This window comes from Triticum aestivum, chromosome 4A (genome assembly GCF_018294505.1).
Source record: "Triticum aestivum cultivar Chinese Spring chromosome 4A, IWGSC CS RefSeq v2.1, whole genome shotgun sequence".
NCBI classification, from domain to species: Eukaryota; Viridiplantae; Streptophyta; class Magnoliopsida; order Poales; family Poaceae; genus Triticum; species Triticum aestivum.
The window spans coordinates 668,794,119-668,866,207 of NC_057803.1; the positions used below are offsets into that span (position 1 = coordinate 668,794,119).

The 72,089-nt window shown below is 44.6% G+C and overlaps 2 protein-coding genes, 1 long non-coding RNA gene and 2 pseudogenes across 4 annotated transcripts in view; 2 read left to right on the forward strand and 3 right to left on the reverse strand.

Moving 5' to 3' along the window:
• The first annotated feature begins 6,855 nt into the window (after positions 1-6,855).
• LOC123083000 (alpha carbonic anhydrase 7-like) lies at positions 6,856-10,759 on the forward strand. The gene is made up of 5 exons (XM_044505168.1): positions 6,856-6,985; positions 7,078-7,505; positions 9,604-9,771; positions 10,390-10,443; positions 10,673-10,759. The coding sequence occupies exons 1-5, from the start codon at positions 6,886-6,888 to the stop codon at positions 10,757-10,759; spliced, it is 837 nt and encodes a 278-aa protein (XP_044361103.1). The 5' UTR covers positions 6,856-6,885.
• A 10,171-nt stretch (positions 10,760-20,930) lies between these two features.
• LOC123087996 (phosphomannomutase-like) lies at positions 20,931-23,582 on the reverse strand. Its single transcript, XM_044510130.1, has 10 exons — positions 23,299-23,582; positions 23,104-23,170; positions 22,893-22,969; positions 22,756-22,791; positions 22,614-22,669; positions 22,442-22,541; positions 22,247-22,342; positions 22,083-22,172; positions 21,810-21,861; positions 20,931-21,151 (listed from the first exon to the last, which is right to left on the reverse strand). Exons 1-10 carry the CDS (start codon positions 23,416-23,418, stop codon positions 21,096-21,098), a joined length of 750 nt encoding a protein of 249 aa, XP_044366065.1. The 5' UTR covers positions 23,419-23,582; the 3' UTR covers positions 20,931-21,095.
• Positions 23,583-29,723: 6,141 nt separating this feature from the next.
• Positions 29,724-36,326, reverse strand: LOC123087997 (putative disease resistance protein RGA3; annotated as a pseudogene).
• Positions 36,327-61,813: 25,487 nt separating this feature from the next.
• On the forward strand, positions 61,814-66,942 carry LOC123087998 (disease resistance protein RGA5-like; annotated as a pseudogene).
• A 2,903-nt stretch (positions 66,943-69,845) lies between these two features.
• Positions 69,846-72,089, reverse strand: part of LOC123088000 (uncharacterized) — a 3,303-nt gene continuing 1,059 nt past the window's right edge. Inside the window, exons 3-7 of one of the 2 annotated variants that reach the window (XR_006441641.1) lie at positions 71,686-71,782; positions 71,335-71,614; positions 71,024-71,136; positions 70,847-70,939; positions 69,846-70,159 (exon numbers count right to left, since the gene is read on the reverse strand). This is a non-coding gene — a long non-coding RNA (uncharacterized lncRNA). Of the gene's footprint in view, positions 70,160-70,846; positions 70,940-71,023; positions 71,137-71,334 lie in introns of both variants that reach the window. The other variant, XR_006441642.1, reaches the window with a different exon arrangement.

Sequence of the window (72,089 nt, forward strand, 5' to 3'; positions counted from 1 at the left end):
TATATTCTCGGTCACCTGTCCTTGCAAAACAATGAACACCAACTAAGACTCTCACGGGGCTAGATGAAACAAATCCTCCCATTGCTTGCGGATTTTTCCTTCTAGGATACAATGTTGACTAGTTGGCGGAGGAAAAAGTGACCCCAAGAACTGGACAAGATAGGCATTGGCTCCATTTGTCACTCTATTGCTACTCCTTGTAGTTCATTTAATTTCTTAGTTCATAGGAAACTACTGTCAACTTATAAGCATATGTCTGTAAAAAGGGCAGAGCATGAATTAATCATTCATGAATTACTTGGTTACCTGCCAATGTCATCATCAGCTGGACAATTAATGTACGAGCTTTTAGTTTGGACTTTTGCCGACAAATCTGGCAATGTAGTAAACCAGTTCAAAGTAAACTAAAATAGGCATGTGACAATTTCAAATCTTTGGTGCAAACGAAACCAAACCCTGTTTAACCATAATGATTCCAAGAGGCAGTTCGCCATTGACAAATATACGTACGTGAGAACATAAACAAACTGGCAGCATGGCTGATGTGAAGTTATCTTTGAATTATACATGATCCAATTTTCACTACAATTGTAGAAATGGATTAAAAATTTTGACAAAGTGTTCAGGTTAACGAAGTTTCCTCCCTTATAAACCATAGCGTAAAAAAATATACACAACTCAGATAACGACTCCTTGTACATATTGCGGTCAATTCTAACATATGTGTGAATACTAAATATTAGGGAGAATAATATGAGTCCCTGAAAATACTTAGTGTACGTGAGGAACGGAAGGGTTGGAAGTTAAGCGTGATTAAGTGATTAGAAAACCTGTCTAGGGTAATCAGCGACGCCGAATGATTTTTGCTAGACAACGTGCGTCAAATTGCTTGTGTCATCAGGGATCTATCATTAAAAAGTACAAATTGCTTGGTGATCCCTGCATTCCAAGGAAAGGATGCTAAAATGGGTCTAAAGAAACTCCCAAGGGAAACATAATGGGAAGCATTCGTCTTCGTCTCCCGTCGTCGTTAATAGAGTTGTGTTGTGCTGTCCACTACGTACGTGCATGGCTTTGGTGTTAACTGGAGAGAGAGGACACTTGTGTCATAAGTACTGAGGTCTGGAAGAGAGCACCGAAGAAAATGCATGATAAGCTCTTGGGGCCCTTTATACTTTCTATCACTTTTTCATCGTTCTAGTCCCCTTGAACTCCGTTATTCACAACAAACTCACGGATGATTATGCCAGTCTTTATTCCACTCATCTTGAACTCCTGTTTATACCTTCGGAACCATCCGTCCGTGATTGATCCATGTTATATATGGTGAAATGTTTTCCTCCATCGATCCTCAAATATATCATCTTATTAAATACAAGCAATTCTGGTGAACCCTTATAATAGCTCTTGATCATTTGTAAACAAAAAAAGCAACTCAAATTGTTAATTTAGTTAAAACTTTCTATTCCACGATGTGGTTTTGATTTAGCTAAAAATTACCAAGGTCTTCTTTTAATTCCTGTCGAAACAATCTATGACACATAATATCGTCTCATCAAAATAAGCGGTATAGATACCTGAATTATTTTGGGTCATAATTTAGCGGGCTGTCACCAAAATAAGCTCTTTATATCCTTTTTTAATATTTACTAAATCTAATTTTGCATTAAACATAAGCGGTGTACCCTCAAAATAATAATATAAGTGGTATATTGTATTTCCTTTTCTTTCCAGTGAAACTAAATGATCTGTGATATTTTAGTTTGAATTAATTATATTTTTTACACCCAAGTTTCAGGTTTGTAACAGATATTGCCCCATCTAGAGATTTTTCTCAATTTATACTCCATTTAAGCAAACTTCTACCACTTTTTATCCCATTTCCTTTTTCCTTTTTATCGGCCAAAACTAACCACCTTACATGGTAGGGTAAAAAAAAGCCAAACATTAGCTTTCTTTTTCCAACAAGGCGAACCCCTTTCGATTAACTCCCCACGGAAATATTTCAGAACAATTACAGGAGAGAATGGAAGTAGAAGGTCAAATAGTGGCGAGTAGGCGCATTAGCTGGAAATCCGCAGCCAGTGTTTGCTGTCGAAGCACTCACTACAGGGCTCAAACCTATTAGCAGTACATCTAACATATAAATGTTTAGGTACTAGTGTTCATACAATAGTTATAACCCTCGCATAGGGCTTCTATCAATCGTTGTCTCTAAGAGCATCTCCAACAGCATGTGTATATTTGGATGTCTATATATTCATATAGACAATGGTCTAAAAAGATTCCCTCATATATACATTCAATTTTGCATCAGAACGTCTATATACAGGGACCATGACAGGTGGGCCGTTGCTGGGGAGAGGAAGAAATCATGACTACAACTGAGTTTAGACAATGCCTTCACATTGTCCAGGCGTGGACATTGTTGAGGTTGATTTAGAGGATATGTATATTTGGACGATCATATAGACAAGCTGTTGGACGCCTGTTTTGGGCTCACATCGTGGAAAACGAGTATAGACATCCATATAGACAAGCTATTGGAGATGCTTTAATGCTGTTCGAGCATGTACCTAGTGGCGCTTTGCTAACTCTGCCGTCCTAGGGTGGTGAAACCTTCTACTCGTTTCAAGGGACCCCATTTCAAGAGGGAGGAAGAATTTATTCTAGGTTTTTTTGATAATTTATTATTAAGCTCCTTTCATAACTCCCTACCACAAACCTTCTTTCTTCAGGGGTGGGGGGTGTTGCTGACCTTATAGGACCAATTGTATGGTGTAGAGGAGGATGACTGCATGTTGCCATACACAGCATTTCCATATGCGTACATCAGCACGCCATATCAAAGCCTTTTTTTGACCGCTAGAAATCTTCTTCTCTGCAGGCCGCAGCTACAGTGAGCAACTAGTTGCTCGTCCAAAAATGAGCAACAGGAAGGGGTTTGAGACGTTTCCACTAATTTTGTTTGTGCTACCAAACAGAACAGCGTTCCAATTTGGCCATCGTCCGTCCAGTTTTGTTTACACATGAACGGAGAAAATGACCGGCCGTGCCGCTTCCCAAACCCCGGCTTTTGGAACGGTATGGGACCATACATGATCCCTTTTGGTGCAATATAATGGAATGGGACGACACCGGCGAAATTTATCTTCCTTGTGCTCTATGCGTCAAAACCAGACCTTGAAACAGGAGAAAGGTGGGCCTCGACCCCTGGTTGGTGTCCGCTGTTACTTCTTAATAACACGCTAAACGAGTTCGATGCGTTTTATCTGAGACTATCATTGGCATATACGCACTAACCGCCGTGAGAGATAATGCTTTATGGGGCCCTTGGCGTCGTACAGTTTCTCTCGAAAGGTATACAAATTTCATAGTTGAGCGGCACGCACCCGGGTGAGCGGCATGCCTGGCTGAGTATACAGAGGTGGGCTTGGTCCCGACCCTCCACGCAACGTGCAGGAGCGCTTAGGGCGATTGGCCCATGACCCCTTCGCGCTCAGGATTTAGACCGGCGTGTTGAACTCTTTGACAAGCCTATGTAGGACTACGACATATCGATTATCCGAGGCCGGTCATTACCCATAAAATGTTGTCTGGATAGAGGTAATCGAGCGTATCAGGTAATGTGGTGCACCCTAGTAGGAAAGTATGCTATTCAAATAGCCATGTCCATGGTAACATGGCGACTTGGAGTTGTAACCCGGCCTCTTACAACAAAAGTCGAATACTTGTTAAAACACACTCAAATAAGAGATAGATGCTCCCGGTGATCGCTTTCTCACAAGGAGACGAGGAGATGATCCCCGGGCTGGATTATTGCTATATGTTGGTATACGACGATATCATTTAAACTCGTCTCTTCCACTGTTGGCTGCAAGAAGATGTAGTCTTTGATAGGATGAGTTTCTCCCCTTTGTTCTGGCATTTCTGCAGTCTAGTCCATAGATATTACCCCAGTTCTTTGATGCCGATGCATATGTAGTGTAGATCTGATGTAACTTTGCGAGTACCTCGCATGAGTACTCACGGTTGATTTGCTTCCTTTTTCATTTGATCTGGTTTCTGTAACAGCTGGTAGAACCGCGGATGCAGGTTACCTCGATGGTGGTTACTACGTGGAGACCGATGACCAGGAGTAGCCCAGCTGTCCCAAGCAGGAGGCCTCGGCTTTTCATAGTGTCATTGTTTTGCTCAGCCTTCTTAAGGAAAAACTTATCTAACTATGTTTGTACCCAGATATTATTTGCTTTGATGGCTGATGTATTATGGGTCCTATGCAAAATAGACAAATTTAAGACTTTTCAGGACGAAATTCAAGTGTGTAAATTTTCAGGACGAAATACATTAAAATGAGGGCTATGCAAAATAGACAAATTTAAGACTTTTTAACACATGATACTAGTCATCTTCCCAGGTCATGAGTTTGTCTTTCTTATATACTCCCTCTGTTCCTAAATATTTGTCTTTCTAGAGATTTTAAATGGACTACCACATACAGATGTATATAGACATATTTTAGAGTGTAGATTCACTCATTTTGCTCTGTACGTAGTCACTTGTTGAAATCTCTAGAAAGACAAATATTTAGGAACGGAAGGAGTAGATCACATCTTAAGGTATTTCATCCTGAAATTTTATACACATGCACATAACATTCTTATTTACTTGTACACATTTTTTTAGATTTAAAAAAATGAAAAGTATGAATTTTGATTATTTTTTAAAAAAAAAAACAGCCTCCACATGGAGGCAGAGAGCCAAAATGCCTCACTCACCAAGCACGCCATATTAAAGCCAGTTTACCCCTAGAAATCTTCTGCAGGCGACAGCTACAATGGAGCAACTAATTGCTCTCTGAAAATGAAAGCTTGGGTTTCCATGAAATTACTGGGACCCTAAACAAACGGGTGCTTTGAAGAAAAAAACGATCCCGGGTCGCTCCCCAGGGCGGCTCAGGAGCGAAACCCAGATCCCAGAAAAGCACCCTTCGCGGCCACTCTCTCGCCGCCTCGGCCGCGGTGGCGGCCGGGAGAAGTTGAGGCGGCGGCGGCCGGCTGGAGCGGCGACGGTCGCGCCTGTCCGCGCACGGCGGTCAGAGACGTCGCTCCCTGGCTGTGTTGGTGGAGTCGACTCTCTTCTGTGGTGGTGCCCAGCCGCTATATGCGATGCTGAGCTTCCCATGGTGGAGTTGTGCGTTGATCGATGGAGATGTGGACAAGATCTGGGTTGACTGACCTGTTTCTTTGGCAACTACTCACGAGGTACGTAGCGCGGCCATGTCCAGCTCTTTCGAGCGACAGCGCCGTCCATGTGTGTGGACTGTGGAGCTAGAGGAATCTGGCCCAGCCTCGTATGATCGTATCGGTGTCCTCTTGAGCGCCGCTCGTCTGCTGGAGATGCCTGGCCTTGGGTGCCGGTGCCCGGCCTGGCGGCGACAGGTTGGATCGCGGCGGCGTGGGGGCCTGCTACCGTGGTGATTAAGGTGGCAGTCATCGTGCTCTTCTCACATCACCATAACGGCTTGTATGATCGGTCCTTCTCAATCTGGCCATCAATGTGTTTCGGAACGGCCATCGGAGATTTTGCTCAGGATATCTGGATCGGTTAGTTTTCGATCGTGCACGTCCATATCAGCCTCGAGGTTCTAAAGGCGTGGCACGAAGCTTTGTTGGCTAATGACACATTGGGACATGCCGGCTTCTCGATTTTCATGGTGGAGACAACGGTGAAGAAGGTCATGATGGCCGACATCGGAGGATCAATTACACGAACGGAGCATGGAGGCGATGGAGTCAGCCAGGTGTTAGATAACTCTCAGGAGCAGCAGCGATAAGTGGGGGCGGCAACACTGGAAGATTTCATATTTGAAGGTACTTCTGGGGTACCAAGTCGTGACTTTCAGGGTGAAAACCTAAGGTCTCGCCTTCATTGGTTGTGTCTGGTGATTGCCTTGCTGAAGGAATTGTTTTTGAGAGTGCGGACTTTCTCCGGGGTGAAAACCTAAGATCTTGGAGCGGGCAATGATGACGCTGCTGCACTGTTCCTTTCTTGGAGACGTTGCTTGGAGAGCTTTTATGTTTTCCCGGTGTTGTATTTGGTGGAGGTAGAAGTGGTGCTTGTTGATGAGGAGTTGATCGCTGTGGCGGGACCTTTGTTGTTGTTTTTTTTTCCTTTGGCTGTGTGCATACTGAATGTCTTTGCAACATCATGTAGGTGCAAAGGCTGGGTGTAATTGGTACCTACACAATATTAATATATTTTCTTTTTCAAAAAAAGAAATTACTGGATCCTATTTGCCGCGTGGGCACGTCTGAAAGAGAAACCTCGTGGATAATGGGGGGTTTGAAACGTTTCCAGAATTTTGCTTGTGCTTGCACAATCTGTTAACATGTATGGGTCTGAACAAAAAACACTCACTGTACGTAGGAGGATCGGTTCTCAAAGATGTTACGCGATTGATGATGAAAAATGGCATGGATCCAACAAAATAGCGTTCCAATTTGGCAAATCGTCCTTCCAGTTTTGTTTTGTTTACATTGAAACGAATGGAGAAAATGACGAGCGTCCCTGTCTATCCCTTGTCGTGCAACTCAACGGAATAGAACGACGCCGGCGAAGTTTAATTTGTTGTGTTGTGTGCGTCAGTACTGTACCATAAGCCGTAGCAAATTGACAGGTTTCAAACGTTCCAACTTAAGGCGGTCGTGGCAGACGGCCAAGACCCATGTCTCTCTCTCTCTCTCTCTGGCTCTCCATTATATATTCCTTATATATATATACTCCACCAGCTCTGTCCCCGGTTCAGCACACGCAAGAGGAACTCACCAGGTCCACGACCAGAGGAGCCGACACCCAACACGGCACGGCCAGGAGAGAGACAACATGTGTCCGTCACGGGATCTTCACCTCGCCATGCTTCTCATCTTCTCTTCATCCGTCCTCCTCTCTGCCGTCCCGGCGGCCAGAGCCCAGCAGGAAACCGGTACGTGAGCTCCGTTATCCACCGCGGCAGTGGCGAGCTGGCGACCGCCGCGTGCATGTCCTGAAGTCCTCCATTCTCTGTGTGCATTGCAGACGAGGAGGAGGAATTCAGCTACTCGCTGGACGCGGAGAACGGGCCGGCGCACTGGGGCGACATCAAGGAGGAGTGGTCCGCGTGCGGCAAGGGCAACATGCAGTCGCCCATCGACCTCGCCAGCCCGCGCGTCTCCCTCGTGCGTGGCCTCGGCTACCTGAACCACTCCTACGTCGCCGCCAACGCCATCATCGTCAACCGCGGCCACGACATCATGGTCAAGTTCGAGGGCGACGCCGGGAGCGTCTCCATCGACGGCACACCCTACTACCTCCGGCAGCTGCACTGGCACACGCCCACTGAGCACAGCATCAACGGCCGCCGGTACGATATGGAGCTCCACATGTTTCACGAGAGCGCACAGGGCAAGGCCGCCGTCATCGGTGTCTTCTACGAGATCGGTGCCCACGACGCCTTCCTGCACAAGGTGCCTAACTTTTCTTGCTCTACGTTGCGCGGATACTTCAAAAAACGCGCGTATCCAGCCGGATACTGCCTCGATATGGCCCGGTACGTATCTTGTAAGTATCGTTCGATTTTTTGATTTTAGAAAAAGAAAATAATATTTTATACTCCTAGCACTAGTATAAAACAGGGCTTTGGTCACAGCTTCCTATACACATTAGTCCCAGTTGCATCATGAACCGGGACTAATATGAACATTAGTCCCGGTTCGAGCGGCTAAGGCATCAGGAAGGCGTTAGTCCCGGTTTGAGACACGAACCGGGACTAAAGGGTGCGGTGCCCTTCAGTCCCGGTTCGTGTCTGAAATCGGGACTAAAGGTCCCATTTTCAAACTCTATCCCCCTCCCCTCCCCCCCCCCCCCCCCCCCCCCCCCGCGGTGTGTATCGCCTTTTCAGTTTTGTAAAAAGCAAAAGAAAATGATAAAAAAAACTTAAAAATTAAAATCCTTCGAGATGTAGTTATCTTACTACATCTATTAGTTAGGAAAATTAAAAAACTTAAATTTGGATATGTTTTGCAAAAAAGTATTACGAAAAAGTAAAACGGCCATATCTTTTGCATACGATATCGAAAAAAACCGCATAAAATATCAAAAAAATCAAAACAAAAATCTGCAACCGGGATATGCTCAAATTTTTAGAATCCTCAAATTCTGAAAGGAAAAAAGGATATGCTCAAATTTCAGTTTTTTTGACTTTTTGTTAATTAAATCTGGTCAAACTGTGGTCAAACTGTGGTCAAACTATGATCAAACTACTTATTCAAGAAATATTAGTGTTAATAAACAATTGTTTTTAGTTTTTTGACTTTTGGTCAAACTATGGTCAGATCTGGTCAAACTATGGTGAAACTACTTATTCAAGAAATATTACTGTTACTAAATAATTATTGTTTTTTAAATAATAGTTTCAAACTCAAACGGTGCTTAATGCTCAAGTTCAACTCCTAAGGGTTAATGGGATTGACAACTTAGTATTTTCAGGAAAACAACAAGTGTAGACTTGAAAACTAGGGGGAATAGAAATCGAAAGTTAAGCGTGCTCAGGCTGGAGTAGTGAGAGGATGGATGACCGGCCGGAAAGTTAGACGATTTGGAGTGAGAAGTGGTGATTAGATATTAGAGATAAAATTGAGCAGTGATGAGGGGTGATTAGAGATTAAATGCAAATAATTTGAAATTTTGAAAATCAAGAAAAAATCAAAAAAAAAATTCAAAAAAGTTCAAAAAAATTTAGTCCCGGTTGGTGTTACCAACCGGGACTAAAGGTCAAGCTCCAGACAGCGGCCACGTGGAGGGCTTTTAGTCCCGGTTCGTAACACAACCAGGACTAAAGGGGGGAGGGGGGGCTTTATTACCGACCCTTTAGTCCCGGTTCCGCAATCGGGACAAATGGGTCTTATGAACCATGACAAATGGGCCTTTTTCTACTAGTGTAGGATACTTCTGCAATACTTTTTGGATACCTGAAACCCCTCGTTCGATGTGAAATCCCCTCAATAATAAAGGCGTGCCTTTTAAAGATACTCAACATGGGCGCGAGTTCATGCCAAAACATGACTGTCAATATTCTTGTTCAACTGAAAGGTGAGCAAGAGAGAGTTAAAGCACTGATTGAAACAACTATCCTGAAAAAATCCCACTACCAATTAATGAAACAGGACAAAGTGCAACAAAACAAAGGAAATAATCCTATTGAGGCATGCTTTGACCTAGAAGCTCTATTTTGTTTTCAATATTTTTAATAATTAACATATATAATATCTATATATAGACGTACCGCCGTATCCATGTTTTTAAAAAATTGACGTATCGGGTGTATCTCTGTATCACGTATCCGATACGTATCCACGTATCTGTGTTCTTGCTTGATTTCTTTAGTTAACCAACCAAACAACCAGGCTTAATTTAGCTTGTTTAACTAAAGCCCACACGACAACATGGGGACTTACCTTAATTAAGCTTAACTAACTTCAACATGTTACCTCCCTTTGCAAAGCTGCAAGATTCAATTAATAATTGGCAGGCCCTGTGTCTAACTCTAATTATGCACGAACGCAGCTGGAGCCATACCTGGAGATGATAGCGGGTCACAAGGACAGGGAGGAGAAGATGGGGGTGATGGATCCAAGGTGCGCCAGAGGCAAGGCCAGCGTCTACTACCGCTACATGGGCTCCCTCACCACCCCACCCTGCACCGAAGGGGTCATCTGGACCATCGTCAAGAGGGTACGTCCTCTCATTCATTCACTGTCACGCATCACCTCGCATCAAACACCACTACCAACTACTCCCTATATTCCACAATGTATTGCGCCCACGCTTTCTTAGATTAAACTTTGACCATAAATTTTACCGACGAGATCGACTTGGGCGGTAGCAAAAGTTATTCCATTGAATTCATATTTTTGATATGTATTCAGTTGTATAATTTTTGCTCCCGCCGCAGTCGGTCTCGTTGGTTATATTTAGGGTCAAACTTGAATCTCGGAATGCACGGCCATATTACATTATGGAATGCAGGGAGTAACAACTATCAGTAAAAAAAATCGTTTCTTCACCATCACATGCCACACAACTGGCAACTGTCGAATAAAAGGATTCGTTTGTGGAACTTAACTGTTTGTATGGGGCTGCCAGTTCGATTTATGTACAGATCATTTGATTTGTTATATTATATATTCATATAAAGAATCTTCCCACCAGTGGAACGCACATCAGCTAGATGTGTGCACAGGTCCTATTATTCGATATGCATTGCATGGTTGGTGAATAATGATGGAAAAGATATATATTTTATCTTATTACTGAAAATTTTCCTTTTTCTATATCTGGTTGAATTTGCAGGTCCGCAGTGTGTCGAGGCACCAGCTGGAGCTTCTCCGGAAAGCCGTTCACGATGTAAGATTCTTTTTCCCCTTTTGTTTCTCTACATGAAAGAGAAGTCTTGCCATTCTCCTCATGCATTCGACTCTTGTCTTTCAGCACTTTACTCTCGTGTTAGATGGTAGACCTTAACCATGGACCTCTAGAAATTCCACAGCGACATGAAAGCCTCCTTTAATTTGTTCGATCTCCTCCCATGGACTCGAAATTTTTTGGACTGATTTTCCTTCAACCCTACATGCAGGACATGAAGAAGAACGCGAGGCCACGTCAGGAAGTGAACAACAGAGATATCAGCATGTTCCGGCCTTTTGAGCGAAATAGACATTGATTTCTAGTAGTGATCCTCTGCCTAATTAGTCTGGTGCTTCAGATATCTTATACGTATGGTTATATTATTATTATTTTATCTAGTAATTTTTTCCATCCAGTTTGATAGATACCTTGTATACGGTTACTGAACAATAAAGGAACACAACCAGTTCATGTCAATGCGTATCTTGATGTTGGAATCCGGATTGTCGATTTATTGTCACGTGTTCCATAACTCATCCAACTGCCACTGACATTAGAAATGAAAAAACTGGCAAGGATTTGATTATGTTTGAGTACCTGCAGGAATGATATAAGGCCATCCATGGCTAATAATTGTATTACCCATATTCGTTGAAGCCAGAATGGCGCCAGTCACTTTATGGCTAATTTTGGCAGAACACAATGTAGTGCATTTTGGCTTGGCTCTGGTCCGACGAAGGTCCAGACTTTGTGTACTCATGGTTGTAATCCCTAAATGTTTAGCAATACAATAGTTATTTCGCAAAAAAGAAAAAACAGCCATCCAAGGAATAGTATACACCTGAGAGGATTATCATGTTGCAACCGTTGGTAGAGCTCAAGAAATGCCAAGTTTGATTATTCCTGAATATTAGCAACATAATATTGGTTCCTGGATGTCAAGTTGACTATGGCTCTTAATATAAACAGAGTACTCAACTAAACAAAGAGGGGTGTGTCCACCTCACCTCACTAGTAGAAAAAGGGGTACTTGTCCCGGTTCATAAGGGCCTTTAGTCCCGGTTCCGGAACCGGGACTAAAGGGTCGTTACTAAAGCCTCCCGCTTTAGTCCCGGTTCTTACACGAACCGGGACTAAAGGCCATTTTATGAAATTTTTTTGAAAATTTTCTTTTTTAATTTTTTTCAAAATTTATTTTAAATTTTTTTTATTTTCAAATTTTTGAATTATTTTAACCTCTAATCTCTAATCATCCCTCATCTATTCTCCCTCTTTTCCAAGTCTCCACTTGTTGTTTTCCTGACAATAGTAAGATGTCAATCCTATTAACCCTCAGGAATTTAGCTTGAGCATGAAGTCACACATTTCACTGTTTGTGTTTGAAATTATTGTTCTAAAAAACAATAATTATTTAGTAACACTAATATTTCTTGAATAAGTAGTTTGACCATAATTTGACCACAGTTTGACCATAGTTTGACCAGATTTGACCAAAATTCAAAAACACTGAAATAATTATTTAGTAACACTAATATTTCTTGAATAAGTAGTTTGACCACAGTTTGACCACAGTTTGACCAGATTTGACCAAAATTCAAAAAAACTGAAATAATTATTTAGTAACACTAATATTCTTGAATAATTATTTAGTAACACTAATACTTCTTGAATAAGTAGTTTGACCATAGTTTGACCAGATTTAACAAAAATTTAAAAAAAATTGAGCATAACTTTTTTTCCTTTTAGAATTTGAGGATTCTAAAAATTTGCAAACAGGCCGTAGGCAGTTAAAATCGGATGCGGATTTTCATGCTGAACATTTTGATATATTATACGTTTTTTCTGACATAGTATGCAAAAGTTATAGCCGTTTTACATTTTCCCTACACTTTTTGCAAAACATGTCCAAATTTAAGTTTTTAAATGTTCCTAACTAGTAGATGTAGTAACATAACTACATCACGAAGGATTTTATTTTTTGAAGTTTTTATCATTTTCTTTTTCTTTTTGCAAAACAGAAAAGGCGATCGGGGGGGGGGGGGGGGGGGGGATGTACAGTTTGAAAATGGGACCTTTAGTACCGGTTCGTGCCACGAACCGGTACTAATGCCTCAAACCCCATTAGTACCGGTTCGTGGCACGAACCGGTACTAATGCCTCAAACCTCATTAGTACCAGTTCGTGGCACGAACCGGTACTAAAGGTCTAACCTTTAATACCGGTTCTTGCCACGAACCGGTACTAATGGGCATCGCACCCATTAACACCGGTTCGTGGCACCAAACAGGACTAAAGGTCCCATTTGAACCGAGACTAATGCCTTTGCCGCATGAACCGGGACCAATGCTCACATTAGTCCCGGTTCATGACTGAAACGGGACTAATGGGCTAACCCGACCTCGATCAAAGACCTGTTTGTACTAGTGCCAGTTACTGTACCTGGTACGATGATGACTAGAGATAAGACTTGTGGGCCATGTGCCATGGACACCGGCATGAATTAATTCAACTTTCTCAACAGTTCAATCTAGTAGAAAATAACATAGGAGAGTTGAGCATACAATGTAATTATTGATGGCCCTTTTATGTCAAAAAAGGCTTTCGCCCCGCTTTACATATAAAGCAATGACCGACCACAGCTCAAATACAAATGCACGCCACTACAACACACGCACACACCCAAGGCGGGATACATAGGCGCTGAGCGCAGTAACACTACCCCTAGTACTACAAGAGCAACCGGAGTCCTCAACCGCGGACACACCAACGCGAAAAGAAGAAGCCACATATGACGAACCGTGTGATCCAAGGCGGTGCCTTCAGGAAGGTTACGACACCAAAGCGTCGTCACCGTCTGACCCGAGGATCAGAGTTTCCCCTGGAGCAACACGATGGGCAATGAGAGCCGCAATGACGCCTTCAAGAAGGAAGCGAGCTTCGCCGCCGCCGGTCCGCCTGAAGATAGATCAGGTTTTCACCCCGGCCAACACTCATCACCACCGGACACCACATCCCATTGACCACGCCGCCCACACGGCCATGGCCACCGGGCAACACCTAACCACGGGCTCTGCCCAAGCGCACCGCGGAGCCACCACCAGGGACGCCGCCCTAGCATCCAAGACCTGGACACCACCTCACTCGAGACCCATCGGTACCCCAACCAAAGATACGAGCGGAAAGGAACCGCCTTTCGCACCCCTGGGCTGCCCCCAACGCCGAAACCCAAAGGCCAGCCAAAATTGGCCTCCGTCGACCCATCCTGCTGCCGGGCACGAGACAAGGTCAGTCCTGCTGCCGGGCGCGAGACGAGCTCGGTCCTGCTGCCGAGCGCGAGACGGGCGATGGACCGTAGTCGAGGGATGGCCGAACCTTCGACGAAGGTAGCAACCAGACGACAAGGAGAGGGCCGAAGGTCGAAACGGGCCGCCTACAGACAAGCCGACACCGGAAAGCCAGCCGCCGCCCAAGTCAACCCGCGGAGCTACCGTGGAGCCGGCACGACGAAGCCACCTAGCCACTGCCGCCCACAGCCGGGACGCAGCCACGCCGGGCCAGGGCCCAAACCCGTGCCGCCAACCGAAAAAAGGCGAAATCCAGCCGGCACGCATCACCACCACCACCACCATGCCGATGGCAACGAGCGCATCGACCACCGCGTGCCGCCGGCAGGCCCTTGCCGCCGCAGCCCGCGCCCCCTGCCTGCGTCAAGTCCAGACCAGGCATGGCCTGACCTGACCGGAGGACCGCAGGGGCGCCACCACCAGGGGAGCTGTCTAGAGAAGGCCCAGACCCCGCCTCCACGCTCGCCAGGCCCCAGCCCAGCCGCCGCCGAAAGCAGAGCCGCGAGCCCTCGCGTCAGATCCGAACCACCCCGACCATGAGGAGGACCCCCCCCCCAATGTCCACAACCCCTTCGCACGGCCGCTGGCAGCCCGCGCCTCCGCCACCAGCTGCTGCCACCACGCCGCCACGGCCCGTGCCCGGGACGCGCCGCCGCCCGACACCGATGGCCCGCGCCGCCGGGAACCGAGCAGGGGAAGGAGAACGCCCCGCCGCCGCCAATGCTGGCCGGGCTTTGCCCGTCAGCTCGCCGTGGCGGCGGCGAGGAGAGGAGGAGGGGAAGGAGGGCCCTGGGCCGGCGGCTAGGTTCCCCCCCCCCCCCCCCCCGAGCTCGCGGGAGCGTCGCTGGAGGGGGGACAGAGATCTCTGTATAAGTCAGGGCGGCCCAATCCTCTCTTGAAGGCTCTTTTCAGATCAGTAGTTGCTACTTTCGTAGTTCAAATGAACAGCAGTCAAACACACGGCCCTGGACTTTCTCATTCCGAGGGTTGTTGATTGACAGGTTGAAAGACATACCTAGCTAGGGTAATCAATGACGCAGAATTTATTCAGACAACGTGCATCAATTTATTCGTTCATGGGCGCTCATATGATTGAAAAGTGTAAAAAGGTTAGGTGAAACGGAATGAATTCCCTTAAGTGTGTTAAAATGAGAGTTTGAACGGCCAAAGTAAAGGTATTTGAAAGTTAATAACTTTCCTGATCCCTCGCCGCCGTTAACAGTTTTGTGTCTTTTTTTAGCATTCATTAGATGTGCTTATACGGTGTGTTACAACATATATGGGGGACGTCATGTTACTAGAGAAAGAACATCAGGGCTTTAAACACGCAAGATTGGAGATGAACTTTTTATTGGATTTCTTTTTCAGAAAAAGAAAGATATTCTAGATATGAACACATTGCTAAAAATTGCATAATATTGTTAGCACAAATTACTTATATTAATTTTTACAGCTGGTTTTGATAACCTGCTTATATAGATAAAGTAAGAGAACTTAAATTGCAAGCTTTCTAGTGTGAAATGTGTTTTTTTTTCTTGGGCTTTAGGGTTGTAAGAGCAACTCTAGCTAACCCCCTATAACTGGTTGAGCTTTGCTACACATACAGGATGTTACAGGCATGAGGGGTTTACAGGGTGTTGTGGCGGTTTTTAATTGGTCATTAGTAGAGGCACGGGCCCACCCCATTGAAATCAGGGGGAGGGGTGTTTAGAAAGTTTGGAAGGAGCCTGTAGAAACCTGTAAAAGCCTGTACGTCTAGCATTTTTGTAACTGGTTAGAGGAGAAAAGAGTAATGCTAGATTCACGGGGCCTTCGCGGAGGGTTTACGGGCTGATCAAGAATTAATGGCCAAGATTTAATTAAGGGTATGCGGGCCCGTCAATGAAAATCAGGGGGGCAAATTAGGAGAGGGCACGTCAGCCACTCCGTAAAAGTCCGTTGGAGACAGCTCGTGAATCTAGCATTATCGAAGGAGAAAAATAGCTGGCTAACTGCATCCAGCCGAATTCCCAAAGCAGACTAAATATTATTATCCCTCCGGCACAAAAGTTTCCCCAACTCCCGTAAATATACTCGACCACAGCACAAACGAGAAAAAATTCCAACCCCGACCCTCTGCCGCCCTCGCAGCCACCCTTTCCCACCGTTGCTATCACCGATGACCCCTACTCCGGCTTGAATGGATAGTCAAAACCCATCCACCACCCCACTGGCCACCGCAGCCGTGCGTCACCACTAGTAACGACCCCTGCGCCGCCGCTTGCACCCAAAACAATGTTTGGCACAAAAAAACTTTTATGGTAGAATGCACATGTTACTTATGTTAGACGGTTTGATTTGCTATTATCTCCTTTCATTGTAGAATGCAAAACTGATTATTGTGTACTTATCATTCCAAATCAGGGGACACTATGGAAGGCCATCATATAGGCATTGTAAAGACTTTGCAGCCTATCCCAGGATAGATTCAAGTGATCCAAAAATATAGGGGACACATGAGGAGAAGATATCAAAGAAAAACTACACACACTAACAACAAACATAACTGGGAAGAAACAACGAGGCAAAGCCCAAACGACGCAACACGATCACTGCTAGCTTAATCAAACGGCATTGGCCAGCTGAGATCTAGCCAGGACACTACAGCATCGATGCAATCGAAAGGTGTCGCGCATCCGAGACTACACAATGTCGGGACACCACTTGTGCCACGATGTGCAATCGAAAAGGTGACGGGAGCCGAGACGACACCACAACACATGTGTGCCACCAATGCAATCGCATATGCACTGCCTAGCACAGACATGAAGGAGCACCTGAGCATGAACTAGAAGAACACCAACGAAGACGACCAACACCCAAGGCACGTCCCTCCCGGGTAGGGGGAAACTGCATCCATGACCGGCACCAGGGGGAGCTGCCTTGCGTGCATTGGGGTCAATTGACCCATATGAAATTTGAAAATCCTTCACTAATTTAATACTAATCACTATTCATTTAAGGAAGATGACCCCACTGTCATAGACATGACCCCATCAATCTTTTTTTCTAGCTTTGTCCCTGGTCGCCACAGCAAAGCCATCGAGCTCGCCAACCCAACGGACAAGCGCCCACCGATGTCGGCCCTTCCAACCCGCCCATGACAGCCCCCCGCGTCGGGAGCAAGCCACATCCATGGTTGACATCTTCAGGCCAAGGAGCTACCGACTAGGAGGGGAGGCCCTTGGTCGACGGTGGGATGGGCTCTCCCGGGCCGCCCGTCGGGGGAGTGACAAGGGAGACTGGGGGAGGGGGTCTTGGAGCAGTCTAAGAATCGCCTAGAACTAGCCCGAAGCAAGAGGGCACTGCCATGAATCTTTTGTAGTTACGGAGCTGCCGAGCATTTTCTAGGAGATCTAATGGTCCTTTATCTTCGGTAATTTATATTTCCTCCGTCTTAAAATAAGTGTCTCAACTTTAAACTAACTTTAATACAAAATTAAATTAAAGTTAAGACACTTATTTTGTGATAGAGGGAGTATCTACGTGGGACCACTTGGTGAAAACAAGTTGGGGTTGTTTCGTTGGTGACCTTCATATGCATGTCTGGCTACGTTGGAGCAGTTTCTGCCAAACATAGTTTGAGAGCAAGTTGTTTGGTTCGGGCCTGCATGGGAACCTCATAAAATACTCCATATTTCGTAGGGTAACCATATTGTAACAGTTCGGCGAATAAATTGACGATTGCGAAGGTGACTATGCGTGCGCTTTATCCTGGATTTCCATTTCGTAGACTTAGGTGACAGCTCCGGCTAATTACATGCCGGATGTGCTCGAGCCAGGTGAGGGGAAAGGAGGCTTAGGGTCACGGCAACCGACAAATCATCATATTTCACTCCCTCCGGGCAATTATCTATCAGGTAGCAACGAAGTAGCTAGCCGCTCTGTGCTAGGTGCATGCCTTAGACCACCTATCGGTGTTGCTTTCCTTAGCCATACTGGGGATGGTCTAAGAGCACTCTGTACTCCATTCATTCATTGTACGGACTAGTTAACATACCAATCCAACCCATGCCACAATTAATCACATACAACCCGTCTCAATCCAACCTGCACGCATTCCATATGTAACCTGCGTTGTTGCTGTGCCACTTAGGTAGTGGCTCCTCTTGGGTTGAACAGTAACCAAACGAGTTCCTGTGAGTCCCAAATCATGTTGCAGGACGGGCCGTATGGCATGAGGACACGAACCAAACTAGCCCTAATCCCTGATGCCTCTCAAGCCAACCCAACTCAATAGATCACTAATTCTTGAATATACGGTCACTAGAGGTATATCACTAAGAGACTTGGAATGAACTATATTCATCCTTTATGAATTGCTTATGTGAAGGTGCTTCGCAGCTCACCGTGATGTATATATATCAGATTGTGCAGCTGTAGTTATCTCCAACCCTAGCCCATGTGCAACTTCTAGCCCGTTCGATTCGCTATCTTGCATTTTTATGGTAGATTTATATCTTTACTATGTCATATGCTCACATGTTTTTGATATGATTGTGCACGTATGGACCATGGACAGTGTTATTAATGGTGTGCACTACCTACCTCTCGGTTCTGGTCCTAGTTACAACGTAGACTACATACTGGTTCTGCATGAGGTTTTAGAAGTGAACTCAAATATCTCAATTGGCTTAGAACCTGTGCAAAATGTACAAAAGATCATCCCTCAACTTACATGTGTATTTCTTGCCTTGTAGAAAATAATAATAGAATGAATGTAATTATACTACTCCCTCCATCCCTTAATATAAGAGCGTTTTTGACACTAGTGGGAGTACAATACATGTTGTTCAACCATCTGACATTAACTTATGTATGGTGAGTCAACTAACATGATTTTCTCTGGCACATAGAAAATTCTTTGATTTTGCCAAATAATTCTTGTATACTAGAAAAAAATCAAGGGTCACAATCATGTCTGAAAATGTCTAAGACTCCCTCTGGGCCAGGTCCAAGCCATACATCAGTTTGTCCTTGTGATTTCCCAAAGCTAGCCACGAAGTGATTAGCATTATTTTGGCATCGACGAATATGAGTAATACAAGAACTACATTCCTCCAAACTTCCTTTAATTTCTTTGATCTGAAAATATATTTTATAATTGAGATATCAAATTCAACTACCTTATGTTACCTCTAACATAGGGGAACATACATCCACTTGTTTATAAGTCGAGAGTTATTCTAAGCTTCATTCTTAGCATCAATAGTTGGATGGATAAAGAGAGAACAAAAAGAGGGCTAGGGCATCCTTATAGTCTTAAACACTAATGGCAAAGTCAGACTCCTGTGCTAGGTGGGATTTTAACCACTCAAGTGATGGTTAAATCCGTCATAATTCCATCAATCCTAGATGGATAACCATCCAGTAGAATGATAGAAAAGGATCCAAACCATTCTATCTCTACTGGAGTACTGAGATTTGATCGTGCCCATGCAATACACTAGTAAATTTGAACTAGGCAATGTAAGCATGAAAACATTTTCCTTGCCATTTATGTTTAGGTTTGCTCTACAAGCCCCTCCACATGTACTCTTTTATCACATAATTTGATCCACAATATAAAATGATCTCCTCCCTACCAGATTTCTCAAAGTAAAACCAAGCATGTCACATGACCAAACACATACGTCTCTTAATTCACACAATAAATTGTTGCCAGGCGGGATATACATTCTCGGTCACCTCTCCTTGAAAGCAATGAACACCAAGCCTGTCACAGCGCCAGATCAAAGAAGTCCTCATGTTGCTCGTGTATTTTTTTTCTTCTAGGATACAATGTTGACTAGTCGGCGGAGGTAAAAAGCGACCACACGAACTGGACAAGACAGGCATCTCCTCCATTTGTCACTCTAGTGCTACTCATTGTAGTTTAATTTAATCTCTTAGCTCCTAGGAAACTATTACTGTCAACTGGAAGCATGGTGCTGTAAAAAGGATAGAGCATGAACTAATCATTCATGAATTAGTAGATTACCTGCTAATGTCATCATCAGCTCTTAATTTGGACTTTTGCCACACAAATATGGCAATGTAGTAAGTCAATTCAAAGGGAATTATAGTAGGCATGTGACACTTTGAAAATTTAAGTGCGAACAAAACTAAACCCTGTTATGGGATCGAGTGAGTAATAAATTACTTAGATACATAAAGTTGGCAGTTCGCTATTGACAAATGTTGGACCTCCCCTGCCCTATAAATAGACCCATCTGCACTCAAATGCTATATATGTGCAATAACCGACCATTGCATAGAAACCTTAACCTTTAGTGGCCATCATATTGGAAGTATCTATGTGCAATGGTGTAGTCTGCTCCAACATACACAGTTGAAACCATGATGCTAAGTGGAAACCTAGAACTACAAAGTTCAGGGCGTGCTGAATCTGGTTGTGCTGGTCGTAGTGTGTGAGAAATTAGAATCATTAGGCTTATGTTTGTTCTAAGAGGCTTAACTGAAGATCTGTGGCACCTGTGATTCATTGATCATTGCTACAGGAACTATATCTGAACCAGCATAGTAAGGTCACCTGATGGTCATTTTATTTTATTGTTCCAAAATTGCTTCATCTAAATCAGATAAGGTATAAGTCAGTTTACCTTAAGCATGTGTAACTTGCAAACTGAAAGGTGAAATGGTCAATTTCGGCACCAGCCTAGCTTGATGATTTCCTGGAACCTAGCTCTTTTGCTGGAACAGGAATATCTGCTTGCTTACAGGAGTATAGTAACTATTTATCCTATATACCTAAATAGTTGATCTCCACTACATCTAATTCTCTTAACATGCAGCCTCCCACCTCACAAAGTTATGGCATACATATCTATGACATCAAAATTAATCCTTGCAATTATCCACATCATACTTCTTAGACAAATCCATGTCATTAGCCGATCTTCTCATGCATGTGTTGTGCACAATTGATTGGAATTGGAGCTACAAAATGACCTTTGGGATTCGGATTGAGAAGTGAAAATAGGAAGTGGAAAAGGCTTACATGCATAGAAGTATTGGTTGGTGTATGCTCTCTTCACAAATACTGAAGCATTTTTTTCTTGGAAAGCTCTATGTCAAATGTATGTCCCATAACGAAAGACCATGTGTATCAAGAATAGTAAATATTGGATGAAACACACAATCTCAAGGAACGGTAAAATGTTTTTTTCTTTCCTATTTCTAGTTCCTGTACCTGAACCTAGCACACTATAGTACATATGTTTCTCTGAATGTAAACAGATGAATGTAAATGGGACAAGTGTCTGGTAATCACTTTGACAGGAAGATAGATCTGCACTGCTGCATCGTGTCGTCGGGGTTGGTAACTGCACATGTAAATGATTTGTCAGCATCAAAGCCAGATAAACCATGTGTTGAACTCAGCGAATAAACTGAATCAGGCAACAGCTTTAAAATTGCAGTCAAGTGGAGTAACCACATAATTGTTTTGCAACTAAATAACAATGGGAGCTGTGCAATGTTTCTGAAGGAGTATCGAATGCCTTATGGTTACTCAGTTCAGTACTCCATAAGCCTGAGGTACACTCTTCAAGGACTACAGCTGTGATGGTGAAAAGGTATTTTTTGGCAGCTTTTAACATGACTTAAAAAAGGTGTTACTCCGATGATTAGCTATGATGGTGAGAAGGTAGTTTCTGGCAGCCACTACAGCTTGATCACCAACAATTCAGAGAAGTTGGATGTTAATGATACTGCCCTCTGGCTTGAGCACAATACCAAATATGAAATCAGTTAGCAACTAATAATTTCGTTCTTTCATATTTGGCATTTACAGATGTACAAAGATGCTCTCTATGTCTCTCCTGTTCATTAACGAGCCATTCGAGAAATCTCATGTTAATCCATGGCCTTTCTTGTCCTGCAAAATTACCTCATCCAGGGATGTCCTCAACTTAAATATATATATAAAAAACTCCTTGATTTCACAAGCATAGAACAACTTTTAACATACAACCAGCATACCTGTATGACCAACTGTTCTGTCAGATTCAAATATCTCATGATCATTGCCACCCTATTAAATAGAATGGAAGGAAAAAGGAAGCACTAGTCAGACAAAATGCTACAGAGACAGACACGGTACAGTTAAGTTTGTAGTAATTAAATGGAATGTCGTTAACAGTGGCTTGAAAAGTTTGCTGAACACCTTGTGTGCACAAAGGTACTTCACTTCACAAAAGACAATGATATTTCTTACCTTGGGAGCACTGCACAACTAAAATATACATCTCTCACCTTGTAAGTTTTGTCCCCAAAAAAATGAATTTCTTTGAATTCTTCGAGATATCTCAAGCAGTAGGTTTTGTCCCAGCCTTTTGGGAATACCTGAATTCAGTGATGCACTGCTAAATACCAAACTGGATATTTATAGCGGATATGTCTTGGTTTACAGTACTTACATCAAAACTAATCTGCCCTCCAATGGAAAATGTGAGGTTCAAGTGGCTAAACTTGTCACGAAGTACTGAGACCATTTGAGGCCGAACGTTATGTACCTAAAGAAATTGAATAGGTTCAGTTCCTGTTCTTGTAATGGTACCTTTCCCCTTTCTGATTAGAAGTAAATTACTTGTGTTTTACAAGACGGTCTGCACCTTATCATACTTCTCAAAATCATCACGCTCCTCTTGACTACAGTTCCTCCCTATAGGCGACACATTGATCATTCCATTCCTGAACTCTATGAATGTACCCCTGGGAAACGTTAACATGGTCAGTAAAGAGGTAGCAGCGGCGGGAAATTTTTGAACAGAATTCGGTGCTGACCTTTTAATCGGGATATCCAAGTCCGCGATGTAATGAAGAGTGAAGTTAATGAATTCCTGCAAGGAAAGAACACATACCATCACTATCAAGGCCTCGGAAGTCGAAACTCATCTGCAACCCCACACGACATATATAGGCTCACCTTAATCTGGTCATCTCCAAGATACGTTTTCAGGCTCTGCAGCACCAGGAAAAATTCAGAGGTGGATCTTTATGCAACTTACTAAGTTCATGCTAAAACAGTGTACATGTACAATGTGGACTGTGGTGAAGACTTACTTGCGTCCCGATAAGCTCGCCATTTCTGTACGCAACCAGACCGTTCTCGGAGAAGACGTAGTCGTAATCGGTGATGACTGCAGAGGAGAGAACGAACATCAGAGATTCAGACCCAATTGGTTACGGTTTCAGACAAGGTGAGCAAACAGTGCCTCGCGAAGAACTCTGAATCCTAGCAGACCGTCCTGCTGAATCCAGGCAGGCTGGGTACCTGATTTGCCGAGCTGCTCGGAGATCTTGACCAGATCGGATCCCCCCACCAGGCCCACGCTCACAATCTGCTCCCGGGAAGAAAACCAGAGTGCCACAACCAGGCATACAGCAAGTGGGAAATTAGATCTTAACCCACACGAGAATCCCACGGAACGAGAAACTGGAACGAGAGCGGGAGGGCCTCGGGCCTCACCTCGCGCAGCCGCTTCATGAACTCGCGCATCTCCGGCGACACCTCTTTGCGGGGCGCGGTGATGGTGTCGTCGACGTCGAAGAGCGCGAGCACCTCGGCGTTCTTCCTCGCCGCCGCCATCCTGCTCGTCCTCCCGCCGCCGCTGCAGCTGCTACGAGTAAGAAGGGACGGGGCGCGCCTCCTCGCGGCGGCCGCGTGATATAGCGCCGCCGGCGAAAGGAGGTAGAGGGGGATCGATGCTTGGGGCGGACAAAAGTCAATACGCGCGAACGTGGTGCTTTTCGCACAATATAAATGCAGAATGACTAATTCACATCTAGATGTTTTTTTTAAGATGTCACATCTAAGTAGTTCATCACATAATAAGGGGTTTCAAGATTTATAAAAAGTGTTTTTTTAATTATTTTTTTACTGATGTTGTGTGATGTCATGCTTAATTAGATGTGACATACGATTTGTCCGCCCCAATATAAATGTTATTTTCTGAAATTTTGTTAACTTTCAAATCGCGTATCCAATTGTACGATTTGTCTGTCATGGTTTGATTTTAGCAGGACCAGAGTTTCAACACTAACACCCTGTTCGGAATCGCGCCGCTCCACAGCTCCACTCCCGGAGCGGGCGGAACTGCAGTAGAAAATCACGAAGCTGCAGTATCCTCGCTCCGCAGATTCCAGAAGTGTGTGGGTTGCCGAACAGGGCCTAAATCCCGTAAGTGTCTGTTAGGATGGAAAAATCATCTTAAAAGTTGCAGCTGAGTGAATAATCAAGTTGCCACAATATTGGTACTCCTTTTGATGTCGATACAACTACAACTTTTGACATGCTTACAATGGCACGTTCATTATCGTGGAACTACAACTTTATGGTACATACAAAAGAGGTTTTGTCAAAACAAACCTCAACTATACGAAGACATCAGTGCATAGTACATTTTAACCAGATAGACATTGCTGTGAGAAGATCTCCCGCCCAGAGACTAATGAGCGCAAACATTTCCTCCATATGCTTTCTGAAGTTGAAATTCATCGACCATGCTCTCCCTTCCTTAACTTTTTTTCTTCTTAGCGGCAACAAAGAAAGCACATCCATGAATTATGTTCGTCTCCTCTCACAATTTTCCTTCAATAGCTTTGCAATTTTCCTAGAAAAGATTCGCTGGCGGCACTAAATATTCTTGGGCATGGTTTCAGTGATCGAGCACACCACTGATTATCCATTTGGCCACGCAGTAGATCCATGTATAGTCATCACTTCCACTGTCAAGGTGTGGACTACACAAGACTGTGCATATAGCTATTGGAGACGGTCGCTTGGATTTTGTTCAACCGGTTTGGTTAACTATGTAGTCAGCCCAGTAATATAGTATATTGCTATATCTCGGCTTGGTGGATTAAAAAAAGTAAACATCCTCCCCCGCCTATGGATTAGAGAAGAAATAGTGATCCAGGTTTCTCCCCTACCATCATCCTCCTCCGTCGATAGATAGCTGACCTCTTCCTCCTCCGGTGAGGGTGTGTAGCAAGGCTCCAATCTACAGGTGGGAGCCATAGTTCCCCTCTCTTGGGACATTATGTAGGTTGCCCATCGGCGGTAGCGAGATGAGGGTGTCATCATCGGTGTGGAATTAGGTCTCCGCACCTCACCCACATTCCAATGATGCTTTTTCGTATGGAATATGGTGTATCCTTATATCTGGTTTCGTCGGTTCTAGCATTTTCTTCTACAGGTTTGTGGCGGTCGCACAAATCTTGTGGAGCGGACAACGTGTGGATCTACATCTTGGTCCTCCGGCTCAAGTTTCGAGCGATGACGGTTGGCCAGACTCGGTCTCATCGGTGAGCGTGCCAGGTTTGTGTTCTCCGCCTCCTTTTGGCTGGAAATAGGGCATTCTACACACCTTCTCCATTTTCTTCACCAGGGCGGCGATTAGTTGTGCATATCATGGTCACATGCGTCTCCTAGTCTGCATCGACGACTTCATGGCGGCTGCTTTTACTGGCCAACCTGATAGGGTAAGTAACCTTGACCTTTACTGGCCATCGTATTGGAAGTATGTATGTGAATCTGTCCTGCTGACCATAATGGTGTACTAGTGTGTAGTGTCTGCTCCAATAGTCGAAACCATGATGCTAAGTGGAAACATGGAACTACTAAGTTCAGGGCATGGTTAATCTAGTTGTGATAGTCTTGGTGTGCGAGCATCAGGACCAAATTAGAATCATTAGGCTTATCTTTGTTCTAAGAGGTTTAACTAAATATATGTGGCACCTGTGATTCTTTCATCATTTGCTACAGAAACTAAATCTGAACCAGCATAGCATGGTCACATGCTGGTCATTTTGTTTTACTATTCTAAAATTGTTTAATCTAAATTCTGTCAGGTGTAAGTTAGTTTATGTTAAGCACGTGTAACTGGGATTTTTTTTTAGAAAAGGAGGATGACCCCCGGCCTCTGCATCTGGGAGATGCATACGGCCACTTTATTGATTATTCTCGAGGACCTTATAAAGTATTACAACAATATGCCTGAATCCGCCATCTTGACAACATATGCCACTACTCCTATCCAAAAGATGCAGGGGTGCTACCTGGGCCACATACCCAGACTACTCACCTAATCCTATCATCCAAAGCCAGAAGCCCCATCCGAGCCACATACTAGGTCTGGGGCATAAACTGGTCTGACGCACTCACATGTGTCGTCGCCGACATCTTCCACATGTCCGTCTTCAGAGCAGATATTGAGGCTTCTACCTTGTGAGGTCACTCCGTCATCGACGCCACCTTGACGCCAGACAACTACCTCCACCTGCGCGAGTCCATCACCGCGCATCGGGCGCCGAGTCTCCACCGCACCACGCCGCCGAGATCCGCCGTCATCAATGTGAAGGATGAAGCACCGCTCCACCAAAAAGGCGCCCGCTGGTCCCTCGATCCCGTGTACGCCTCCAAGAATGACGCCCCCAAGGAGGAAACGACACCAACGCGCCGCCGTCATCCGATCAACTGATCTAGGGTTTCCCCCGGAGGTAGCGGATAGAGGTCTAGAGCTTCTCCACGGCGATGTCTTCAAGAAGGTAATGACACAACAGGGTGTCACCAACGCCGGCCATGGCATGAAGCCGAGCACAAGGTTTTCACCCGGATCCGCTCGAAGAACCTCCATCACGTAATGTGTGCACGGGTCGCCGCCGATCTAAGCCGCCGCACAACGAGCAGGCCTCACCGGCCAGATCAGATCTGTCCGGAGGGCACAACCCGCATGGTGCCGACCCAACCACCAGGCCCTCCATGCCGCCACCGCCGATCCGAGGTCAGGTGGTGTGTCGCCGCAGACCTGGCCGCCGCCGCCGAACGCCGCCAAGCAGCCCGAGGCAGAACCGGCTGCCGCACCCCACCATCGCCGCCCCTGGCCAAGGCAGCCGCCGCGCCGCCGCCGGAAGGCAGGCCCGCCGCGCCGCCAGGCCAGATCGGCCCTTGGCCGAGGCAGCCGCCGCGCCGCCAGGCCAGATCGGCCGCGCCACCCATGCCGCGGGGCGCCGCACCACCCCCACGGCGCAGGCAAGAGGGAGGACCCCCGCCACCGCCGTCAGCCCCGGGCCATCGCCGGCGGCGTCCTTCGGCGGCGGCGGAGGGAGGGGAGGAAGGGAGGGGAGGGACCGGCGGCGGCTAGGGATCGAGATCCCGCCCGAGTCGCCCGAGCGGGGGCGACGCGGGGGGCCTCGTGGTTTGATGAAGAGTACTACTCGTATGTAACTGGGATACCTAAACAAAAGGTGAAATGCTCAACTTCAACACAGCCTAGTGTGATGATTTCTTGGAACCTAGCTCTTTTGCTGGAACATGAATGTCTGCTACAGGGGTGTAGTTACTACTCCCTTCGTCCCAAAATAAATGTCTCAAGCTTAGTACAACTTTGTACTAGAGTTAGTACAAAGTTGAGACACTTATTTTGGGACGGAGGGAGTATTTATTTCCAAATGGTCGAATGATTCCCTCTTTCTAATATGATGAGAGAAAAATAGGCTAGTTAATTTTAGCCTACATGCATGCATGTACATAGCAAGCATTCTATCAATTTCGTGCTTTCAGGACAAGTGCTCAAATGTACTGTTGCAGAATAGAGATGATCATGTGTATCATGAACAGTAAAGCATGGATGAAACACACAATCAACTCAAGGAACACTCTAACAAGTTGGTTTTCCTGATTGCTAGTTCCTCCACCTGAACTTAAACCTAGGCCAATATGGTACATATGTTTCTCTGAAAATAATTCTCAAGTTGAATCAAATATGTGCGCCTGGAAGTACGGTTGTTCTTCTCTCAAAATATTGGTCCGGTGAACCTAATTTTAGGTGATAAAGTGCAGACATACATTTGAAAAATAACTCGTGCACATGCGTCCCTGATCCTAACAGTATCATGACTCTATTTGTTTCTTGTTCAAGGGAAGCATGCAACAAGATGCTCATATTCAGAGCAACACACACAAACAGTTCTATGCAATTATGAATAAGGTCTTTAATGGTCAGAGATATGCATGTAAACTTTTCCAGTCCACAATCAAATATGTAATAGAGTATATGCTGGCAGGTAGAGTTTATGGTTGACAAAAATGCCCCACGGGTTTGTCCTTCTGTAGCAAAAATGCATTTCTACAGAAATCCTTATTCAGCATATATGATGTTGCCGTTTGCTACTGCCTGACATGATCCATGACCTAAACCTCTGAACCTGACACGTACACAAATCCTTTCTTAGCATGACGTTCAGTTTCAGCTGATATAGTTACATGCATGTTAACCATATTTATTCCTCTCATCTGTTCGTCATTACCATATACTTACTTTAGCATCTATAAACCCCTCTCCATGTTTTTCTGGACGAACACGATTCTCTTATATATCCACTGTGCCTTTATTATATTCACAGGTTAATGCCAAGTAAGAAATCCGACAATAATAAGAATAGAGGATGGTACATGTTCCCAAAGTCTACACGGCCCTCCATAGTCCATAGACTCCATGCACACTAGGCTTTACCGTACTCGAGGATGTCGAGATCTGACTGGTTGGGGCTTGGCCTCCTAATGTCCTTGCTTCCTCCTTACGGGCTGGTGGTCTTCAGCCGTGCCGTGTAACTGCCTCTTTTCTCCCTGCAGGTGCTTGGTCTCTAGGTCACCACTGTGCCGCCAAAGCTTGGATTGCTGGAAAATTTCTATAGTGGTGAGAAAAAGAAGCGTGCGGTCTGTTTTGCAATATTGCTCGATGATGCGGCCCAAATGCAGTAGAATAATCCTCGATGTTTCTCAAGCCTATGCAATTCATTTAGATAAGACATGATCGCTACCTCTTGCATATATGGATGATCTTGATTCATCATCACTAGAGGAGCATAACTAAGTATCTGGAATGCAACTATATTTATCAGAGTATTTAACCAAAAACTACCACATTTCACGGAAACGTGACAGAAAACTACCACTTTACAATTTTGTGCGGAAAACTACCACTTTTGTCCTAATTCATGGCAAAAAACTACCAAGTCTCGAAACCGGTCGCTTCGTCCGCGCTAAGCACCAAACTGACCAGCCGGTCCCATGTTTCAGGTGTCACGGTGGCCAACCGACGCCCGCCGCGTGTTAACGACGCGTCTGCGGTCGGAAACGGCGGTTGTCAGTTTGCGTTCAATGCACCAAAATGTGGGACCCGTCATTTGATGTTGATCCTCTGACGACGCCGTTTCCGACCGCGGACGCGCTGTTAACGTGCGGCGGGCATCGGTTGGCCACCGTGGCGCCTGAAACGTGGGACTGGCTGGTTAGTTTGGTGCTTAGCGCGGGTGAAGCGACCGGTTTCGAGACTTGGTAGTTTTTTGCCACGGACTAGGACAAAAGTGGTAGTTTTCCGCACAAAATCGTAAAGTGGTAGTTTTTTGTCACGTTTTCGTGAAATGTGGTAGTTTTTGGTTAAATATTCATATTTATCACTTAGGAATTTCTGATGTGAAGGTGCTAACTACAATGTATTTATCAGCTTGTGCGGCTGTAGGTATCTCCAGTTTCAGCTGACGCACTGTTTCTCATCTTTTATGATAGAATCATATTTTACCGTGTCATGTGCTCACATGGCTTTTATGTGATTGTACCATATGCATCTACATGGCCTTTATGTGATTGTACCATATATATCATGTTGTGACGAGTTAATTTGAGGTGTAAACCGACCTCTGGGTTCAGGTTCTAGTTTTAATTTCGATGCCTTTTCATGTTACAATGCAAGCTACATACTTTAATTCATCATATTTATCGTTGTTGCTGCTACATAAAACAGTAACAATACATTATAATGAGGTTTCAGAACTGAAATCAAACATCTCAATGGATTATTACTTGTACAATATGTACAGAGGATCATCCCTTAACTTACATGTGCAACTGTTTCCCTTTTGGAAATAACAAGATGGATGTAATTACAGATGCAATACTTGTTGTGCAACCATCTAACATTGCCTTACATATGGGGGTCAAATTGAGATGGTTTCTTCAGGCTATTAGTTTGATTCGCACCAAAAAATACATCACTTGTTTACAAGTTGTGAGCTATTCTAACCTTCATTCGTAGCATCAATGGATGGATGTAGAGAGAACATAAAGATGGCTAAGACATCTTTCCAGTCTTAAACGTCGATGGCAAAGTCTCATGCTTCTGCACGTAGACAAACTTAGTTCTTGTAGTGAAGTTAGCTCAACCAACCAACTCGGGAGTTCTGGCTGGTCGAGTGACAATGATTCGAGAGAGGAGAGGTGTTCAATAATCTCAGTTGAGGTGGTCAGATCACTGCAACGGCCGATAGTCAACTTACGGAGGGCAGGGAGGTGATGAAGCAACCTCCACTGATGCATGGGCACCTTGCTGCTACAAACAGTCAAATCAGTTAATGGAGATGAGGAGGAAGCAGCACTGTGTGACAAGCTCTCTCCCAATGATAATAGCACATTATCACAATCTATTATCATCAAGACCGATATATCTCTAGGCAGACATGGTTGTATCCTCAACTTTGCACATCGCTCTACGGTCAATGCCTCAAGCTTAGGGAACATTAACTCATTTGCACCTCCCTCCCCACTGGTATATGCAGTGTTGAACTCTTCCAAGCTCTCCATGCCATAGAGACCCAGCTCTAGTAGATTTGGTAGTTGACCGAGTGGTGGTAAGCTCTTGCACTTATGAAAATCACACAGATTTATCTTACAAAGATTAGGTAGGTACTGCCTAATGCTCATAAACCAATCAGGAATGGTGACACTCCTGTAACCAGTTATAGACAATATCTGTGTACTGCTTGGTGGCACTAGTTTTTCCAACACCTCCTTGTCATCCACAAACCTAACAGCAGGTACAGTCCATTGAAATGCTAGCATTTTAATTTTTTGTTTCTCGATCAGTTTTATACTCTCAGCCTCTTCTGCAGACTTCACATCTTCAAGTCTATCTATCGTCAGCATATCAGGATTTGTAGGCTGAAGCAGGGTGATATTGCTGCTACTTTTATCACTAGAAGGATGCACCACAAAGTGTGGCAACAAGGCAAGATTTAACCAGGAGAGCCCGGATTTAACAAAGTTGTCCACATTTAGAACCTTCAAATTAACTATTTGAAACATACTATCAGGAAGCTTCTCTATGTTGGAGCAGCCTATGAGGTCCAATGTATGAAGTTTCCTGAGGTTGCCAAAACTTTCTGGTATACTAGAAAGCCCTCGATTCTCAGTTAAGTCCAGATGCTCTAGATTGGAAAGAGTGCTGAGAGAGCCAAGCAAGATGTCAACTTGATCTTTTGACTGGGCCATAGCATGCATGCACCCTGATAGATTTAGATACCTGAGTTTGGTTAGATTACCAATAACCTCTGTCAGACCTCTCCTATTTGCTACAATAATAAACTGAACTGATAAATTCAAATATTGAAGCTTTGTAAAGCCGCCAAAAGCTTTTGAAATAGACATATAGCAATGGGATAAATCCAGATGCACCAGCTGCTTCAGCTCTGCGAATGACTTTGGGAGTTCACGTATTCCATGGCAACCTGATAGATCAAGATGCATCAGACCCTTCATATCACCAATTGAATCCGGCAGTGCTGAGAGATTATGAGAGCCTCTAAGGTTGAGATAATTTAATTCTGAGAGCTCGGTGATACAATTGGGAATCATGTGATCTCGGATCCTTGGAGCACAAAGAAACCTCAACAGTTTCAGTTGACCAACAGATTCTGGCAACTTCCGTATAAGGCATTCACTTAAATCCAAGACACGGCATTCACTTAAATCCAAGACAGGGAGGCATGTACCTAGTGAAAATGCATCACCATGGAGTTCCAATTTGCCACAGTCTAGAAAATGCAACGCCTTTATATTTGCAGGAGAAGTCGCGGATAACTGCAATGGCTTGCTACAATCTGTGAGAAATGCATAGAGGCATCCATTTCCCATAACACTGCCATTACTGTTTACTTGATCGGCCAAGATTGCTCTTGCAAGATCATGCACTAGGTCATGCATCGTGAACAGTGTAACATCTTTGTCTCACCATCTATCACTCTGCAGCAAAGAAGACCTAATTGTGTTAGAGTTTTGAATTTATTTTGTTTTGTAGAAGTATATTTATGAATGGAAGTACTACCATTAAGTGTAAACAGAGTAGTAATACATAATAACTCACCATAGGTGTCTTTGAATACTGAAGGAAGGACATCCCCAAAAGTTGCACGACATATTTCTCGCAGAGCTGCATAGAGTCAAATATCCTAGACCGCTCAGTGAATCCAAGAGCTATCCATTGGTGAATTAGATCATACTTCACTATATTATGACCTTTTGGAAACACTGCACAATAGGTAAAGCATGACCTCAAGCATTCAGGCATATGACTATAGCTTATCAGCATGGACGCAAGCACTTCATGATCTCTTGACGATGATTCCTCCAAAATAGATACATTCCAGATATAATGGTCTCTTACTGACTCCCACTCATCAGGCGTCTTCCCCTTCAGCGTGTATCCAAGTGATTGAGCCGCTAAGGCCACACCTCCACATTTGGTTGCAATCTCCCTTCCTATATGCTTCAATCGTTTTTTGTCAACTCGATCGTTAAAGGCAGTTTTCTGTTTTATTATTTTCCAGCAGATTTTATCTGTTAAAGTCTCTAGCTCGTATGGTTCAACTGTATGACAAATTTCCCTTGCAACTGCTTCATCTCTTGTGGTTACAATAACTGTCACCATACTGTCCACACCAACTCTTAACATAGCCATGAGAGAATTTAGTGTATCTGGATTCTTCTCCCACACGTCATCTAAGACAATAAGAACCTTCTTACCAGCAAGTAGCTCTCTGAGTTTAATATGTATCATCTGCCTTTCAGCTACATGGCTCTCCTCTGATAGCTGTGATATTATAGAGTTGCCAATTTTATTCAGGACAAGATTTTGGGACACATAGACCCAAACCTTAAAGTAACCTGCAAACTGAGCATCATCGAAAACTAGTTGGGCCAGCGTTGTCTTACCAATACCTCCAAAGCCATATATTGGAAGGACGGTGAACTCAGGTGAGATACTCCCAGATAAAGTAGCTACCATGTTATCTCTTTCTTCAGTCCTCTCGATGATTAGTGATTCTTCCACATCTGATGATGTTTCCTGTATGTCAGTTTCTTGCTGCACATTAGAGCTATCATCGGGCATCAAACTGAAACGCTGGTTTTTTGTCATATCATATAGTCCATCTGTCAACTTCTTTAACTCATTAGCCATTGGATTCTCTGGACCAATTGTGGGACCAGGGGCCACAACTGCTGACTGCAAGTTGTAAGTACATAGAAAGATCATAACAGATATCATGGTCATAATTTCGTGGAATATAATTCATGAGATGCAAAATTGTACATATCTGTAGCCTAAATAAGTTTACATTTATTTCAAATTAAACCAAAGTAGTAGATGAATTTTAGTTAAACTCCTTGAAGAATGTGCAAACCAGCTGGGAAAAGCAGCAAGACAGTAATACGTCAAGATGAAACCTTGGAGAAAATGCAGCACCGAACACATAAGAAGTTTCATAAGGCATGTATATGTGACCATACCTTTGCTACTGATGAACTACTACTCGCCCCAGTTTCAGTAGCGAACTCATCCGCATTTCTTGTTGCGCCAAGCCTATCAATTATATGCTGAGTATCTGGTCGTTTCGCCGGGTTAAAGTCAGCGCACTCGATCGCTATCTCAGCGCATACTCGTACTTGTACCAGTTGTTTGTCTCCCTGAGATTTCTCCAACCTACTTCTCCACCTCTCAAGTATCTACGAAATTGCCATCATGGGTTATGATTTATGTAGAGCAACATATATTTTATAGCACCCATCTTCCGCATATCTTCATATATATAAAGAAGAGAGGCAAAATAATGATAAAAAAGGCATGAAATGCTTGTTAAAGGAGACATAAAATCATAGCAAAACCTCATGCCACCTAGAAGCAACTGGCCTCCAGCCATTACAAAGACTTGTAATTGCACAGCAAGTAACACACTAACATAATGAGCCTAGATAAAATAAACTACTCAATTTGACAAAGGAGAAACATTTTAGACAGGAAACTGTATTATAGCAACCAATATATAACTATAGGGATAGAGTTACATGTCTACTTGACCCAGTAGGATGTAAGGACAATTTACCACACATCACTATAAACATGTTACACTTATAACACTGCTCATCTAGATTTTAATAGATGGTAACAGCATAAGATGCATTGTGGAAACATTTCATTATTCATACGTATATAATTTTACAGTCACCGATACCATGAGAAAAAAATGCTTGTTTCTTGCGCAGCTAATTTGTTCTTTGCAGTACTATGTGATACAAAAAAGATGGTATGCTACGTCTAAATGGAAGAATGATATATTATACAAAGCAGTGTAACACAGTAATTTTGAAATCAAGCCTTTATATTAGAACGAACTCATCTTACATTATCAATATCAGCATATCCCCTGTCTCCTGTTAGTATCTCTATGATTATCATACCAAGACTATAAATGTCTAACTTGAATGTGATCTGTCTGCGCGTATAAAATTCTGGTGCCAAATATCCCCTGCATGAATATTTATATATCTAATCAATTAATGGAAAAAGGGATTGATATTCATTCATACATAACAAAAAAAAATGCTATTACAGGAGTCATAGCAAGCTTACATAGTTCCAATTAGTTTTGATGTAATAGCCTGGCTTTGCTTTTCACCAAAGCACCTTGATAGACCAAAATCACCAATTTTCGGCAACATGTTATCATCTAGCAGTATATTTGCCGGTTTAAGATCCAAGTGAACGATGTGATTTTGGTGAAGATAATATAAACCATCACAAATTCCATTGATGATTTGATAGCGCTTTCTCCATTCAAGTCCACAAGATACATCTACAAAACGGAGAGCAGAAAGTTGGTTTTGTATTTGAGAAACTTGGAGTCCTCAATCACTAAACACTAAATAAATGGATGCTTGAACCAAATACATGCGACATCATCCTACCAGTGATTTGCTTATCTAGACTGCCTTTAGGTAGATATTCAAAGCAGAGTAGCCTTTGTCGTACATCTGCTAAGACAAGTTTTCCCTCACAGACTACCATTTCCCCTTGTGTGTCAGAACAATATCCTAGGAACCGTACTATATTTTTGTGCTTTGCCTTCATCAGACAATGAATTTCTTCGCTGAATTTCTTCTCATCCATATCAACCAAATCGTGAAGCTTCTTCACAGCAACCGTGCCACTGTCAAGCATTCCCTATAACCGCAACATGCTTTGGCAGCGTTAACTTAAGTTTCACATAAACCGTGATCAAGACGAGGGCAGCTGACTAACTGAGAGTTACTGTATAAGCATACCCTGTAAACCCTTGCAAAGCCACCACAGCCAATTTCTTTGTCATCAGAAAAATTGCTGGTGATGTGTGCCAGAAGTGATAACGGTAGGGCCTTTGGTTCTGCGCTTTCATCAAATAGAATACGCTCCAGTACTTTTTGTGAGGTAATAGTTTCGCGATCCATTTGCAGTTACAAACACAATACTATTGGAACAAGGAAAAAAATGCATTGTTCATTAGTCTATTAGATCTGGTTCTTAGATTATCAACGCTCATGACAACACACTTCTTTTAGGAAAACATTAGACAGCACTACACTTTAGCATGAGACATGTCACAAAACCACTCTTAACATCTCACATTTTGAATGGAACAAATCCACGAGGTTAGACTCGATAAAGTTTCTTATTTTGAACTGCGTGTGAAATAGTTCATAGTCAAATTCATATGGTAATCCTACAAATCAAAAAAGCTTTATAGGGAAAAAATCCCAAAGAACAGAATCCTCAAAAATTCCATATAATTCCTTTGAAACAAGAAAAGGTTGTTATATGAATACATTTAAAAAAAGCTCACTTCTCAGAATTCCAATGGGATTTATTTGAATCAAAGATGCCACTGTGTGGATGATTGGTCCAAAGCGTCATGAACATGATAAAGAAGCAGCATGTCATCTAACTAAAGATAGCAATCATGCATGCAGGAGAAGATATTTTGCTGGCACAAAAAAAATGGCAATTACCTGAAGAAGCTCAGCTGCAGTCCTGTGAAGCGATTACCTGAAGAAGCTCAGCTACAGTCCTCTGAAGCGATCGTGAATTTCAGATGTTGCCCAGTCCTGTCTAGACGGGGATTTTTACAGCAAAGAGGTGAGACCTAGATCCTGAACACAAATAGGACAAAAGAACTGCATCAGAAATATCCGATTACTCCGTGTGCGGGTACCAGCTGGATGACACTGCTAATATGCGGTTGAAAGTTTACTTGCAGGTTGCAAACGCAGTGCCTATCTCAACAGAGTTGCTTGTTAACATTGCCAACTAGGTGGGGATTGTACAGCCCGGCTCTCCTGTGAGAGGGAAGTGATAAGTCCGTGGAAAAAATTGTGTGGTGTGTGATTGCCTCAAATGGCTGGTTCAATCTTTCTGTACCACAACATATTCTTCCTCGATGAAAATGAAATTAGGGGGAAATTGTCATGAGAGCTACGCATGGGGCTAAGGTTGGATCACCATGTGAATGCTCTAGCCTTGCAGCCCACTAAAGCCAGATTGCCTGGACGTCACTGTTCTTCATTTCATTTTGTTTTTTGATTTTATTTTGGTTTTTTACAGAATGTTTACACAAAATCGTGGTGCAAGAGTCAAGATGGAAGCAAAATCAGTACCTGTTGTCTCCGGATTGCAGTGGAATCAATGATTCTGTGCCTCTGCTTCCTCACCCTTTGTTTCAGTCACCAGAACCATATCTTGGCTTGTCAACCCATCCAAGTCGACACAAGCTTCAGTGTCAGTGTGCGCAGCACCCAGGTCACCGCAACCATTCGCATTAGGCAAGCTGGAACGTCTACACAGAATCATTTTGCAGCAATCAAGATGGTTGCAAAATCAAAATCAGTAGTGTTATCAATCAAGATAAATGACTTGAATCACATCGATTACAGGCCACAGTAGGTTCTGCTGAGTTTCTTCTTCTGCTCTGCAGTTTAGAAATTGCCGGAATAAATCATCCTGGGCACCTCTGCTCCCCCAACCTTTGTTTCAGTCACCAGAATCATATCTTGGCTCGTCAGGTCATTTGAGCCGCCCCAAGCTTCAGCCGAAAGGAGTCTTGCCCATAGTGGATTGGTATGTGTGGAGTTATACAGAATTCCGCTAGGGGTAACCATCTGCTCCAGTTTGTTGGTGTACTATGCACGAAGCAGCGCAAGTAGGTCTCCACACACTGATTAACCCGTTCCGTTTGTTCGTCCGTCTGTGGATGATGTAAAGAACTCATTTTCAGCTCCACACCTTGCAACGTGAATATTTCTTGCCATACTTTACTGGTGAACACAGTGTCTCTGCCATGCTTCTGGCATGCCATGAAGCTTGTAAATCTGATCGATGTAGACACTGGCGGAGCTATGTGGTGTGCTGCAGGTGCCATGCCCCCCCCCCCCCCCCCCCCCCCTCAGCCCATTAATATTTTGTAAAGAAACACTGTTTAGAATTACACAAATTAAGATAAATACAGTATTTGGCCCCTCCACACAATTATATTTGGCTATTTGCCCCCTCAGTAATATCTCGCTAGCTCCGCCACTGGATGTAGAGCTGAGAAATTGCCTGAGCAGTGTATGAGTGCTTGAGAGGGAGAAAGTGGGTGTACTTAGAGAACGTATCCACTACCACCATGATGCAGTCATAATGTCTTGAAGGTGGCAGGCCCCCGATGAAATCCATCGAGACTAATTCCCAACAGAGTTTAGCCACTGGCAACAGATGAAGCAGTCATGGATACTGTGCACGGTCGGGCTTGGCTTGTTGACAAATCTGGCAGGATTGGACATGGTTCTTGATCTGATGTTTCATGTCGGGCCATGCAAAGAGGTGCTTAATCCGTCGATACGTTGTAGGGAACACGGAATGGCCCCTGATAGCACTGTCATGCAGCGTCCTCGTTATTTGTTGCTGAAGCTTGGTATTGTTGCCCAACCAAACACGGCCCTTGAAGCGCACGACGCCATTGTTGATAGTGAACTTTCCTCCACCCACTGGCGCGATTGCTAGCCGAGTGATTACCTACTGTGCTTTGAGATCCTTGTCATAGCCCTTGACAATCTCTTGTAACCACGCCGGCTGGCAAACAGAGATAGCTTGAGCCTGCTCTGAAGCCGTAATTGGTCGACGTGACAAAGCATCAGCAACACTGTTCTCGGTGCCCTTGCGATAACAGATGTAGTATTGAAGACCCAGAAGCTTTGTAAAAGCTTTTTGTTGCCATGGGGTATGGAGGCGCTGTTCCTCCAGGCGTATCCGTTTTGACCACAAATTCACCGAACTGCAGGTACGGGCGCCACTTCTCCATGGCTAGAACGATGTCCGGGTATTCCTTTTCATAGGTGGACAACCCTTTTGTTCGAGGACCCAAAGCCTTGCTGAGATACGCGATCGGGTCCTTTTCATAGGTGGACAACCCTTTTGTTCGAGGACCCAAAGCCTTGCTGAGATACGCGATCGGGTGACCATCTTGCTGCAGTACTGCCCCAACTCCATAGTCATAGGCATCTGTTTCAATCACAAACGGCTTAGTGAAATCAGGCAAAGCCAATGTGGGTGCTGATACTAGGGATGCCTTAAGAGCATCAAATGCTGAATGTGTAGCCTCTGTCCATTGGAATGGTGTGTTTTAGCGCAGTAGGTTGGTCAATGGTCGAGCCAGCATCCCAAACTGATGGACGGAGCGTCTGTAGTACCAGGCGAACCCCATAAATGCTCGGACTTCCTTGACAGAGTTGGGGATAGGCCATACGGCTACCTGTCGAACCTTGTCGTGGTTAGTGGAGACCCCACGAGCGAAGATAGTGTAGCCCAGGTAATTGAGCTCTTGTTGCGCGAACACACACTTTGACCTCTTAACATACCATTAGTCCTTGGGGAGGAAAGCCAGCACTTAAAGGAGGTGTTGTATATGCAGTGCCAAAGATCGACTAGACACAACAATGTCGTTGAAGAAAATCATAACACACACACGCAAGACCGGGTGCAAAGTGACATTCATGGCTCCGAGAAAAGTGGGTGGTGCTCCTTCCAGTCCATAGTGCACCACCTTTTACTCAAAGTGGCCGGAGTGCGTTTGGAAAGCTGCCTTAAATTCTTCTCCTTCTGTGCAATTTGATGGCTGATACGTCTTCAATGTATCTATAATTTATGAAGTATTTGTGCCATGTTTACAACAATTTTATATGGTTTTGGTATGATTTGATTAGAACTAACCCAGATTGACGCTGTTTTCAGCAGAACTACCGTGGTGTCATTTTTGTGCAGAAATAAAAGTTCTTGGAATGGACTGAAAATTTACAGTGACTTCTGTGGACAAAAAAGAGACCCCCGAAGCATCGGAGCTGGGTCAAGAAGTGACCGAGGAGGCCACAAGCCCAGGGGGCACGCCCACCCCCCTAGAGCGCGCCCCCCTGCTTGTGGACTCCTCGGGAACCTTCCTGACGTGAGACCGATGCCAAAAATTCTCATAAATACGGAAACCCCCGAAAAGAAACCTAGATCAGAAGTTCCGCCGCCTGCAAGCCTTTGTATACACGAAAAACCAATCGGGACCCCGTTCTGGCACCTGCCGGAGGGGGGATCAACACCAGAGGCCATCTTCATCATTCCGGCGGTCTCCATGACAAGGAGGAAGTAGTTCACCCTCGGGGCTAAGGGTATGTACCAGTAGCTATGTGTTTGATCTTTCCTTCGTATTCTTGATTTGGCACGATCTTGATGTACCGCGAGCTTTGTTACTATAGTTGGATCATATGGTGTTTCTCTCTATATATATTCTTGTGATGAATTGAGTTTTACCTTTGAGGTTTCACTATTATCGGATTGAATATTTTTATGGATTTAAGAACACTTGATGTATTTCTTGCGTGGAATACCCGTGGTGACAATGGGGTCTTCTATTGATTCACTTGATGTATGTTTTGGCACTCAACTTGCAGATTTCCGAGGTGACATTGGGGTAATCTATGCATAGGGGTTGATGCACGGTTTTTTGTCCTTGTTTCTCCGGTAGAAATCTTGGGGCACTTTTTGAAGTTCCTTGTGTTAGATTGAATATTATGAATCTGAAATTGTTTGATGCATATCGTAAAAAACTCACGGATACTTGTGGTGACATTAGAGTATCTAGGTGATATTATGGTTGATTGATGTGTATTATATGGTGTTATTTTACTATAAACTCTAGGACTGCTTGTGACACTTAAGAGGTGGTTTCGTACCTACAAGCAATTTTATCTTATGTTCTCCGTGATAGGAACTTTGGAGCGACTCTTTATTGCATGTTGAGGGATTGCCATATGATTTAATTATGTTATCATTGTTGAGAGACTTTTCACTAGTGAAAGTATGAACCCTAGGCCTTGTTTTCAAGCATTGCAATATCGTTTGTGCTCCGTTTTATCACTTGCTACCTTATTGTTTTTATATTTTCATATCACAACAACATATATCTACTATCCATATTACACTTGTATTCTTCGCCGAACTAGTGCACTTATACAATTTACCATTGTATTGGGTGTGTTGGGGACACAAGAGACTCTTTGTTATTTGGTTGCAGGGTTGTTTGAGAGAGAACATCTTCATCCTACGCCTCTCACGGATTGATAAACCTTAGGTCGCCCATTTAAGGGAAAGTTGCTACTGTTCTAAAAAACTCTACGCTTGGAGGCCCAACATGAGTCTACAAGAAGAAGGTTGCGTAGTAGACATTAAGCTCTTTTCTGGCGCCGTTGTCTGGGAGGTGAGTGCTCGAAGGTATATCTTTAAATCTTGCAATTGAATCTTTTAGTTTCTTGTTTTATGACTAATTTGGTTTATAAAAGAAAACTACAAAAAATGGAATTGAGGTTGCCACATACAATTCATTTTTATAATGTCTTTCTTGAAAACGATGGATCGGAAAATTGTGCCAAAGTGTTAGAACTTAGAAGAAGAAGTCAATAAAATGTTTGGCATTAATCTTTGAATGATGAGCATGATTGCAATGTTGTTAGTGTGAATTCTTTGAATATCCATGATGCTAATGATATGCAAAGCCATAATCTTGGGGATGTTATATTTGATGAGGATGATATTTTTTGTCCCTCAAGTTTTGATGAGCAAATTTATTATGATGATAGCATGCCTCCAATTTGTGATGATTATATTTATGAACAGTTTGGAAGAGTGTCAACTGTATGTAATAATGATCCCGTTATTTTAGAGGGTGTTGAATCTTTTCACAATATTGATAAAAGTCGATTTGGAGAGGTCATGAATTTATTTAGTGAGAATCCACTATTTTGGAAGAGGTTCCAATTGATTATGAAAAAAAGTTGCTATAAATCACTAAAAAAAGACACATGCGTGGCATTTTGGGATGAACAATTTTTTTCCTGTCATGCTTATGACACTTCTATGATGATAATTATGACAAAACCCGGTATCATCATAGATGTGGTGGGCTCCTAATTCTACGACAAGAAAGCATGACAGAAAATGGACTTTTTTGTCCTGGACGGGCCAGAGACGCAGCTGCATGACATTCTTTGGGCTGTCCATGATGAAAAAAATCACGGTATAAGCGAGGGCGAGGAAAATATCGAGGAGTTTGCGGTTACGTGAGTGGTCGAGGTTGAGCAATGCACGGAGGTTTTCGTGTTTCACTTGTGTACGCGCGTATGTGCGAGGCATTGGCTAACTGAACCCGAGCGATCGCACGTTACTAAACCCGAACGATCGATCCCTTGGCTGTTAACTGAAGCAGAGAGATTCATTTGATGCTGGCTAAACCCGAGCGATTCCTTCGCTGCTGCTGCTAACTGAACCCGAGCGATCGATCACTGTTGCTGCTTACTGAAGTCGATCGAGCCCCCGTGCTAGACGTAGGCAGCCGGTGTTGGGTTGCCTTTCGTTGAACAGTGACCATTGCTACCGTGCACGCGGTACGTAGAACGAGTTGAGACATGGTGAGTCGAGCCGGTTGGTTGGCCATGGATGAACAGTTCCCAGTGGGGGTTGGATGAACAGGACTCCGTGGTAGTAGGCCGTTGCAGCTGGATAAACAAGACCCCGAGGAGGCCGCCGCACCCCAGCCGGTTGGGGGTGAATGAACAGGACCCGTGGAGGCTCTATGAATAGCAGCCGGTGGAGTCTAGATGAACAGTAGCCGTGGATGAACAGTAGCTCGTGGAAGCTAGAGCGAGGCAGTAGACGGTAGATGAACAGGACCATGTTTCGAACGTAGGCGCTCCAACACAAGTCCGTTTTCCTCTGTTTTGCGGTACGCCAGACCCCCTCCAATGAATAGGACCCCGTTTCGACCATACGCAGTCGAACAGAAGGCCCATTTCCTCCGTTCTACAGTATGCCAGACCTCATTTCGGCTGTTCTGTCCAAGCCGGTTGGCTCTCGATGAACACGACGTTGTTGCTGTCGTCCGCTGCCTCTCCATGTACACGACGTCGTTGGTGGTGGAAGTGGTAGCAGTATGCTGGAGCGTGTCGCTGTGTTTGGCGGTCTTGATGGAGGTAGCCGTTGTGTCTCCGTGCCTGCGTTGTGGGCCACCTCTTCTTGGAGCAGAGCGAGGGTGCAGACCGTGTCCAAGTCCGGTGGTCGTTGCACCATGACCACCACTCGGATATCCGCCAACAGTCCATTGGCCGGAAGCTGCGACGACGTTCGGAAGGACACCACCGGCGGCCCCCGTGACAAGTTGAAGTCACCGTGGTCCTTAGACACTTGGGATGTGGGCGCTGATCACCACGCTGTGCGCACGTTGCGCGTCGGTACCGGTGGAGCCGTGGGCTACTGCTCGGGTGCGCCTTCATCGATGTCGTTGGTGCGGTTGGGGCGCGCCTATTGCAATGCCAAGACCGCGCCTCTTAGATCGGAGACGCGGTGCTCCAGATCCGAACGCCAGCTCGGGAGGTCGTCGAGGCGAGCCGTGACCGCGGTGAGGGCCGCTGTCGGTGTCAAAACATGCAGATCTCAGGTAGGGGGTCCCAAGCAGTGCGTCTTAGGATCAATGGTAACAGGAGGCAAGGGACACAATGTTTACCCAGGTTCGGGCCCTCTCGATGGAGGTAAAACCCTACTCCTGCTGGATTAATATTGATGATATGGGTAGTACAAGAGTTGATCTACCACGAGATCAGAGAGGCTAAACCCTAGAAGCTAGCCTATGGTATGATTGTTGTTGTCTATTTCTATCGACTAGCCTGGCCTCGGTTTATATAATGCACCAGAGACCTAGGATAACAAGAGTCCTAGCCGAATACGCCGGTGGGGGAGGAGTCCTTGTCTTGATCGTCAAGTCTTGCAGAATCTTCCTTGTATGCGACAGCTGTCCGGACTGGCCCATGAGTATACGGCCATGGGGGTCCTCGGCCCAATCTAACAGATCGGGAGATGACATGGTGAGTACCCCCCTAGTCCAGGACACCGTCAGTAGCCCCTTGAACCGGTCTTCAAGTTTAGGGACGCTCCTCGATTCTTCCGAACCGTTCTTCATCTTCAGTCGTCGGTCTTGAAAACTAGTTCAACAAATCTTCTCATCTTCGATCTTGAGGATCGCCGAAATTCATTCGACAAGTTTATACGTCGGGTATCCGAGGAGCCCCTTTAAGTTTCCAGTCTTTATCAATGCCTTGTTATTTTTATGCCACACCTCGAGTTTGAAGTTGTTCTCGGGCGGCAACGTCCTCTTGCGTCCGAGCTCCAACACCGGACTGCATTCGAGGTATCTGTTGCAGCCGAGCAGCAATGCCGGACTGCTTCCTAGCTCTAACACCGGACTATGTATCCAAGCTTCAACGCCGGACTATATCCGAGCTCCAACGTCGGACTGTATCCGAGCTCCAACGCTGGACTATGTATCCGAGCTCCAACGCCGGACTGTATCCGAGGTGTCGTAAATCACCTTAGTTCAAAGAAGTTTGAAGGAGTTTAGCCGAGCTTAACGCCGGAAATGCCCTCTATGGAGCCAGCCACTAGCGCCCGAGCTTTATGCCGGACTGCTTCCGAGGTGGTGCACCACCCCGAATGTGGGCCGATTTTTGTCAATATTTTTGATTGGTGCAATTTATTCTCTGCCGAGATACATAGCCAGTAGCCCTCAAGGCGGGTATCGGTCTAAAACCCAAGATGCACATGAAGGATGACATAAGACCGCTGATCCCCGTAGCCGCTGAGACTCAGGTTGATTTGCAAAATCGGTCTGAGGATCAAGTCCAAGCTCGGCAGAATACTTCGGGACACAAAAAGCGGCGTGCTCAGTCCTCGAGACTCAGGTTGGGTGCGGCCGACCAATCTAAGGATCAAAATCTCCTCGGAAACTGTATTGCACTTAAAATTTTCTGCATAGAACAGGCAATACAGTAGCCCCCGAGACACTGGTCGGGTGGCAACACCAGATCAGGGGATCGATGTGCCCCTTTAATATTTGTAAATAATAAGCCCGAAGCCCAGTAGCCCCCGAGCCTTAATGCAGGCACGGGAGGCCGAATTAAGGATCGATATCCATAGTAAAATCACAAATTATGTGTAATGACTCTATGTATCCAAGTACTTTATGTCATTAATGCTCGAATCCGCATTGTACAAAACTTTCTTGACCGACCATCGGCTTCCACCTCCTCAGCCAATAGCCGAGGAGTGTTTGTCCTACTTTATAAAGCCTTTATGAGGGCAAAGATTTACAACAAACAAGGCAATCTGGCCATACGGTTTTATAAACAAAGGTACGCGGAGAGACATGTTATATTACTGTTTAATAGAAGAAATGTCTTCCAAAGAAAATAGTTCCGCTATCGGTTCCTTTCTTTGGGTTGTCATGCTAAGCATGATCATGAAACCTCAGCTCCAATGTAAGAGCAAAATATTGAGGATTTAGTTTGGGAGGCCAGTTAATAGCCCCCGATAGTGTTCGGCGACAGTCGAGGTCAAGCCGTAAACACTTCGGCCATTGTTATGAATGGCCCGTTGTCGGTGTCAAAACCGGCGGATCTCGGGTAGGGGGTCCCGAACTGTGCGTCTAGGCGGATGGTAACAGGAGACAAGGGACACGATGTTTTACCCAGGTTCGGGCTCTCTTGATGGAGGTAAAACCCTACGTCCTGCTTGATTGATATTGATGATGTGGGTATTACAAGAGTAGATCTACCACGAGATCAAGGAGGCTAAACCCTAGAAGCTAGCCTATGGTATGATTGTTGTTATTGCTGTTGTCCTACGGATTAAAACCATCCGGTTTATATAGACACCGGAGAGGGCTAGGGTTACACAGAGTCGGTTACAATGGTAGGAGATCTACATATCCGTATCGCCAAGCTTGCCTTCCACGCCAAGGAAAGTCCCATCCGGACACGGGACGAAGTCTTCAATCTTGTATCTTCATAGTCTTGGAGTCCGGCCGATGATGATAGTTCGGCTATCCGGACACCCCCTAGTCCAGGACTCCCTCAGTAGCCCCTGAACCAGGCTTCAATGACGATGAGTCCGGCGCGCATATTGTCTTCGGCATTGCAAGGCGGGTTCCTCCTCCGAATAATTTGTACAAGATTGTGAACACCAGGATAGTGTCCGGCTCTGCAAAATAAATTCCACATTCCACCATAGAGAGAATAATATTTGCACAAGTTCAATCTGCTGACGTATTTCGTGGCGTGACGTCACACCACAACCAAGCCTTTACTTGAATCGTTTTTATTATACCGCCTCAGCGCGTTTAGTGAAGCGGTTTCCTTGGCACGTCTTGTCGAAGCAGAGATCGTGTTCCCCTTATTCCGGGATTCTCATCAATACGGGCGTGGGTAACCCAACCGTGCCCGTTGCCACGCCCCCTCCATCGAAGGCGAGTTCTAAACAGTCATGGAGACGGCTCTTGGTATTCTCCCCCTTTATAATGAGACCAAGGCCCGTTCTTTTCTTCAATCCTCAATCGAACCCGCCCCTCGCCCCGAGTTCCAACACCCCGGGCTCCAGATTCGGGTACTTCGGACCTTCGACAATGTCCGGCTCCGACCTTCAGGGCCGGTGGATGCCCTCCTCCGTCATGGAGGAGGACGTGCTAAAGCTTAGGGACGCCAGGTACTTAACCTACGAGATTTCGCACAGGTAGCCTGCCCAAGGGCAAGTCATTCCTACCCCTGAGCCTGGTGAGAGCGTCGTGTTCGTACCTCACCTCCGTCGGGGTTTAGGCTTCCCGATGGATCCCTTCGTGAGGGGGCTCCTGTTTTACTATGGGCTGGAATTCCACGACCTGGCTCCGGAGTCTATCCTCCATATCTCATCATTTATTGTTGTTAGCGAAGCCTTGCTCCGCACTACCCCTCACTTTGGTTTGTGGCTCAAAACCTTCAATGTGGAGCCGAAGATGATTGAGGGGCGTCAGGCAGAGTGCGGAGGGGCGGTCATAAGCAAGAGGGCCGATGCTCCATGGCCCGAGGGCTCTTTTCAGGAGGAGCTCGGTTTGTGGCAACAGGAGTGGTTCTACATCACCGCTCCCAGGGGTAGCAGGCAGAGGCCGCCGCCCGCCTTTCGCCCGGGCCCTCCACTACGGCTGACATCGTGGGTCAATAAAGGGTTCGACTGGGGGCCGCCCAAGGACGTACCCCTATTGCAGGGCCGGATTCGAGATCTCCAAGAGAAGGAGATCAATCTGGTTGTAGTGACGCAGGTTATGCTGATTCGGCGTCTTCTGCCCTGCAAACGTCGCCCCCTCCGCCTGTGGGAATTCAATCCGGAGGGACCACGAGCTCTCCAACACTTTATGGGTACAAAACCCGTGGAGATGTACAAACTGTTCTTCGGATCACAAGAAGTGTGTCCGGACTTGACCGAGGACGCTGGCCTAAGCTGCAATCGCCCGGATACTCAAGTAAGTAGCCCTGTGACCGGACATATCATCCATTTATTTATCATGGGTTTGCTTTTTAACCAGCTATCCCTTGAACAGGAGTGGATAGCGCAAGCGAAACTGATACGGTGTCCGCCCCCTCCCTGAGACCACGCCGGGTCCCGTGTTAATCAAAATGTTGGAGGTTGCGCCTTCGGAGGAAGGCGAAGGGGGGAACAGGGAAACCACCACCTCTGTTAAGGAGGCTCTCAGTAAGGGGGGAATCAAGAATCCCTCCCTCCAGGGGGAGAAGAGGACCGCTTCCGCAAACCCGGAGGCCAAAGCCTCGAAGCGGGGAAAGAAATCTACACCGGAAGGTCCTGCGCCGGGAGGAGTCCCGGCCGTACAGTCTCCTCAAAGGAATCAGCCCTCTAGTGAGCCGTAAGTAGAAAGAAGGGAAGTTTTACAATAAAAACGCAATCCTATTTTATTTCTAAGGATAACCGAAGTTTTTACCTTGTAGTTCGGATCTCAGCCCTTCCCAGCAGAGCTCATCCTCGGGGGACCTTCGTCCGGAGATGATGGAGAGCGAAACGCCTCCATTTGCCGACCCATCAGGCGGGGCGGACGACCCTGAGGTGTCGTCACGGAGGGTCTCCCCGAGTCCGGCGGGGCCTGGGAGTTCGGCACCCACTGGCGTGCGGCCGGTGGAGCTACTGGGTTTGCTCGAGAGGGCGTCTCTCTCAGAAGATCACCTTTCATTAATGAGTGCGGTGATTGAAAGGATCTCATCTGCCGAAAGCGGGTTACATGAGGCCGTCGGAAGTTTACTGAAGGGGTTTGAGGTACGCAAAAAAATGACATACCTTGTGACAGTGTTGCACATAGGGTGCGCCCTGTATAGATAGTAGCCCCTGAGACTCGGTATGTTGTCGAAAGCGACAGCGTGCCGAGGATCATAATCTTAGTTACGAAATGTCGCCTTTACTATGCAGGTGGCGGAGCATTCGGTGGCCAGCCGGACTGATAGAGTTGCCGAACTGAAGCGGCAACTCGACGTTGCGGATGCGGACATCACGCTGGTCAATAAACGACTTGACGAGTCGCAAGGTAAATGGTGTTTCCGCGGTCACCTGGTAAGGGAGCTGACGCCCACTCCTTACAACGTGTATGCTTGATGCAGATGGTGCCGCTGCTGTGGAAGACCTTCGGGCGGAGCTTGCTCGAGCCAAGGACCAAGCCAAAAAAAGTGATGCGGCTGCCTTGAAGGCAGCGGAGGGGCTAAAAGCCGAGAAGGCTGCTCACTGCCAAAGCAGGGAGGAGATGGACGCAATGGCCATGAAATTAAAAGATGCTACCGACCGCTATGAGGTTCTTGAAAGAGAACGCCAAGCGGAGCAAGAGGACCTGAAGAAGGCCACCGCCGAAGCCAAGGATGCCCGTTCTGCAATGCGGGCTATAAAGGAGGAACTGCGTCAGGCCGGAGACATGGTGGCTGGAAAGCCCTTCCTGTTACGTAGGAAATTCACGGATCCGAGGTATGCTCAGTTGGGCCAGCTGTGGAGTTCGGAGGATCCCTATCTGGATTTGGCGGTGAGTGCGGCGGACGCAGTTCGGCATTTCCGAAGTCAGAAGGATCATCAAATGGAAGAGCTGTTTTGGTCTCAATTCCATAGTCCGGAGCGTCCACTGCCGTTGACCGATCAGTTAGCTGAGTGGGCTAAGCTGAATAGATTGTCCGGACTAGCCATGACGGATGTGGTGGCTCATCTATGGCCGGAAAGGCCCAAGCCGAAAAGTTATTTTGGTTTATTGCAGCAATTCCTTGGGGCGGTGCCGCATATCAAGGCGATGAAGCAGTTGGCCTGCATAGAGGGTGCACGGATGGCTCTTGCCCGTGTTAAGACATACTGGGTGGAGATGAATGCCACCGATGTTGCGTCCCGGGGTTCGGACGAGAGCCGATTACCCACCGAGCACTATTTTGAGGAAGTCCTGCCAGGCGCTCGTTTAATAGAGTCGCAGTGCTCGAAAAATTTCATGTTCAAATGACGTGTATGATTTGTGAGATCATATTTATAATATAACGACTTTTTATACTTGTGCGTTCAAGTATTGAAATATCTCCTGTGCGGCCGTTAATGTATATGTATGTATAACCTGAAAGATGGCAGTCTTTGGCTTCAGCCCCCACGCACATAGTGCGGGGGTTTTGCAAAAAAAAGCGCATTTTCACACTTAATCCAACGTCTTGGTCCTTTGAAGGAGGTGATAGCGTAGCAAACTAGGCAACCGGACTATAATGCTTTATCACTTTCACTTAGCCATAGGAGCTTGATGGTGGGGCTACGATATAGCCCCTAGAGGCACCGCGCTCTCCAAACTCGGGGCGCGTGTGTGCCTGACCGGGAAGCGGTCCTTCGTCGAAGCGGAGGAATTCTAAACATTCCAATAGTCGATCGAGTGGTTGACCAGTCTCTCGCTGTATCATGACAGTCAGTTTTCGGCTTTCTCTACTGAGGTGCTCGCCCGGCCGAACCGGGGCACAATCGCAGTAGTTCTCCTGGTGCCGCGTTAGCCGATGGAGCGGAACGTAAGGCAGCAAAACACAGGAGCCGGGCAAACCCAACATTTGACCAAAGACATGATTCGGAGCTGATGCATATAAGGCCTAACTCGAGACGCCGAACACTCCCTAAGGTATTCGGACTTTATGATAACGGGCAGAACAGTGCCCTAAGCCCCTAATGTCCAGGCACAGGCGAAAACTTCTGACGCGGCCGATGCCAAAACGCCAGCCTCCTCCTCGGTTATGGTAGGAAACCGGGGGATGAGTATCAACAAGAGACAGTAAGAAAGGTTTACGCAGGGTCTTAATCTAAAAAGAATCCTTGTAACGGGTCCCTGCTGCACGTCTGCGCCTGTGTCTCCGTTGTGCTGTATCCTGGACGGGTGTAGCACGTGATTCATCTTTAAAAGAGAAGAATTTAGTTTGGAAAAAATATCGTGCGAAAGGTGTATTTAAAACAAAGTATGATTTGGAAAGATTGAGCTTTGTTGGCTCTCATTGTTTATACGTGCAGCCCCTTGTAAAGAGGTGTACGGCTGGGAAGCCCCTTGTTTATTTATTCCGGACTCGCCTAACCGTGTCCGAGGTCTGAATGACCTATTTTTAGGTGCTTTCATCAGCAAGGTTGGATTAATGTGCGGTTGTTAAGGCAGTCTCACGTTTTCCGTGGTCGAGGAACACTCGAAGTTTCCCTTTAATGGCATGATGCCGCGTGGATCGGGCACCTTGTGTGCAAGAGACGCGTAAATGCGGTATTGCAGTAAAGCGGGCAAAAGCTTCGCGTCCCAATAGTGCTTGATGGCTACTCTTGAATGGGGCGATATGGAAGATTAGCTTTTCGCAACGGAATTTGTCGGGTGAACCGAACACAACTTTTAGTAGTACAGAGCCTGTACACTTGGCATAAGGGCCTGGCCTCACTCCTTTGAAGGAAGTGTTGCTATGGCGAATTTTGGTAGGGTCTATCCCCATTCTGCGGATGGTGTCCTGGTATAGCAGGTTTATATCGCTTCCGCACAGTTTATCACATGAAGTGAGTTCACTGTTTTGACCTCTAGTGGGAAAGTCTTCTGTGCTCCGGTCTGCTGCCTATGGGATTCGCTATCGTCTTTGCTTGGTGTGTCGAGCCCCTTGTGTTCGGCGTTAAGTCGACCGGACTGTTTGAAGACCCAACCATCTCTGTGGGTATGGTTTGCAGGCTTCCCGGGGGTACTGTGGATTTGACATATCCTATCCATGATTTTGTTTAGGTTGGATAGCTCGTCACTGTTGTCCTTAAGGGGCATTGTTTTGTTATTTGGCCGGGAGCTTTTGAATCCGGCGTTGACCGCCGTGCTATTTGGGCCGCCATCTTTATTCCTACGCTGATCTTTTCTGCGTCGTGGTTTCCCGTTTCCATCCCTGACCTCGGATGTACTCGGGTCGCTGGTGCTGCATCTTACTAGCCAGCTGTCTTCTCCCGCGCAAAAGCAGGTCATGAGGCTTGTTAGTGCGGCCATTGTTCTAGGTTTTTCCTGGCCGAGGTGTCTGGCGAGCCATTCGTCTCGGGCGTTATGTTTAAAGGTTGCTAAGGCTTTGGCGTCTGGACAGTCGACTATTTGGTTCTTTTTGGTGAGGAACCTGTTTCCAGAATTTGTGTGCTGACTCCTCGGGCTGCTGAGCTATGTAACTTAAATCATCTGCGTCCGGGGGGGCGGACATAAGTTCCCTGGAAATTTGCTCGAAACGCATCCTCAAGCTCTTCCCAACTTCCAATGGTATTTTCTGGGAGGCTTTTGAGCCAATGCCGAGCTGGCCCTTTGAGCTTGAGGGGTAGGTGTTTTATGGCGTGGAGATCGTCTCCTCTAGCCATATTTATGTGTAGGATATAATTCTCAATCCAGACTCCGGGGTCTGTTGTTCCGTCATATGCCTCTATGTTTACGGGCTTGAATCCCGCTGGAAATTCATGATCCGGTACCTCGTTGGTGAAGCATAGTGGGTGTGCGGCGCCCCTGTATTTAGGTGTGCCGTTATCTTCGCACACTCGGCGGATTGTGTTTCTTCCTGAAGCCTTCTTTTTTGGCCCATAGATGGACCTTACTGGGCCATCCTTTTTGCTAGGATCTTTATTTGGGAAATGTGCCGGATTGTGTGCGGCGCCGCTTGCCGCTCTTGGACAGTTATCTGGTCGTTTACCCGGCCAGGCGGCCTCTTTCTTTTTTGACTGTGGGGGCTCTACGGCCTCCTCGTCAAATTCAGGCAACAGTTTGCGCTTCGGATAGCTCTTTGTGTGGTGACTATCGCCGTACTTATCTGCGGTCTTGAGTACTTTGCTCCATCTCATTCTGAGTATGTCTTCCGCCGTTTTGAGCTTCCGTTTTTGCTTCTTCAAACTCCTTGCAGTGTCGACGAGTCTTCTGTGAAGGTTCTTATGCTCTAGTGATGTGTCCGGCGTGAGATCGCCTGGACTAGTGTTTTCGCCGGGAATGGGTTGCTCGTCCACTGGGTCGCCCTGCTCTACGGCTGGGTCTGTATGGGTGCTGTTGTTATCGAGGCGGGACTTCGGGCGGCGCTTGCGTCGCCGTTTTTGTTGTTTTTCAGGGGAATTATCCTTCGCCGCGTCCCGTTGTTCCTCGTCATCACTTCCTTTTGGTGTATCCACCATGTATACGTCATGAGTTGAGGTGGCTTTCCAGTGCCCAGTAGGCGCTGGTTCTTGGTCGTCTCCGGCATCGTCGTCCATACCGTCGATGTCGTCGGAGTCGAAGTCTAGCATGTCGGTTAAATCATCGACAGCAGCTACTAAGTGGGTGGTGGGTGGGTCTTGAATTTCTTCGTCGTCCGTATCCCAGCCGTCCTGACCGCAGTCCGGCCAGGGCTCTCCTGATAACGAGAGATATTTTAGCGAGCTCAAAACATCGCCAAAAGGTGAGTGTTGAAAGATGTCCGCAGCGGCGAACTCCATGATCGGCCCCCAGTCGGATTTGATTGGTGGGGGCATGGGAGGTTCGGAGTCCGGCAAGGAGTCCGGCACCTTGGAGTCGCGAGCTTCAGAAGGGACAAAGTCAGTATTCGGCTCTATCGCCGTAGAGGTTGCAGCCCTCGAGGCGGTGTCTAACCATCCGTCCTCGATCTGCACGGCCGGCTCTGAATCAAGGGTTGGAGCGGACTCGTGTGCGGCCTCCAGGGCACTGTCCGGCAGTAGAGCTAAATCATGCCCATCGTGACAGTGCGGCACGCTCGGCTGTGGCTCGAATCCATTGAAGATCAAGTCTCTGCGGATGTCAGCCGTGAAGTTCAGACTTCCAAATCTGACCTGACGGCCAGGGGCGTAGCTTTCGATCTGCTCCAGATGGCCAACCGAATTGGCCCGCAGTGCAAAGCCGCCGAATACGAAGATCTATCCGGGGAGAAAAGTCTCACCCTGGACCGCGTCGTTGTTGATGATCGAAGGAGCCATCGAGCCTATCGGTGACGACACAAAGGAACTCTCAATGAAAGCACCAATGTCGGTGTCAAAACCGGCGGATCTCGGGTAGGGGGTCCCGAACTGTGCGTCTAGGCGGGTGGTAACAGGAGACAAGGGACACGATGTTTTACCCAGGTTCGGGCCCTCTTGATGCAGGTAAAACCCTACGTCCTGCTTGATTGATATTGATGATGTGGGTATTACAAGAGTAGATCTACCACGAGATCAAGGAGGCTAAACCCTAGAAGCTAGCCTATGGTATGATTGTTGTTATTGTTGTTGTCCTACGGACTAAAACCATCCGGTTTATATAGACATCGGAGAGGGCTAGGGTTACACAGAGTCGGTTACAATGGTAGGAGATCTACATATCCGTATCGCCAAGCTTGTCTTCCACGCCAAGGAAAGTCCCATCCGGACACGGGACGAAGTCTTCAATCTTGTATCTTCATAGTCTTGGAGTCCGGCCGATGATGATAGTTCGGCTATCCGGACACCCCCTAGTCCAGGACTCCCCCACCCGTCGTTTAACGTCGTCATCGGATCGCCGACCAGTTTACCCTTATTGTGACAGTCAGTTTTCGGCTTTCTCCACTGAGGTGCTTAACCATGTGAGCTAGAAGCACAATCGCAGTGGTTCTCCCTTTGCACACCTAGCCGAACAAAGCGGAACATAGGAGGCAAGCGCAGGAGCCGGGCAACCCAACTATTGACCGAAGACACAATTCGAAACCAATGCATATATAGCAATATCCGAGAATGTTTTTGCCGAATCTCTAAAGGTGTCCGGCGTTGCACTGCGAGACTTGTGCTGAAAACACACAAATAGTTTAAAAGTGCCATGGGCTCGAAAAGCCAAAAAACTTATTCAAAAGGTTAATGTCCGAACTAGATCAAGTGTTCGGTGCCAATCCAAAAATTGGACTTTAGAAAAAAAAAGGTGCTTCTGCCGTGCTTTAACATGACACATCCTATCTCAAAACTTCAAGCAGGTCAGCCTACGGCTTCAACCTCCTATCCCGAAGGCGGACTACTTCTTACTAGGCCAGTTTAGCAAACTAAACTCTAGCGGCTTTGAGAGAGAAATTAGGCTCCCCGGCTAGTGACCGCACACTCGTGTCCAAAAAAGGAGTGATAAATAATAATAAAAACTTTGCAACGACTAAGAAGAAAAACACTTATCATGAAACGGCTCATATAAATTTAAGAGCCCCCAAGTGACTTGGGTAAAAGAATGATTGCATGTACCGAAGTACTTATATCATATCTATGTTCAACCGAACTTTAAACGCGTCTTAACCGACCGTCGGCTTCTCCCTCTTCGGTCAAGGACCGAAAAGTGTTATGTACTCCCTCTGTCAAGAATATCGACGGTGTTTCCAATAACCAGGCAATCAGGCCATAAGGCTATAACAGACAGAGCGCGCTCAGGGAACTTATGCTATATTACTGCAAAGAGTAAGAAGCATCTTCGAAGAAAATAGTGCCCCCACCGATACCTTTCTTCGGTGCTCATTGTTATTATGAGACTTGTGCAATAGATTTTTTGTACTCATGAGTTCCGTTGTGTGCCGACCATGATTGAAAACAATAAGAGCGCTAGCTTTCGGCTTCACCCAATCTGAGGTCCGGCTCGGGTGACCCGATCGTGACAATCGTAGAGGTGCTCCCTTTACTCCCTAGCCGAACAATCGGGAACATAGGGGTAAGCACAGGAGCCAGGCAACCCAGCTTGCAAATCGCTTAAGTCAATATGGTGCATATTGTGGCGTAATACACGAACAAGGAACAAAGCCGTACAAGTATAACCATATGCAAGAGGAAAAAACTTCATGAAGGAAGCCCCCAGGTAAATGGGGTATTTGAATTTGTGCGTCACAAACAAAGTTTGGACAAGGAAATTTTTACAAGCAACTTTTTTCCAAAAAAGTATAATGCTTGGCCGAGCCGAACACAAGTTAAAAATTTAAAACTTTGAGCATGAAGACAACTTAGCTGGTTAATGTGTTCGGTATTGATGACGCAGTCCGAGCTTGATGCGGGACAAGGTTCCATCCCCGAGCCGGTCCCGAGGTGGCGGAGGAAAGAGCTCGGCACTCCGAAGTGGTGACATAACGGTCAATGCAGGACAGCAGGGTGATGCCGAAGTCCCCGGCATGGGGTAATGAAGTGTTGACGAAGCCACCCGTCCAGCCGAGGTGACACCAAAGGATATAGTCCGGCTGGATCATTTTCTTGTGCACAAAAAATAGTGCAAACCAGAGATAATAGTAATAATAAAAAAATCGTTGCATAACAAATAATTTATGCAAAGTGAGTAATAAACGAAATATGGCCTGGCGCCGAAGTCAATGTCGATGCAGGGCGGTGGCGTGATGCGGTAAAGGCATGGCAAGGCCTGAATTCACTTGTCGGTTCGAGTTCCGGATGCGGCGTTCGCCGGACTATGTACGGAAACTGACCAAACCACCATGCAACCATCGTTAATGCGGCCACCATTTGATAGACCTGCGTACATATGACGGACAAACCAGAGTAATAATTCATTGGGAAAAATGAACCCTAACAAGCAAAAAATACTAGGATTAATAGCACCTGGCTTATTTGTTGTAGCAATCCAAAGAAAGGTGATTCCAAAAATTGGGACTCGATCCGCACACCTATCGCCTGATGGGCGATAAAGCAACGGCATGTCGATGCTGACAAAGGTTGGCTCGCCGAGGCAAAGCCCTCGGTCCAGCTAACGTGACGGAGCTGGTCGGCCAGCGACGCCGAAGTTTTCGGAGTAGGTTGATGAAGAGATGATGAAGCCCCCGGTCCAGCGATGTAGGTCGTGACGTGGTCGATGCCGGCTTGATGAAGTTTCCGTGTGGCGATGCAGGTGTGCCCGCTCCGTGTAATCCGTGGGGCGGCGATGTTGGTGACGATTTATCCTTCGCGATGCCGAACTATTGTTCGGCTGGCCGAGATGATGATCCGAAGAAATTGATCTCGGCTCAACAAAGCGACGACGTGTCTAACGCAGGTCGGCCGCCATGGAGTGATGTTGTCGGGATAGTTTGACACCGGCGCGACGGTGAAGTTCGTATTGCAAGAATACTTTTAATACTACTGGGATGTGTTTGAGAATAAAACAGAACACCCCATACGAAAACTTCCTTCAAAAGGGATGTCCGAGATCCCGTTCATAAAGAAGATGAATTCGGGTCGGATTCGTTCTCGCGCAGAAAACAGATCCAAAAAGTGATGCACTAGTCGGAAGTTTCCCGGAGTTTGGACTTTCGGATCGAGTTGAATGTTTGGCAGGTGGTAGATATGGGAATTGCGCAGCAAATCAACGGTTGGATCCTCCAAAGGACATCCGAGCTAGATGCTGGATACCACGCCCTAAACTCGTCCAGGTTCTCGTCCAGATTCAACAAGGCTCCGGTATATCGGAGATTGCCGGAGATTCCTCCATCGAAACTCGACGAAATTTTTGCAGGGTTGTTGTAGACTTAATTCCGCATAATTCCATCGAAGTAATCGTTTAAGCGACACTCGAGGAGGCGGTGGCGGCGGATACAAGTTTGTTGTCCAGAAAAATAGCACGGTCGCCTGAGGGCAATGTTGACGTTGAGCCCCCGAGCTCCATGGATGACTCCTCCATGATCTTGATAGAGATCGGAGTTGGTGTTGATGAAGGCCTTCATCCGAACATGACGATCGGAGGTAGGGCACAGTCCTCGGTCAAACCAAGGTGACCAGTCGAGCTGGTGACGAAGAAGCCGACGTCGCAGTTGACCTGCAGTCGAGCCATTGATCCTTTCGCCAATCACACAGCGGAACTCTCAATGAAAGCACCAATTTCGGTGTCAAAACCGGCAGATCTCGGGTAGGGGGTCCCAAGAAATTGCGTCTTAGGATCAATGGTAACAGGAGGCAAGGGACACAATGTTTACCCAGGTTCGGCCCTCTCGATGGAGATAAAACCCTACTCCTGCTTGATTAATATTGATGATATGGGTAGTACAAGAGTTGATCTACCACGAGATCAGAGAGGCTAAACCCTAGAAGCTAGCCTATGGTATGATTGTTGTTGTCTATTTCTATCGACTAGCCTGGCCTCGGTTTATATAATGCACCAGAGGCCTAGGATAACAAGAGTCCTAGCCGAATACGCTGGTGGGGGAGGAGTCCTTGTCTTGATCGTCAAGTCTTGCAGAATCTTCCTTGTATGCGGCAGCTGTCCGGACTAGCCCATGAGTATACGGCCATGGGGGTCCTCGGCCCAATCTAACAAATCGGGAGATGACGTGGTGAGTACCCCCTAGTCCAGGACACCGTCAGCCGCGGTGTTGGCTTCCATCGCCGTGGATAGCTTGTCGAGGTAGGTTTTTACGGCGGGATCCATTGATTCGAGTAGTTGGCGGCCGTGGCGAATCCCTCTGGTCTCGATGAGATGAGCCAGATCGGGATCAGGGGAAGGGTGGTGAGTGGCGATTGATACCAGATGTTAGGAGCAGCGAGGTGGATCGATCTATTATCTCAGGAATCACTTGAGTTGCGATTAAAAGTTGGGATACACGAATCGACAGACAAAGAGGGAAACTAGGAGGGGAACTAGGGTTCGTGCCGCCGCCGCCGTTTTTGATCCACTGGATGGGTAGCGAAGGGGAAAGAGTCTGGCTTAAGTACGGTAAGAGATGGGTTGGGCCGTCAACGCCACTCTGGGCCGAAGAAGCGGGGGTTGTTGCGCCTGGCGTGGTCAGGCCGCACCAGGGTCTTGCACCGATTTAAGAGTAGTTCACTACTGCAATAAAAAGAAGAGAATTCTAATTGACGATTCCAATTTGTTTTGAATTTTGCAGCCTGTGATGGGGTCGGCTCGTCAGGGGCGTTGACAGGTTGGTGTTAGTTGAGCAGATCATAACATGCCGTACCAACTGCTAGCAGGCAGTTCAGCAAACCCGACGTTGATTTGATTTGCTTTCCGCGAACTGCCAACGGACCAAAGTCATGGCAGGGTATGCGCTTTAGTTTGGGTAAAATGAGCTTGTGGTAAGGTGTGTGTTTTTAACAGGACGAAAGTTTCAGTTTGAGAAAGGCCTGGTATCTTGCCGATTAGCAGCACAAGTTAGTGTGCTAGCCGGCACAGGTTCAAGCCTCACCTCTACCAATTAAATTTGAGCATAGTTCTTCCTATGCTCAACTCATTTTGTATGTGCTTCTATCTATGGCGTGTGGAGCCACGGGCATATGTGGACTCTGGTCTCTGGGTGCAGCTGATGGGAGATAGCATGAGTTATGTTCAATCGATATGAATGGCAGTCCAGTAGTCTTATTGGCATCTAATTAATTGTCTGTAGTAATAGCATCGGTGAAGCTTGAGGCGTCATGTAATCTTATTATCACCTGATTTTTTCTGGCCTCACCCTATACCTGGTTTGTACATGTTCTGGTGTGAGATGTTTGGATCCTAAAACTTTAAATTAATACTCCCTTCATCCCAGAATAAATGTTTTGAGCTTAGTACAACTTTATACTAAAGTTAGTACAAAGTTGAGACACTTTATTTTAAGACGGAGGGAATATAAAGTTGCCGTGCATCAATTGATTCAAAGGCCACGGTTCTATTTTCTTCTTCTTCAAAGCATCAAAGAGACATTCCTCAAATTCTATTCAATGGACAAAGCCCACCAACCATTTGCTTCCCTCAAAGGCCTCCAACAAACCACGTGGTGGTCCTTCTTCCAACTCCCTCCCAAAATAATTTAGCCCTCAAAGGATCCACATTCTCGAAACAGGCTCCTGCCCACTTTTACATATAAAGCACCGAACCAAATGGTACACAGCCAAACGATACAAAATGGTGATGTAGCTCTCTTACAAAGCAGATCTTAGGATACTCGGACCACGTAGAATGCAGGCGACTACGCTACCGACAGAGAACACATGACAATCTAAGTACAACGCGACGCTACAACCTAAGACACCTAAGCTCCTCGATGACACCCTCAAGAGAGAACACATTGCAAAGCATCGTCGCTGCCTAGCCACACTGGACTAGGATCTTCACCCGAAACTTTGGCGCAGACAGAAGATCCACGACCACGTCTTCAAGAAGATAGCGGCGCCAGTGAGCGTTGTCGTCACCGGCGCAAACACACAAACCTTTAGCTCGGCACCTCACGTGTGTCACCACGAGGTCACTAGAGCAAGCACGATGTGCTTAGACCCCCAGATCCAGATCTCGGTGACGCAAAACAGAGGACATGCACGAGCCACCAATTGCTACCCCTCTCATTGCCCACACGACCAGAGAAAAGAGAAAAACAAAAAAATTGAAGGAAAAAGGAAAACCAGTTGTGGAACCTTCTAGAAGGTTCCCAAAACCCGTAAAAACCGGCTGGGGATCCTCTAGCTGGAACCTGAAACATGTACGTACCCTATAGATGGGCCGGCCCAAATCGCTTGCTTGGTCGTCCCACCTGTGCGATTCGCCGACTGTTTGACGCAGAACGCGTGAAATAAGGTTTTCCCTACACCTGTACCCACTGGCGGAGTGTTGAAGAGCTCCTCGCCGGCGCCTTATGCGCCAGTTGAGGAAACCAGTGCCCGCGCGCCTAGCTATGTGGTCCGGCACAAGAACGAGCCGACGAGTTCACGCATGATACGCGCTTCCCGAGCTTTCTCTGCTCGATCGTTTCATGGTTGACTTTCGAACAAAAAAAATCCAAAATTTCAGAAAATAGAATTCCAAAATGGAATGCTCATGGATTCTAAAAAGTTCACGGATTTAAAAAAAATCATCAAACTTTAAAAAAATTCCATGAATTTCCAAAAAGTTCACCGATTTTAAAAAGTTCATGAATTATAAAAAAAGTTCATACTTTTTTAAAAAGTTTATAATATTTTGAAAAAGTTCATTGAATTTGAAAACAGTACATCAATTTGAATAAAGTTCAGAGATTTTGCAAAAACAATCATGACTTTGAAAACAATTCATCGATTTTGAAAAAAGTTCATCCACTTTCAAGAAAAAGTTCATAAATCAGAAAAAAGTTCATCTACTTTCAGTAAAAATGTTCACAGACTTCTTTCGGAAATGTTTTTCACGAATTTGAAAAAGAAAGAAAAACTGAACAGAGAAAAAAAAAGGAAGAAAGAAGAGGACGAAGAAAAGGCAAAACAACCCACCATGTGAACACATGAGGTTAGTTGGTTGCGTGGTTATGGCGTACTAATGTGTATTTTCAAACGGGCGCCTGCAACACACCTAGCTGGGCCGGGCCATTTCTATGTTTTCTTTGTCCTGTTTCTAGTCACGTAAAAAAAGGTGTTGTAACCAGGGTTCGGAACTTGTGACTCTATTGTTGCAACGGCTATGACCTAACCACCACGCCATCGCCCCGCATTTGCAGTGGTACCTCGCTTTTGTCTTTTATATGTTCTCCAGTTCTATTTTTTCTTATCATTTTTTGTAATGTGTGGTTTTTATAAATTTGTGTACCTTTTTTTCTAAATTGATGCACTTTTTGAAATTTAGATGATTTCTTTCCAAATTTGATGAACAATTCCCAAATATGATGGACTTTTTTCAAAATCATGACCTTTTTTCATAGTCGATGAATATTTTCAAATTTGTGAACTTTTTCAATAATTGATGAACTTTTTTGAGAAAATTGCGAAAAAAAATTCAAACCCGATGATTTTCCTGTAATGGATGTACTTTTCTAAATTTATATGAACTTTTTTTCAAAATCGATGAATGTTTTCTCAAATGGATGAACCTTTTTTCATAATCGACGAACTTTTTCCATGTTTTCAAATTTAAACAAAATTTGATGATCTTATTTCAAATTATATGAACTTTTTTCAAAATCCATGAATTCCTTTTCAATTTCGATGAACTATTTTCAGATTTGATAAACTTTTTCAAAACCGATGAACTTTTTGTCAAATCGGATGAACTTTTTTTAATTGCTCGAACTTTTTTTCAAATTGGATGAACTATTTTTCAAACTCGGTGAACTTTTTTTTAATTACGAAGAACTATTATCAAATTGGATGAATTTTTTTCAAATTCGACGAATATTTTCAAATTTGATGAACTTTTTTCAAATTTGTGAACTTATTTCGAAATTTCATGACTTATTTCAATTTTGTGAAGTTTTCTCAAATTTATGAACTCTTTTGAACTTGTACGAATCTTTTTAATTTTTTGACAATTTGTGTTTTACAAAAGTTCCTTGAATTTATTTTCAAAGTTTACGTTTCTTTTCATATAATTTATATAAGGTATTTATAATAGTATATCTTAATGTTGTACTAGGAGAATCTCAAATAGAGCCCTTCCCTGAGATTTGTCTTGACGGGGTGGTCGGTCTAGTGTTTATTGCGACTTGCGTTTGTTGTTGGCGAGAGGAGCTAGCTACTGAGTACGGCCTAATTGCAGAGTCAATTTTAAATTACAATGTAGAGCGATATATATGTTTTTTATCTCAAAAATTTCCAGCAATTCTAGGAAAGAAAATGTGAATGATTTTCCATAAAATATTTGAATCATGTTTGAAAATCTTGAATAAATTTTGAAATTGGAGCAAAATTTAAAAACATGACAAATTTTGAAAACATGACTTTTTTTTGACATTTCCAAACCATTACTGATTTTTGATTTACGATGAGTAGTGTTTCAAATATACATTGGACATATACGTGGAATAGTTTGAAAATACAAATTGAACATTTTTGTGAGATACGCTGAATAATATTTAAATACAGGTGGAACAGATTATTAATATGTATTTATCATTTTTGTAATATATGTGGAACCATTTTTTAATGCACATTGAGCATTTTTGTGATTATGCGTTGAACAATATTTAAATTTACGTTGTGGGGACAATTCTGGGCTGTGGTTATTTGTGGCCCAGGTTAGATGCTGGATGTAGGGAGGAGCCGAGCGCTACGTTGGTTCATAGGAGGATCAGCGCGTGACGAGCAATGCTTCGTTGACCCATCCCCGTTCCCCAGGTCGCCCGCCCATGTGAGTGACTGCTGCCACTTCCAGGTCTTCTTCCTGCTTCCTCCTCTCAACTGCTCCTCCCCGTCTCCACTCCACTAGTCCCCTGCTACTCCCCTAACCCCCTGAGCAACTGCTCGAGTCCCCTCCCAATCTAGTCCCCAAATCCAGATCTCCTTACTCAGATCGTTTCTCAAATCAAGCAGTCGCAAGTGAGTATAAGTGGATCTGCAGGCTGTAGCTGCAAATTCGTGAGGGGTGGCGATTTAGTCTTCAAGTTGCAAGCTGGGAGCAACGATTCGAAAAGCTACTGTAACAGGTACGTATGCCACATGTGGATTTAAAATTTGCCATTCTATCTTGACATGTAAATTGCAGACCACCTTTAATTCTTTACTAGTAGTTTAGATTGCGTTCACTGACACTGCGAAACAAGCGAGCTGGATCTAAGCTGCTGCTAGCGAAGAAAAAATCCAGGTTCCACCACCGGATCCCCGTCAATAGGTACGACCCCATCTGCTCCTGCCCTGCTTCCATCTCTCTCGTATGCTGCCGGCTGGGCCGGTTTGTAGCTTTTCCAGTGCAGTAATACTTGGGCTTACTCCGATTAATCCTTCTTTTCATAGCGTAGATTGACGACGCAAATTTAGCTGTTCGCTGTCAGTTCAGTGGACGACCTGACCTCCACGTAGAATTGACAGGGCGAGCACAGAGCCCATGGAGGGTGCTCTGGTGAGTGTGGCGACGGGGACCCTGAAACCCGTCCTGGGGAAGCTGGCTTCTCTGATGGGCGACGAGTACAAGCGTCTCAAGGGGGTGCGCGGCGAGATCAAGTTTCTGACCGATGAGCTTACTGCCATGCATGCCTTTCTCCTGAAGATGTCAGAGGAGGAGGATCCTGATGTACAGGAAAAAGTTTGGATGAATGAGGTGCGCGAGCTGTCCTACGGCATGGAGGACTCCATCGATGACTTCATGAAACATGTAGATGACAATGACACAAAGCCAAGCAGCTTCATGGAGAAGATCAAGAACTTGTTGGGGAAGATGAAGACTCGCCATCGGATTGCAAACGAGATCCTAGATTTGAAGAAACGTATTATCGAGGTGGGTGAGAGGACTGCAAGGTACAAAACTCGTGATGCCTTCTCCAAAACCGTCAATGTGACCGTTGACCCTAGAGCTCTTGCTATCTTTGAGCATGCCTCAATGCTCGTTGGAATGGATGAACCGAAGGCAGAGCTAATCAAACTCTTGACTGAAGAGGATGGATGTGCATCGACACAACATCAACAAGTGAAGATGGTCTCTGTCGTTGGATCTGGAGGAATGGGCAAGACAACTCTTGCAAACCAAGTGTATCAAGAGCTCAAAGGCAAACTCAAGTGTCGGGCTTTCGTGTCAGTGTCACGAAATCCAGACATCATTAATATTCTAAGAACTATTCTTGGTGAAGTTACCGGGCAACTTTATACTGATACAGAAGGAGGGAGTGTACAACAACTCCTCGCCAATATCTCCAACTTCCTTGTAGACAACAGGTACTATCTCTACTCCTTTTTTTGCTTCTCGCCCTCAAATGTATACAATAAGTTATTTGGATGTGTCTCATGAAAATTATAAACGTAAAATAGTCATTAGAATTGTTTTCTTGATATAATTATATTTTAATTTTGAATATTCTGCAAGAAAAGGTAATGGTTAGATGTTTGTATTGTTGATGTTCAAACAACAAGTAAAATAGAATGGTGAGACCTTGTGATTATATCGACAACCAATCCTAAGAATCTTCCCTAATTGTATGATTTCCATGACATAGCCACTCAATTTTTAATCTCCTGATCTTTGGATTTGCATGCACGCACATGGATTCTTGGTTCGGGTCAGTGACACTACTATTTGATCATCATGTCCTGATCATGCATCTCCTGAACATATATACTAAAAAACACTGATATGGGGACACGGACATGATGATACATAATCTCCCATAAGCTGTCATTTGTATTATAATTTCCATGAGCCCCAGTTGAGTATTAATATGCCTTTTGTATTATATCCAAAACATGACCGCTCCATTTCAAGTCACCCTATGACACATACGAGTTTTCGATCGTCACGTCTTGATCCATCATCCATGCATCTTTTCAACATATATTCTCTCTGGTCTCTAGAAGTGGTTTTACATATAGATAGAGTCAACTTTCAAAACTCTGACTACCAATCTCTTTTAGAATATTTAGATTACAAACTTGAAATTCATTTGTGCATTAGTCCAAAAAATGCTTTCATAATATTTAAATTTCAAGTTCAGTTAATATATTAAAATATAGAGGGCAATGTTGTATTTTGGATAATGTGCCAATGCTAAAAATGTTGTCTTTTTTGAGAATAAAAAACTGTAATATAAATTAACTTTCCCATCTTAATCGTGTACACGCTTATATCGTTTTGAGGTTCCTAGAGTTCTCAAAATGTTATAAAACAAGCTCATGAATGTCGTGTGTTATAGAACATGTGAACCTACAAACTTTCTTTTAAAAATTCCTGCATTATGACCCCAAAATTTTCATTGTTTTTGTTTAAGATATAAATGGTCATATTTTTAGATAAAATTATGCAGGTTCACGTGATATGGCGTACACAATGTTTGTGATTTTTTATTAACTTCTAATTTTTTAGTGTAGCTAAAAACAAGATGAGAGCTTGCGCTCTTGAGAGTAAAAATGAGCAATATCGTGGTCTTTTATCTCTATGCTCTGTGTAATTAATGTACCAAATTAGCTTCTATTATTGTATCAGTCGAGTTAATAATTTATGTCATTTTAACACCCGTGTCAGCTTTCTCATTTGTCATTTGAATATTGTTAACGAGAAAACAAGTGCTCCTTTTATTTTTCTTTTTCTTTTGGTGCTTGTGCTATATAAACGTCATGCTAATATCTCATAAATCCATGTGCAGCTACTTTATTGTTGTTGACGATATATGGAAGAAGCAAACATGGGATGTTATTAAGTACGCATTCCCCATGGCCAGTTGTGGCATAATAATCACCACTACTCGTGTGAAAGATGTCGCTAATTCATGTCAAGCATCATTCGGTGGCCATATTTATAATATAAGGCCTCTTGATATTGTTCATTCAAGACAGTTATTTCACGGAAGACTATTTAACTCCAAAGAAAATTGCCCTCCACACCTTAAAGAAGTTTCTGATCAAATCTTGAAAAAATGTGATGGGTTACCTTTGGCGATCATCGCTATATCTGGTTTGTTGGCTAACACGGAAAGAAGAGAGGGCCTATGGAACCAAGTGAAAGATTCAATTGGCCGTGCACTTGAAAGAAATTCTAGCGTTGAAGGAATGATGAAGATATTGTCACTTAGTTATTTTGATCTGCCTCCACATCTGAAGACGTGTCTCTTATATGTGAGTATATTTCCGGAGGATTCTTTTATTGAGAAGAATGATATCATAAGTAGGTGGATAGGTGAAGAATTCATTCACAAAGAAGGCAGATATACATCACATGAGATAGGAGAAAGGTGTTTTAATGAGCTCCTTAATAGGGGTTTGATTCAACCGGGGAAGACAAATGAATATGGTGAGCTAGAGAGTTGCCAAGTTCATGACACAATTCTTGATTTCATCATATCCAAGTCCATAGAAGAGAACTTTGTTACTTTACTAGGTGTTCCCATTCTGACAATTGGGACACAAAGCAAAGTCGTTCGTCGACTCGTTCTACAAGGAGTTAATCAAGGAAATTCAACAATACAGCCAGCAGGTTTGGTGTTGTCCCATGTACGATCACTGAGTGTGTTTGGAGGTTTTGTGGAAATCCCTTCTCTGGAGGAATTCAAACATCTGCGTGTTCTCAACTTGAGCCATTACCAATCATTGGAAGAGCGTCATCTTGAAAATATAGTGAGGTTGCCCCAGCTAAGGTACCTGAACGTCAAAAATACAGAAATAAGGAAGCTCCCAGAACAAATCGGGCGTTTAAGTTGCCTAGAGTTGCTGGACCTAAGACACACTTGTGTAGAGGAATTACCAGCATCTGTTGTTAATCTCAAAAAAATTGACCCATCTTCTTGTTGACTATGGTGTTAAATTTCCTGATGGAATTGAAGAGATGCAAGCATTGGAGACATTGAAAGAGGTCAGGTTCTCTAGGCAACCATTTGGCTTCCTGTCCGGCCTTGGCCAACTAAAGAATTTGAGGAATCTGGTTCTTTTCTTTGGTTTCGAAGAGTATTCTGACACTAAGGGTACAAATATGGTTGAAGGGGAGTGCATCAAATCTATCATCTCTTCCCTGTGTAAACTAGGCACCCAGGACCTTCGCTCTCTAACTATTTGGGATTGGAGCAGCCTCTTACAAGAACCTTTGTGCCCACTTACCCTCGATAAACTTATTAACTTCTCTTTAGGCACCCCACAGGTTCCGAAATGGGTGAGCTCCCTCAGAAACCTCCAGGAGATACACCTTCTAGTGGATGAAGTCAAGCAGGATGATCTCTGCATCCTTGGGGCCTTACCCACTCTGCTCATTCTGCATCTGGAGGAAGAAACAATGTCAAACAAAAAATTCAGAATCAGTGGTGAAGTTGGGTTCCAATTCTTGAGGATTTTTATTTACGAGGCAAATCCTCACCTGGTAGATCTGATGTTTGCAGCAGGATCCATGCCCAAGCTAGAAAAACTCGTGCTTTCTTTCCGCATAGTAGCTGGCTCTCTGGACTTTGGAATCAAGAACCTCCCCTGCCTCGATACGGTCAAATGTAGTACAAATGACGACGATGGCATTTTTAGAGCCATACAGACTGCCATGGAGAGAGCAGCCAGCACACACCCCAATCACCCTAGTTTACTCTTTTGGAAAGATGTCAGATTTTATTTGTCTGGAAGGCCCAGCTTTGATTAAACAAGCCTAAGAACCAGGAACGGGGGAGTTGCCTCTCCTCATCCGGCCAGCCGATTATCATGTTTAAGAGTATTCAGCTCCATACTTCTCTCCTTTATGATACGCCAGCACACTTTACTCTCTCTGTTGGATAATGTATTATCTATGACATGCATGTTTTTCATATTTTACATATGGCGACATGTGGAGTCCGTGTGATACAATATTGTTGAATTCGTGCTTGAATAAAGCATTTTCATGTGGTTGTGATTCCCTGAGTATGAACAAAGCTTTCTACAGGAAGTTTATGGTAAAAGCTCAACTTGGAAAAATATGGACACGCCTTGCATGATTCAGCTGATGGAGTGTTGTCTTGTCTTAACAAAAGTTACTACTAGCTTATTAAGCTGCTGTTTCTCCTTGATTGGCTCCTTTTTTTCCCATCACATTTATGCAGTAAAATGTTATGCTACTAGACGAAATAACAAAAGTGTGTCCACCTAGGGGAAATACACTTTGGTTCCTGGTTGTATATACACCCTATGTGAGGAGTTTTTTTAATAATTAAACAAAAAGTCAAAATAGTTCAGAAGTTTTTTTAGAATAAACTTGACTTACTTTTGCACGACAATTTTTTTTGCTATTATAGGTCACTATTCACACTATTTTGGCCAAAATTTTGTCCTTTTTGAAAAGAAGTCAAAGGGGGTTTTCTTTTTGTGAATCTTTTCTCACAAGTACAATGTAAGGACAAGTTTATTTCAAAAATATTTTTAGAAATTTTTGACTTTTTGTTGAAATACTAAAAAAAATCCATATAAGGTGTATATGTCCTCATAGACCAAAAGTTCCCTCCGTCCACCTAGTCTTCAACTCACGACCAAAGGTAATCACAAAAGCAGCCCCTAGCCACTACAACATGCACCTGTACAAGATTACCATGGATAACTAGTCTTAGAGCCTGTTTGGATCCCCTCCACTCCCTTAAATTCTTTACTCCGCTCCCTGCTCCTATACTGTTGGCTCCACGTGCAAAAGCAGGAGTAGATTTCATGTTTGGCTGTTGACTCCACTCCATATGGTCACGGGAGGGGTTTGCTATCCACGGGAGAATAATTATTTTATCAGCCAACCTATCAGTTGCGGGAGTCACACGCGGAGCTCAGCTTTTGCCACTCCGCCAGATTGCACTACGGCCGGCTCTGCTCCACTCCTCTGACTCCACGGAGCTGTGGCGTTCGGCGCCGCTCCGGCAGCTCCGGGAGTGGAGTTGCGGAGTGGAGCAGATCCGAACAGGGCCTTATTGTACCAGAACAAAGGCGCTAAATGAGCCATGGCCAGTGCCGCCCGTTTTGCACATGTGCGTTTTTTTAGAAATTTGCAGATAGTATGTAAATTATAATTTCAGTTGTAAAAATAATCTTTAAATATTCTGTGTTATAATTACTGTACATACAGACGAAATAAACTACTTTTAAATTTGTTCATGAATTATTTTAAAAATATTCCTACATTTCAAATAATATGTATGAATTATAAAAAAATTATGTACAATTAAAAAATCCATAATTTGTTTCATAACATTATGAAGTTATAAAAGGTTCAGAACGTTAAATCTTTGTTCTCATTCCATAACTAGTTCAGATTTAAAAAAAATGTTCCATTTTTCCTTTCTGTTTTTCAAAATTGTTAGGGATTTTCCAACAAAAATTACATTTTCAAAATGTTCCAAATACGAAAAATATTCTTGTTTTGGTGAAATGTTTGCATATTCAGAATAATATCCGAGTGTAAAGAAAAACATTTTAAAAAATTGTTCCGAATCTTCAACATATGTTTCCTTTTTCAAAAAAATGTCATAAATTTAAAAAGGTTCATGTTATTATAAAAGGTTTACGTTTTTCATATAAAATGTGAACTTTGAACGTTTCAAATTTTGTTGTGTATTTCTGAAAATGTCAAGATTTTTTTTTTGAGATTTTAAAAAATATTCATGTTTCCAATAATATTATGCAATTTATATTTTTTTAAGTTCAAAATAAAAAAATGTTTCAATTCTGACTTTGTAATATGTTCTTAAAGGTTTTCGTTGGCCATTGGTTAGTAGAACTCGTTTCTTCGAGTGGCTAGCAACACGTAGTCGGGCCTTTGAGGGCATGATTTCGATCCTTTAACTCATTTTTTTTGGAATTTTTTTGCGTCTTACAAATACAGGTCGTCTTGGAGCCTACAAGTGTGCTGGCCCATACATGAACTGATGTGCGTCCACGTGCTATTTTACGCAACTAGCGTCATACAGTAGCCCACATGCAGTTGGCCCAAGAAAAAAATGCTCTGTCGCACAGCCAGTATTGGGCCTCACGCACTCACATACTGGATTGTTCAAGGGAGCAATTTTTTTTCTTGGGCCAATAAAATAGAATATGTTGGTTTGGCTCGAATAAGAAAATTGTGGGCACGTGAGCGCTAAAATAATAAAAAAGAATAAACCCTAATGAAGAATGGACATTAATCTCTGGTTATGCGCTAAATATGCTAATGAAACGGGATTTACGTCCTAAATCCAGCTGGTTACACCATTGTGTGGTTGAAGCAACCGTGTCCCGAAGGTCACCGCATAGCTACCAAATGAGGAGGCAGACACAACCCGGAGACAGAGGCGGACCCGGAGGACAAAAAGGCACGAGTTGTATGGCTGCCGCCACACCGACTAACCCCACCACTATCAAGATCTCGCGGGACAAACATGACCCGCGAGAAAACCACAACTTATCTCTCTACCGCATCGCCATGGAGATTTTTTTGGTGAACACATCAATTAACTCTCCCATTGCTTCTCGCAAAGAAATATCTCTCCCGTTGCAACACACGGGCATATGTGCTAGTTTCCTATAATTTAAATAATCCTTGAGTGTATATTTTGTTACGGGTTCATTAAACATATTTATTTAACAAATATTTTCAATGTTCATATTAACTAAATATTTTTTATATAATATACAGATTTAATTAAATACTTTTATTTACAAATGATTGTTTGTATGTACTAGTAAGCATGCACGTGCGACGCACGTCTATTACCACAAACTACATAGGAAGATGGAAAACACTTCTAATCTACCAATTACGTCGTGAGCCGCGCACCCCCGGTCGCGAGCCCTCGCGTCCTCTTTTTTACTTTCTCTCATCTCTCTTTTTTCACTTTTTTACTCAAAAAACTTTGTCCACACGCAACTCCTTCCTTTCTTTTCTTCTTCTCCCTAGCGCCGGATTGCCGGTCAACCCATCAGCTACAACTTCGCCATGCATGCTCAACCTTGCGTCTCCCGCTCCATCCACCACAGGGCCATTGACAGCTCCTAGCAGTCCACCTCCTATTTGTGTTACACTGCTCATTTCCTCTGCAAAGAACAAGCGACCCATTAAGTACATCGCTAGCACACATCACTTTCTTCTGTCATTAGTTAAATGAAATGAGGTTTCAAATTTGAAGACACAATCAAGATAAATGCAAAATAAAGTCTACTAAACAGGGTACATTAAGTGAGCTTAATAAGAACCAATTCTTGCCAACTGGCTTTGCTTCCACCATGTGACATTGAAGTATCGATCGTACTATCTACATTCCATTGGAACAACTACAAGGGAAGGAAAAAACATTAAACATCATAACCAGAACAAAGTGAGGTTACGTTAAAGTACAGTAAGAAAACAGTCCAGGTTTATCGTGCTAGTGTGTGGACCTTCTAAAGCTTGGAGTGGCGCTACATTCCTATGTCTTTCATGAGCATGTTATCAGCTTTGATGAGCATCTTATCAGCCTAGTCGTGCAAGAAAAGAAAAATCAAGTGGCATTACATGAGGAAATTGTTGTAGATTTGAAATAAGTATTTTCTTGGACGAACATGTATTGTGTTTGTAAATTATCCAGAACAAAAATAACCTACTAATGAGCTTAGAACAAACGATCAAGTGTCTTAAGTCCTGAATAGAAGAAAGCTCCCCGGCATGCAATGTTCGGGAGTTCATATGCATATATTTTGGCATCCTGATGGAGGCGTTTCATGAGTAGTCTTGTGTCACCTTACCGTGGAAGTGCACTTTGCACTGTCAGGTGTTTTTTTCCTCTGCCCCCTTAGAGCTCTTTATAGATTTTTGTTGAAATCTTAATACTCCTGAAACTGCTACTTTTAGTCAGAAAATATAAACAGAAGAACAACATTAATTTTGCAATTCATCTCATGTTATCTTAGCAATTTACCTACCTACTATTGATTGCCTTGGTAAAGTTCCTGTAGTCGAGAGGCACCAACTCGCCGCAGACCCTGGGTCAACTGACCGAACACCTTGCCAATCCACCACCCACCGCCTTTTATATCTAGTGAAAAGCATATTAATTAATATTAAACCAAAATGAACAGGAATATTCGACCTATATGCACATGTATGCTTGGATGTACGATAACTGAAAATGTTATACAATGATATTAAGTACAACCAAAAAGAATTTAGTCATGTTTAACATAAAATTTGTACGTAAGTCAGAGCATGAAACATGAGATTTAATTACACTCACATGCAATGAAGTTGTGGCCATTTATTCCGCTAACAAGGATGTGTTGTGTAGGACTGAAGATCCAACTTCAGTTATAGGATCTTCATTTTCATGTCACCCTGAACGAATAACAAATTGACACTGCACACGGGAAAGGAAACCAAATCAAGAAAAGCATGTACTCCTTTTTGTTACCGCAAGATAGGGGTACCTGTCATTCCACACTTGTACTTGCATGTAGCCCTGAACATTATCTTGGCATTTGAGAAGAAGAAACAGACCAATGTAGAGTTAATGGCACCTGTTTAGTGAGCATCATAAAAGGGATGCAAGTCGTGGTCCACATGTGTAGCAGCCAAGTAAGTTACTTACCATAACTTGGAAAAACTGAACGTTCTATGCACCACTCCCAGCTGCACTTTGCCAGAAAAACATATGTGAAGAAAATTCAGAGGACCTGGAAGACAAACTGAAGCAGATTTCAAAGGAAGATCATGTACACATGGTTTAAGGGCAGGCAGACCTTCCAATAATAGTTTGCTATATCGTGAAGAAAAGGCATAATAGATCGCTAGTTTGCTATATCGTGAGGAAAGGACCGTATACAATATTATTTGTTGACAATCTCTACCACCTAATTTGTCGCCGCATTTTTTTAATAAATTTGCAGTTTCACGATAAAACATTTGACAGCTTGCATGGAGGTATCAGGCTTAGGGCATGTTGATCAATTCTTCTCTTGTGCCATTAACTCCTATTCCTGCATTAGAGATACA

Excerpts from the sequence above, each read along its gene's own strand:
- LOC123083000 (XM_044505168.1), top strand. The coding sequence starts at position 6,886 with ATGTGTCCGTCACGGGATCTTCACCTCGCCATGCTTCTCATCTTCTCT. Across the intron at positions 6,986-7,077 it reads CAGAGCCCAGCAGGAAACCG|ACGAGGAGGAGGAATTCAGC; the intron begins GTACGTGAGCTC and ends TGTGCATTGCAG. Across the intron at positions 10,444-10,672 it reads TCCGGAAAGCCGTTCACGAT|GACATGAAGAAGAACGCGAG; the intron begins GTAAGATTCTTT and ends CCCTACATGCAG.
- LOC123087996 (XM_044510130.1), bottom strand. The coding sequence starts at position 23,418 with ATGGCGGCGGCGAGGAAGAACGCCGAGGTGCTCGCGCTCTTCGACGTC. Across the intron at positions 22,343-22,441 it reads ATTTTGAGAAGTATGATAAG|GTACATAACGTTCGGCCTCA; the intron begins GTGCAGACCGTC and ends CAATTTCTTTAG. Across the intron at positions 22,173-22,246 it reads GAGGGCAGATTAGTTTTGAT|GTATTCCCAAAAGGCTGGGA; the intron begins GTAAGTACTGTA and ends CACTGAATTCAG.